Below are 72,089 nucleotides of genomic sequence, written 5' to 3' on the forward strand. Positions count from 1 at the left end.
GAAGCTACACTAAATTGCCACCAAACTGCAGAAAGGAAGGAACAAAAACCATAGTACAGCTGTCTCGATCATCTCAGCAGCCACATCACGGAGACACCACAGGCCTTCATGAGCTGACTTGTGGGAGTCCTGATACACTATGATTCAGAGATTTTGATTAAGTCAGTCCTCAATAAGCCATTACTTCTTTCTTTTCCACAACAGTTTTACCATAAAAGAGTCTTTCCTGGACTCCTCAATGACCCCAGTTCAGCTGGCCATTCTCTGATAGACTTTAATCCCTTTTCTTGCCATTTTCCTGAGGTTCCTTGGGGGAGGGGGGGAAAGCATTTATGATGCAACTCTGAATCCATCCATCATCATTTATGGGCAATTCCTTTCCTGAGATTTCTGGGGATTCTGTTTCTTTGCTTCTATTCCCACTAGCCTCCAACCTGCTTTCCAAACTAGTCCTTGGGCAACTGTGAAAGGTTATTGGAAAGAAAGAAAGGAAATCAACAAGGTACCTATAGGTGAGTCCCAGGAGATGAAAGATTGTCGAGAGATCCAAGGGAGCTGCCAGGGAGGCAGAGAGATATGGCCCATTGCAAAGAAGGCAAGCTGGGAAGATGCTATGTATACACTGTAGTGGTTTTGTAGGACCCCAAATATGGGGACCCCAACTCTAGTCAGGAAGCACCCACGAACACAAGAATCCTCTCTTGTTGCAAGACACACGAGGCTTTATTGGCAGAGCTCTGGGCCGACACGTACCTCACACAGGAGGCAGGGGAGTCGACCCTGGGGCTCGGAAGCTACAGGTTTTTAAAGAAGCAAAGGGTTAGGAGTACAAGGAATTTTGACAAAGATACGGGATTGGTTCATTTAAACATTAACAGAAAGATTACAGGTCAGCAAAAAAGGGCATCAGAACTTTGTTCCACTGGGCTTGGGGCTTATCTTTGTTCACATAACAACCAGTTGATGTATGACTTTACCTGGCGCCAAAGGGTAATAGACAGAGGGGAGGTTCCGGCCAGATGGTGTTAACTCAAATAATGTAGCCCTATTTGTCCTTGAATACCTTTTCATCTTTACAGCCAAGATGTTCTTGGGAATGCCTTAACAACAGCCCTGCCCTGGCATGCCTGGGGGCTGTTCTGCTTTGTTCTCAGTCCCAGGCCGGGGCCGTGGGCTCCTAAACAAGTTACAATATTTCATCTTCCTTCAGTTTGAATAAGAAATGTGCCCCCATAAGCTCACATTTAAATACTTGGTAGCCAGTAAGGGGCGCTGTTTGAGGAGGTTATGAAACTTTTAAGAGGTAGAAACTTGATAGAGAATATTGGTCATACAAACATGCTTGAGGGTTATAGCCTCAGGCCACTTCCTGTTCTCCTTGCCTTCTTCCTGTATGTAAAGGAAATGTGATTTATGTCTGTTTCCGGCCCATGCTGCCAAGCCTTCTCGACCACTATGCATACTGTCTGGAACTGTAAGACCAAATAAGCCCTTTCTTCGAAGGTGTTTTTGGTTATAGTATTTTATCACGGCAACAGAAAAGTAATACAACACTACTGGGCAGATTAAGAATGTTAAGATATTAATGACCCATGAGTTCATTTTCCCCATGAATATATAAATTTTGCTTCAAAGGTGTAAGGACTATGCCATGAGAGAGGAAGCCTACCCCTGACACTAATAAATGATACTCTGCTAGACTTGCAGACAAGATCCTAGCATGACTGCCACCTGAGAGTCTCCATCCAGCAACTGGCAGAAACAGATACAGAGACCCACAGTCAGACATTAGGAGGAGCTTAGGGAATCCTATGGAAGAAAGGGAAGAAAGATTGAAGGAACCAGATAGGTCAAGGACACCCCCAAGAAAACATATGGAATCAACTAACATCTGCCCATAGGTGTTCACTGATGCTGAACTGCCAGAGATCATAAATAAGACAGATCTAAGCCTTCTGTGCATAGTTAACAGGTATGCAGCTCAGTCTTCCTGTGGGATTCCTAACAGTGGGAGCAGGATCTGTACCTAACTCTGTTGCCTGCCTTTGGATCCCTTTCTCAAAACTAGGCTGCCTTTTCTAGACACAATAGGAGAAGATGCACTTAGTCCTACTGCAACTTGATATGCTAACTTATTATCCATAGGAGGTCTCTCCTTTTCTGAGGAGGAAGGAAAGATAAGGGTAGGAGGATGTGGGGGAAGCGATTGGAAGGGGGGACTGGAGGAGAGGAGGGAAGAGGAGCTGTGATCAAAACGTAAAGTAATTAATTAAAAAGCAAAAAAAAAAAAAAATCAAGGATCTGAAGCAAAGATGTCTTATCACTGGCTATGAGGACTCCTGGAATACAATTCACTTCGAAGTCATGACAACTCTAAAATTAGACCTCACTAAAGATGAAGGTAGACTTGGAGATACTGAAAAGTTCAGGAAAATCTGTTGAGCTCAGGACATACATTCACTTATGATGGCAGTTCCTGCAATCTGTCCATCCAAAGCCTATTAACCCTTTCTCTCCTGAACAGAATCATTGCAGACAGAAGGAATGGTGAAATCCACCAGATAGGCAGTTATATATTCCCACGTCCCTTGCAGCTGGGGCTGCCCATATGCCAATGTTCTGGCCAGTGAGATGCATCAGAAAGTCTGTTTGGAATATTTGGAAAAGTTCTACGTCCAGTTCACAGCACTATTTTGTCCTGTAGGTAGTGCTTCCTGCCCTGTCCTGAAAGCCCTGACATGGAGCAGTGTGGCTTTTCTACCCAGGGTAGGAAATGAGGGTGAAAGTCAGAAGCCAAAAATGACAAGGAAAAAAAGAGTTCTCATCATATAGGTGTCACCACTGATGGGTTACCCCATGTATTCTCATCTCTGATATCTAGTTTCATGAAAATAAGCCCTCTTCCTTCTTTAGTCCATTCTTTCTCAGATTTTTATTATTTGCAACCTGACAGATAGATGTCACCTAATGAAAGCTAAACTGAGAAACTCTAAAATATTCAAATTCTTAATTCTCAACTTCTTAAAACCTGGATTTGTATGATGTTAGTTGTTGATCAATACAGGTAAAATTCCTGCCTTACAAATCCAAAATCTGCTAATGCAGCTCGGTTTGGCCTCCCTAGAGGCTTAGGTATGCCTGGGAAACTCACTGCAGAGATTTAACACAAATTTAAGAAATCAATAGGAAGATACAAGGGTTTGTATAAGATTTAGAATCATATTTAGAATGTGCTACAGAAATGTTCCATGTATAAAGTGACACTAAGAAAGATAAATCCTCAACCCCTCAGGAGGGCTGATGTGGCCAGCCGGGAACTAAAAGATATTCATGGACATGAGTCTGTAAGGATTGCAGGTGCTAGTGTAGACAGAGCCTAGGGCTTGTAAGTAAACCAATATGTGCACAGACATCCATTGGCAGACAAGCCCAAATCAGTTACATGAAGAGATATGACTTTAAGACAAAGAATTGGTAACTGAAGGTAAAAAGGGAGTGCTAGGGTATTGCCAACATAGCAACCGCAGCAACAGCAGCTGTTGCTAGATCAGGAGGAGCAGTGAAAGAATTAGTGACGAGATATGTCAAGGAGTCCCTTAAGATTAACCTCAGGGTCAACCTGTCAGTGTCAGGCGTTGGAGTCATGATACTGTTGCTGCAAAGAGGAATCATATCCATCCAGGTCAGTGGTTCTCAACCTTCCTAATGCTGCAACCCTTTAATACAGTTCCTCATGTTATGGGGACCCCCAACCATAAAAGTGTTTTCATTGCTACTTCATAACTGTAATTTTGCTACTGGTATGAATAGTAACTTAAATATCTGTGTTTTCCCATGGTCTTAAGTGAACCCTGCGAAAGGGACGTTTGACCCCCACACAGGTCTCCACCCACACAGATCCAGGTGAAGCACTGCTCAAGAAGAAACATTTTCCCAGTGCTCCCTCAGGATTTGTCTTAGTCATTGTTCTACTGATGACCAAAGCACTTTTATGTTTTTTTTCATTTTTTATTAGATATTGTCTTCATTTACATTTCAAATGCTATCCCGAAGGTCCCCAATACACTCCCCCCACACCGCCATGCTCCCCTATCCACCCACTCCCTGTGGCTGCTCTTCCACAGGTCCTAAGTTTGATTCCCAGCACCTGCATGATGGCTAACCAACATCAACAATATCAGTTCCAGGGAATCTGGTGCCCTCTTCTGATCTCAGGGAGTACCAGGCATCCACATGGTGGCACATATATGCATGCAAGCAAAAACACTCTCTGTCTCTGTCTCTGTCTCTCTGTCTCTCTGTCTCTCTCTCTCTCTCTCTCTCTCTCTCTCTCTCTCTCTCTCACACACACACACACACACACACACACACATACACACAAATAATAAATCCAAAAAGATGAATGAATTAAAAGAATATGTTACATATAACAATGAAATATTATTCAGAAATACAAAGAATAAAATTCTCAGAAATATGCAGGGACCTGCATTAAGTGAAATGAGCCACTATCAGAAAGACAAATGCTGTATGTTTTTTCTCCTGTATGGGGTCTAAAACATAGGAGATCATAAGAGCACATCTGACTTTTACTGGAGAATAGAGACAAAGAAGAAAGTAGGGAAGGTTCCTTAATGAGTGGAGAGACACAGCCAGATAGGAGGAATATGTTATCATATCCACTGTTATTATATAAAAGAATGAGCATAGTTAATGAGCTTGTAACGCAACAATTAAAATAGCTAGAAGACAGGATTTTGAGTGTTCTTATCAAGGAATAAATGTTTGTGATGACAGATAACCTAAATATCTTGAGTTTTTCACTACACGTGTACCAAAATATCACATTATGCCCCCAAAAGACATATAATTATCCATCAATTAAAAATAAGTAAATAATCTTTCCTTTTTAAAGGCAACTTCAGTTTCACACCTCAGGAACAGAGCTTAGACAGGCGAGATTTTAGCAGATGGAGGCGAGCTGGGCCTCTGCCAATGCTGGTTGGAGACTCGGCGTGTACTGTCCTTTCAAAGAAGAAGATGGACCCCCCAACTAAAATTCTGAAGGTACTGGGTTCTTGCCACCTGGCATGTCACATGGTGAGCAGGAACTGACTCAAAAGACTAGTGTGGCCCACTGACTGCTTATGGCAGTCAGAACAATGGATGGTTGCTTGTTCTGAGTCTCATTTGAAAAGGCCTGTTTCAGATTACCAGGTACCCTGATCCTGAAGAGTGAGATAAATGTTGGTGTAAACTCTAGCAAGTTTCTGGAGACTTCCCCCCATGGTAGCATACACATCGAGTTAAAGGTGGCCATGGCTGGAATATGAGCCGCAGGAACCTTCAAGGGCTTACTGAACGACAGAAAGTTTCTGGATCTCATGTCACTTTGGTAGAAAATGAAGGAATAAAGGTGTGCCCCAGTGTGGCCCCAGTGTGGCCCTAGCTACAGTTTTCAAGCTGCCCTGATGCTATTTCTAAATCTGGCTACCCCTAAGATCAACATTCTTGCAATTGGAAGGCCTTTGTGTCAAAGAAAGGAGAGGGAGGAGACAGAGAATGGGCATATGTCCTGCCCAGTGAGAGTCCATGGCCTCATTCAAGGAACATTAAAGACCATGTTCTGGGAGGCACGGGCAGACAGGAAACCATGCAAGGGAGAAGAAAAGAACAAGTTACAAGGCAGTACAAAAGCCATACTTTTGCTTCTCGGATCTAGGGAGGTAAAAATGAACTACATAAATGGAGTTGAAATTACTTTGGCCTGCATATACTGTGTCCTTTTAACCACAGCACTTCTTTGGGAATAAATCAAGGGATTGGTGGCTCTGAAAATGTTATAAAAATAATCTAAAACTCTCCCTTGCAGAGAATTCCAGGGCTCTTTACTATTTCCTTGGCCAGGCCAGCTCTTGGCTCAGTAGTCTACCTACTGTCATTCTCACAGGCTCAACTCTTTGCTCCTCCTTATAGGCTTTCCAAGTGGCTCTCTGTTCCTTAAGTTTCCTTTCCTAGCCGACCTAAAGACCCAGATTTCCAGGCTTCCCATTTAGACTGACCCGGGGCTTCTCTCAACTTAAGAAATTAACTCTTCATGTAGGCCTGGACACTTATTTCACCTATAGGATAGTTATAATCCACAAATCACATATGCACACACACACAAGCATATGCACATGAATGCTTACAAATACTCTCTTAGGCAGAGATCTGTCAATTATCCAACAGAGAACATTCAAGGGGAAGTAGTGACAACTTGAGTGCTTCCATTGTGTCTCATGGCTCTATGACTTCTCTGGTTCCTTAGCCTGAGAGAAGAGATACTGACCTTCACTGGAAGGTCATCATTCCTTAGAAGAAGATGGCATCTATAGTTGCCAACCAAGAGATGACAGACAGGGTGATCATGCTTGAAAAACAAACTTCAGTCTGTAATTCAAAGCACAGTTAATATCCAGCATAGTTAACCTTAGGCCTTCTGTGCCAGTTATTAATTTACTGCCTTTTAGCTACAACATCCTAAGACATCGAAACATCTTCACTCCATTCAACACACCATCATTATATTTCTTGACCTTCTCACCTCCAGAAACCAATGTCTTACCCTCACAACCAATTATTCTTCCAGATTTACTTCCACACCCATCAATTGTTTGGCCTCAGATAGACACATGTCTCTGACAACCTTAATTATTCCCTAATCTACCAGCCTGATGCTAGCCTCTCCGTCTTCCAAATGCAGTCAGAATCGCACCATTAACTCCCTGAGAATTAATGAGAAAGTCTGGTTTTGAATCCTGTCTCTAGCACATTCAACCTGGGACAAATTTTACTTTCCTGAGACTTAGATTCCTCATCTTTTAAATAAATCTCATAGTGATTCCCACATCCTAACCATTAAGAGTTTTGGGGAAACAAAACAAAACAGAACAGAACAACAACAAAAAAAAAAAGATAGGAAAGGATCTTAAGCATTTGTTCAATGTTAACCATCATGATCACTTTCAAAATTATATTGATACTTCAAAATCTATATCATGATTTGAAGTTACAGCAATTCTGAAAATAGTGTCTTATACATAGGCAATTAACACTGTTGAAGAGACACTGAGGAGCTTCCAACCCTGCCAGTGAGGCAAGAGCACTCTCACTGGCTCTTTGCCTCTGCGGGCCACACCTTGTCTATAGCTAGTTCCTTCCCTAATTCCTAATCCAAATCTTTCTAATTATCCCCTCAACAGCCTGCAAACAAAAACCCTGAACACATCTAACATAAAATTGTGCCTCTTGCTTCATTAAAAACACGCAAACGAATCACACAAATCCCCTCCCCTTCTAAGTGCTGTAACCTTCAAACTAACTTGCAACAGAACTGGCACCTTCTAGCCAGAATCTTCCTGTTCAAGCCAAGAGTGCCCATGTCTGTCCACCCATCCTCAGCATTTTTCAAGTCCTTCCTCCATCATTTTCACTTCCTATACTCTGAGCAGGTCTTTCTACCTAGCTCAGTGATGGACTGGATGTCTGGATGTATATTCATTTCATAATTAGCTGTATTTTTTTCTTTTCCATTCCATAAAACGCTTCTCACTTGGCTATGCTCCCTCTGGGAATATTTCTTTCTTCTTCATGTCAGAACTTCTTAAAGTCTAGACTGACACACTGTGCACACTGTAACTCCCATTCATTCCAGGAACACCCCACAGCCCTCTTGTATTTCTGCCATTCTTTCTTGGTCAGTCCTGCACTTCAGCTCCTGCATCTGGCATGAATGGACTTTCCTATAACCACAGCCCCTTCAGCCCCTTCACTCCAGTGCCTTCTTTGTCCTGGTCCCACTATGACTGCCTCAGTTCTGCTGATTATCAGGCCTTGTTCCTAGAACTGCCCCTTAAAGGTTGCAATTCCTTAACTTGTTTCTCTCATCCACTTGTTCTCCAACACAGCATGTCTTCCAGATGACTTTACTCTCTCATTTAGAAAAGAGTTCTCAAAACCTGTAACATTAACTTGGGCTACTTCTCAGAACTGAAATCCTTGGTTGTTTGAAGCATTCAATTGAATGTACTAAATATACATGTACACAGCTTCACCATCATGCCTTACCCACGGATTCTCAAACTCATCCATCCTTTCTACATTGGTGACATTACTTTCCAAGTTGCCCCTAAGACATGAGGCTACAATACTTCTCTCTCTCCTCTAGACAGTGATAGACCACTTTCTCTGACGTTGACCTTATTAATGTGCCCCCCATCTCTCTCTGCCCTTCTGTGCTGAGGGCCTAGCTCTATCTCTCCTCTCTCACCTGAGGTGTACCACCATCTCCTCATTGATTTATACTTTTGATCCTGTACATGATCTCGCAAGGTAATATGAAGCACAAGTCTGAAGCATCTACCACCCGCTTACAACTTTTGGACAGATTCCCATTTTTCAATCTCTTTATAATAGCCTCAGAGGACTCAAGACTCATGTTATCTGGCTCCAAAACAACTGTTACATTATCTGCCTCCTATTTTCTACCCTGCATATTAAGTTCTGCTAGACAAAAGTCTCTATGAATCCCTATGCACATTATACATGGTATTTCCATCTGTGCATCGTATGGGCCTTTCAGGTAAAGAATATTGGATTAGTCAGGAGTCTCTGGAGTAACTGTGCTTATGAAAAGAATCTCTCTATACATAGAGAAAAGGGGGATGTATTAGAATGATTTACAGACTTCGGTCTAGTTAATTGAACAGCTACTTCTGGCTATGATCAGAAAGGCCTAAAAATCCAGTAGTTTCTCAGTCCACACAGCTGGATGTCTCAGCTGCTCATTAGATACTGGAATCCTGAAAAAGTAGGCACTAAAGCCAGTGAAGGCATGCACTTGCTAGCAAGGCAAGAACCAGCAAGGAAAGAGTAAAAGATTTTTCTCTTTAATGTCCTTTTATGGGCTTCTAGCAGAAAGCATGGCCCAGATTAGATCTGGATTAAAGGTGTGTCTTCCTACCTCAAAGGTCCAGATAGAAAGCAGATCTTCTATTGCCAAACTAAGCAGGAATCCCTCACAGGTGCACCTTCCATTTTTGGGTTTTAGTTAATTCCAGATATAGTCAAGTTGACAGCTAAGAGTAGCCATCACACACGTCCTTTTTTTATTACCTTAGTAACCTTTATCTGGCAGTCATTTGTTGGTTTTTATGGTTGTTGTATTTTGTTTTGTTTTGTTTTGTTTTGTATTCGGAGTTTTACTTGTTTGCTGCTGTTTGTTTGTTTGTTTGTTTGCTTGTTTACTTACTTTATTTAGTTAGCCATTCTCAGGGCCAAACTCAGGACCTAGTACAGGACAGGCAAAAATTTTGCTCCTGAACTGTATCCCCAGCCCAGATATCTGGGCTTTGCTGGCACATTTTACTGGGAGAAATGTTTTGCTTTCTGGATCCCCACCAGCCTTTGAGCTCCTTGAAGGAATGGCTATGTCTTCACCTTTTCTGCACGCCTGACCCCTTCCCAGACCCCAACTATGAAGGGTCGTGAGTACAGGATGGCTGAACTACACTGAACTGACTGTCAGGATGGCCACTGTGCCGATCGTTCTCAGAACTCTCCATATCTGGCCTACATCAAACCTTCCTACAACTACCTCTTCAAAGGCAGGAACATTCCTTCCAGATGAAAGTCCTCTATTCCACTGCCACTGGCTCTTTTCCTAACTCTCGTTACATGAGTTTCCACTTCACTTGTATGGTCCCATGAGTGGGAGTTATTTTCCGGTTTTAAATAAAAGTCACCTGGTACCCAAAAGTCGTCCGGGGTGACCTTTGTGTGATGGAAAGGACGCTCTATGGGGAGTCTGGAGACTAGAGTTGTACTCACTGCTGTGCAGCTAATATTCTGTCTGATGAAGGGGCACACTGTCATGCTAAGCTTCCTCCTCTTCCCTTTCACAAATGCCCACATGAGGAAAGCTGAGACTGGGGCTATGCTGTGTGACCTACCAAGTGCTTTCTTTATTGCCGTTTGCCTCCCATCTTCGTGATTGACAGTGAGAAGTCTTGTGCTCACAGTAGTCGTAAAGGAAGTCTGATTAGGGAAAGGAGATAGAATAGATTCTACTGCTCTCATCCAGGAGTGAATCCAGGAGACCCTGGAGGAAAATACTAGCCTGAGATTCAGGTGATTAAGTGCTTGCCCTGGTGCTCTTTAGCCTTGGGCTCCTGAGAGGGCAGACTTTTCTGGCTTGAATTTAACTTACTCTTTATTTCCTCTCAGCCAGTTCTTTTTCTGTGCAGCTATTACAAATGTCGCTAAAGGCAGAAGAGCCATGGCGATAAAAACGGCTCTTCCCTGCCCCAAATCTTACACAGCACCTCATCTCTCCTCCCACAAATGCTCAGCACCCCTCCACGGGTTGCCCAAGCTCTCCAAGACATAGTAAATCACCAAGAAAGATGAGAGTTTGCCCAGCTCTGTGCTCTGGTCCCTGAAGGAGCTCAGGAAAGAAGGGAAGCTGGTATGTGTTAAAAAGCAAGCAGCCATCAGGCAGTGTATCATCACCGGGGAGAAAGGAAGCTGATGCCCAGTAACTCAGCAACTACTCACTTGCTAAGAACAGGGCACATGGTCTGCTTTATGGAGAGTGTGAAATGATTTCTTTCACACTGTTCCTTATTGGAACATTCCCCATCGACAGCAATCACTCACTCTCCCAGGGAAACAAACCCAGAGAAACAGCAAAGGAAGAGAAGATACAGGATCTTGAATAACCACCAACACAGACATAAACTCATACGCAAATATCCAGACAAACAAACCTCAGTACACACAAACCAAAGGCACAGAGACGTGATGCACAGAAATTAAACCAGCACTTATTCACTGTGACCCACACAGGCTCAGACACATCAATACCATTCCCATACATGTATGCACATTACAGTCAGGCACACGGAGGTCACAGAAGCATGCTGCCAGAGAAAAGAAGTTTTAAAAAGCTTAAATATGCATAGCTACGTCAACTTTGATGTTCAGACAGGGCTCAAGGCAGCACAGAAATTCTCAGGAGCAAAATAACCTACGTAAATTGAAGGAGGGCCCATCGCTCATCTGTTGTACTAGTCAGGGTTCTCTAGAGTCACAGAACTTACAGAGTGTCTCTATATATTAAGGGAAAATATTGGAATGATAACACTGGGCAACTGTCAATGGGAAGTCCAAGAATCTAGTCGTTGTTCAGTCCCACAGGGCTAGGTGTTTCAGCTGGTCTTCTGTATAAGCTGGAATCCTGAAGAAGCAGGTTCCAACAGATGTGCTGGCAAGTAAGTGCAAGTAGACAGAGAAGAAAGAAGCCTTCCTTCTTCCATTATCCTTATGTTAGCCTCCAGCAGAAGGTGTGTCCTAGATTAAAGGTGTGTACCACCATAACTGGACCTAAGCTGGTTTTTACATGAACCTTGCTCTGTCCCAGGCTGGACTTGAACTCAAAGATCTGCTTGTCTCTGTCTCCTGGGACAGTGCTGAGGGTAAGGAGTGTACCATCTTGCCTGAGCCGAAGCTTTTCATGGGTGCTGTCTCAAGATCCAGATCGAAACTGTATGTCACGCCACATCAAGATTCAGGTGAAAATCCTGTGTCTTCCAGCCTCAAGATCTGGATCACAGGGGCACCCTCCATTCGGGATTGTAGTCCATTCCAGATATAATCAAGTTGGCACTGGGAATAGCCATCACACCTATGTAACCCCATTCTGTTTCATTTCCTCATTCAATCTTCCTCACTTATTGTTATATTGAATCCCAGGAACAAGATACCTGATTGATGAACATTTTAAGAACAAGAACCAAGACTACCTCAGGAGTAGTGGGGGTACTCACACAGCTCTTTATCACAGTGCCAGGCAATGGTTGACCAGACCACAGTGACCTGGGTCATCACTATAGAAACCATCAGTCATTGCCTTGGAATGTCTATATAATGCTGAGACTACTGTAAGCACTGAGAAGAGAGATTTTTTTTCCTGATACAGACAAGCTATCAGTAAAGTCCCTTCACTGGCTTTCCTATGGCTCAGTTCTTGAATTGATTTCTGGGACAAGTGGCTGGGACTGCTCCAATGGGACTCGCTGGAACTGAAGCTTCTCCTTTAACTGTAGTATCAGTTCAAGGGCTAATCATATGGGCATCTGGGAGTGCTCTGATAGGGATAACTAAAGACTAGGTATCAGGGAGGCTGTTATCTCCCTAATAATTAGAGCTCAAAAAGTGATAGACTCCAGAGACATATTTTGGGGAAATTTAAAAATAAATAATAACTACTTAATGACTAATTCAATGTGTCTAGAAAAGAAGCAGAGGAGCAAAGCCTCCTGGGACTCTGCTCAAGCAGCACTGGATCACTCCTCGAATGAGGAACACCTAATAGAGGTGGGAAGATCCCACATGGTGACCTCCTTCAGCTGGCTAACCTATGGGCTGAAGACAGCCTGCGCGCAGTTCCTTGAGGTACAACATTGAGCCAAGCAGGGTCGGGGGTGGCTAAGGTTATGCTCCAGTGGGCGTTCCAAGATCTCCTCCCAGCATGCTGCCTGTCAGATGAAGATGTACAGAGAAGGCAGGATGCCAGGAGAGCAGCGAACCTGCTGTGAAGCAGAGGGGAGGAGGGGTTGTGAAGCCCTCACCTGGGCATGACTCTTGGCCTTCCTGCCCACAGCACTCCTGACTAGTCCATGTTCTTTGGATCTGACAACATGACATTAAACTGTGCTCAGGACACAGACCCTCTAGAACCAAAATAACACTCATGGAGGCAATCGTCACCCTGTTCCTCCACTTTTCCTGCCAGACTCCTCTATGTGGAGCAGGAATTGGATGTGTGCACAGAATCCTGTTTCTGTCACCACCTTTAGCTTCAAAGTTTGACCATTTTAACAATAAAGGGTCACGTGAGCCAGGACTTATATGTACCTAAATGCCTCGTGGTGGGATTGATGGGCCAAACAAAGCATCAGAGACATTCTCTAGAGAAGATACTCTGCCCCTGGGAGGATCCAGGATAGCCAAGATTGAAGGACAACTTCAGACAGCAGCAGCTAAGCTGACTGTGCTTTCAGCATTACATCTTTCCTACAGAGATGAGAGGGAAATTCTCCTCTCAGAGTCTAATTCATGAAAGCTGGGTGTGACTTTAATAGAATCTTGGTCCCCAAGGAGGGAGTGGTGGCACAGCACTGAAGGTTGCAAATGTGCTATGTGTCTCCCAAGAGAATCTTCTTCCTGTTCAGTATCCTTCTCCCACTTTCCCCGTCTCCTTAGCTAGGAGTGTACATTGTCCTCAACACAGGAAATTATAGAGGCCAAGGCCTCTAACACGCCAATCCTCAGTTCTCAAGATGGACTCTAGACTCCAAGTCACTAAACAATTCACCAAATGTCAAAGGAGAGGACAAAAAGGAGAGCAGGCCTGAGGATCGTGTGCCAGAACCCAGCAGGCCTTTCTCTACCTCCTCTGTTTTAACAATAACAGCCCTTTATAATTTATAATAGTGCAAAGCACAGAACACTGAGATACTAGAAAAGGTCTTCTTGCTACCATTTCCTAGAGACTTATAAACCTATATTTAAAACACGTGGGTATGAGATAATAACACCATCCATATGTAGAAAGACCAGGAAACTGAAGGGAAAAAGCTATTCATTCTCACTTATGTGCTGAGGGTAAGAAAAGCATTAGGAATACTTCATCTGCTCTTTATGGTTATGGTTAGGTTTAGGTTAGGGTACGGTTAGGTTAGGGTGGCACACACCTTTAATCCCAGCACTATGAGGTAGAGGCATGTGGCTTTCTGTGAGTTCAAGGCCAGCCTGGTCTACAGAGCAAGTTTTAGGATAGCCATGGCTACACAGAGAAGCTCTGCTCAGGAAGAGGAGAGGAGAATCCTACTGATGCAAAGAGAGACAAGCTGGTATACTGTGCATTGCAAAGCACAAGCTGGATTGCGAATGCTGCAGGGTGTTTTCATCAGAAGCCTAAGGCTGCAGCCCAGGCTTGTTTCCCTTCAATGCTAGCTAAGCAAAATGGGAAAAGAAGATGCCATAGTCTTGCCAGGCTGTCCTCCATTCGTCAAGGCTGAGTCTTTTTTTTATTAATCATATATTTTATTTATTTACATTTCAAATGTTATTCCCTTTCCCAGTTTCCCCTCTGCAACCCCCCTATCCCATCCACTTTTACCCTGCTTCTATGAGGGTGCTCCCCCACTCACCTACCCACTCTTGCCTCACCGCCCTAGCATTTCTCTACTCTGGGGCATCAAACCTTCAGAGAACCAAGGGCCTCCCTTCCCATTGATGCCCTTCAGCTCCTTCAGTCCTTCCCCTAACTCCTTCATTGAGGTCTCTTGCTTAGTCCAGTGGTTGGCTGCAAGCATCCCCATCTGTATTGGCAAGGATCTGGCAGAGCCTCTCAGGAGACAGCTGTATCAGGCTTCTGTCACAGACTGAGTCTTTGAATCACTTGTCTGTAACTTAGGTCTCGGAATGACCAGCCATTCAACTTTAATGGCTGAAGTTCTAAGACAACCTCTCAGGGTCTTTTTCCCATATTTCCTCCTACAAAAAGAAGCAACGTGTCACACCCCACCTCTAATACAAGCAGATTCAGGTTCCTTAGGCTTTTTTGCTGTCATGACCCACCTGAGGCTCAGTCATTCCAGAAAATGCCAGGAGCCTTTTCATAAGTCCTGCCTTGGACAGAGCAGCGTTCATAGAAAAGGTTCATAAAGGCCAAAGAATTTAACAACATCCAATCAGAAATGAAGGCAAAGGCAAAGCCAGGCGACCCTGAGAAATAATCATTGTTGTTTAGCAGTTCAAGTAGGCCTGAGCAGGCAGCAAAGGGCTCTGCAGAGAAGGGAAGAGGAGAACACTGAGGAAATGAATATTGCCTCTGCATTTGTCTATCCAAAATGTAAACAGGTACCAACTATCTCCATCATATCACACCCAAGGCCAACACTAAAAGGAGAATTGGACTTGATGGAGTAGTGATTGTTTTTGACAATAGCTTCGTGATTCCTACTTCTATTCTTTAGATAAATTAAAGAGTTTCATTCAAAGAAAGATATTGTTTTCTTATCCACAATAATTTCAAAGACATAACACATGTGTGTGTATACATGTGTATACATAACACATGTGTGTCTGTGTGTGTGTGTGTACATGTTTATTCCTATCTATGGAATCATTCCAGAATATACATCACTTTAAAGTATTCCTGAGGCACGGAAAGTGGGAGGAATTCTCTTTCCCATTCTCTGATTAACAACAGTGTCTTGCTAGTATTTCCAGAGGCAGGCTGTGCAGATGCACAATGACACAGCACGTACTTCCTATTCCTTATAGAATTTGTCATCCATGTGCTGTTCTGTTCTTTGGTTATTTCACAGACCTCTGAAACTGTTCAGTCTCAGTGTATGCAGAGCTTTCTCTCACTTTGAAATGACAATAAGGTTATTCTGTAATGTGGCTTACCATAATTTATATCATCAGACCCTCTATGAACAAACTTTTAGGTTGTTCCCATCATTGTACCAAAACAGTGGGTTTAACTGTAGGATGAATTCCCATACCTGAAACTACTAAGTTAAAGAGAGTACGTGTTGGAAATCTGAATAAGTGTGATCAACCTGCCCTCTTAAGTTCCTGTGAGTCTACCCAGATCTTTGACAATCAGATGTACACTTTGGGAGGAAAGAATTAACCTCATACTGCATTAACCTGACCTCAGAGCCCTGGTTGATCAGAAAGTATAGGTATAAGTAAACCCAGGATACTATGCCTCCTTCCTCTGTGTTAGAGAGTGCTCCTGAATGGGCAGAACTAAGAACTGGAACACAGATCTCAGGACACCACAAAGGCAGAGCCCCTGCATACCTTGCTTCTTGTCCCTAACATCTGTGCATGCCACTGTGCTAGTGAAGGGGCCAGATAAGCTACAGGTGTGGGAAACTGCTTCATCTCCCAAGAAAATGCAGCCACTGTGTCTTTGTGGGATCCCAGCATCCTTCAAAATACTGAGCAAATTCTATATTAGTCTAGAGCCTTTTATGTCTTGTCAGAGTGTACGAGTGTGCAATTCAACAGTTGAAATTGGTACTTATTTTTAAAAAATTAAACTGAGCACTTTGCCTATAAATCTCAAATGAACTTTTAACCATTTTTATGACATATCTATTAGGTCTTTTACTTATTTAGAAAATGATATTATTTATTTATTTGTTGATTTATTTATTTGATTATAAATAATCTTCATGTTGTGGTGCACTAATTGTTATACATTTTTCAAATATTTCTCTAGTTTTCTATTTGTCTCAAAACTGAACCTGTTTTCAACATACTTATTTAGATTTATTTTATTGATAATTTTATGTATATCTGTGTTCATGTGAATGTATATGCAGGTGCCTACAGGAGTCAAAGAGGGCATTGTACCTTAAGAGCTGAAGCGTACAGACAATTATAAACTGGACAGCATGGATGCTGGTCCTGCACAAGAGCAGCAAGTGCTCTGAATAGCTGAGCCATATCTGTAGCCCCTGATTTCAATATTTTTTCATAATCATAAAGAGCCATTTCCTTGTCATGGGTCCATATTTATTCATCTTTCCTTTCAAGATTCCTGACTTGTGTGCCATCCTTCCGACTGTCTTTCCTGTTTTAACATTATGAGTGGGTCCGTTTCATGATTTCCTCACGCTTTCTTTTTTTCCCCCCATTTTTTAAAGGTTAGTCTTCAGTGTGTCCGGAATGTTTATTTTGGCATAAAGTGTGAAGAAGATACACAATTTTATTTTTCCACCTAGCTTGATGCTTGGATAATAGAAGCCTTCACACTCTACCACAGGGCACGGCTGCGAGCTCCTTTTTGGAGCAAGCAGCAACGGGCTCTCAGAAAGCTTAAAATTTCTCTCAGCAGTGTGGAACAGATTACTCCAGGAGCATGCTGGAGACACATAACTCTCCTTTCTATCCTTTTTATTAACTAAAAATGCACGCTATATAAGGATTTGTGGAATTTCCACGGGAGTCAAAATTGTGATTTAGGTAAACATCTTCCAGTTTCGTAAAAGATTGCCTACTGCCCAAAGGAAGAGGATGGCCTCGGGCTCCCCACCCCTCTGCAACTCAGTCGTCAAACTGCCGTGCCAAGCCAAAAGGGGATCCACAGACAGACAGAGAAGAAAGTACCCTCTATAGCTGCAAAGGTGAACCAACGAGCTCTCTACATTTGTTTTTTGGTTTGTTTTCTCCCCCAGAGAGTCATGTGAGTGAGCTCAACCACATAGATTCACAGAAGGATAAGTAGGTTACCCTTGTTAGGGTCTCTACTCAGACTGAAGAGGTCAGCAGGGTCAGAGGCAGGGCATTAAAGAGCTCACTGGACAGAGCTCGGAAGGCCAGGGTGTTGGAAGTACCCTGGATAAAATACAAGAAACGTAAGAGCAGGCTCTTCATTCTGATTTTCTAAAGACAAAACTACCATCTCATGTGCATACTATCCAGGAAGGAAAAAAATCTAAAGGATTGATTTAAACTCGACAGATTTTTCACTAAATGTGTGATTTGTAAACTTCAGCAAAATTGGTCTGCAGTTATGTATGTCAGTCATCCCCCAGCTTAAAATGCAAGATGACAATTCTTATAGCAAAGTAAATGTGAACTAACCCAAGCAAATTCATCCATCAGCTAAGGGGAAAACACTAGACTCCTTCTCAAATAAACCTGAAAAACTTCAGAGTTAATACAAAAACATATGGCCTTGGTCAAGGATCTTGGTCGCATTAACTAGAAAGCAGTGGTGATTAACACAAGCACAGCTTGGCACTTAGAGTTCACATGTGGCTGGCAGATAAGAGCTGAAACCCACAGATTTACAGACCCAAAGAGCAGGATGCAGAATGCATCAGGCAGACTCTTCCTTAAATACTAGCAAATTGCTTCTGGCTGATTTAAGTGAAAATAAATTTACTGACAGTACATGTTGGGGGGGGGGGAGAACTGACAGAAACTGGAGAAATGGGTTGTATCAAGAAACTTTGCTTCGAGAAACACATGAAATCTTCCATAAGATGAGCCTGAAGGCAGCATACCTGCCTCAGAGAAGGAGCACTGGATGGAAAAGAAATCGCACCTGCCTCAAGTGGCCCAGAAGCTGCCCCTAGCACCATCACCTCTGGAAATCATCCACAGATGGCAACATGATCCACAGCCTGTGAATTCTCTACTGGACCTCCTCTTGTAATATCTGACTTTACTATTGAAAGCCCAAGCTTCCTGCAGGGTCTGCCTGAAACTTCACATTGGCTCCTCTGCTTCCCTCGTGGAATATAAACTCAGTTCCTCCAACAGGGCATCTGCAAGGCAGATAAGGAAATGAGGGAAGACCACGACCACAACAGCCTAAGATGAGTGTTCTGAGCACTCTTACTGCTGCACACCAGTATATCACCCCTGCCCTGGAGGCCGAAGGTCTCCTCTTATTCTCATGCCAATAGAGAGTCCAAAATTACAAACCACATCCTGGCACACACATAGAGAGAGAGACAGGGGGAGGGAGAGGGGGAGAGAGAATATATGTATATAGTGCTCAATGTCTTTTTAACTGCATGTTTTGGCTTTCCCTTTAAAGAAAATATGAAGTCTGTGTAAACTAAGTAATGGAAAGAATAGGGACCCAGCCAAGAAGAATATGTGTATACATATACATACTCATATATACATATATGCATATATGTATTGCTATTAACAACTTGTATTCAAATTTACTATTTCTTTGCAGGTGACAAAAGACAATGCCAGTCAAGAGGATCTATGCCTCAAATGCCTCTTACCTCAGGAACAGCAGAGCAAAGAAATTAAAGACATCTATTACAGAGAATGAAAAGTCACACAGACATAAGCTATGCTCCTGGAAAAGACTAAGATGTGTTGGATATAAACACCCACCAGAGCTATATTAAAGGAAGATGTTTTATAAAGGAGAAACCCATCCCCCAACATCTTTAAGTGAAGTCGTTTTCCATGGGCCAAATGTAATTAATGAAAAGAAATTGCATGCAACTACACTGTGGCTACTTTCAAAATGATAAGAATAAGAACTCTGCACATGATGGGCAGGAGAGTCTAGTAGCATAGGAAAGGAACCAAATAGCAAGCTGGAGTCAGACTTTTCCACCTAAGCACAAGCAGAAGACTTGAACATCGCTGGCAGAATGCTTTTTTTAAAAATGCATTTAAGCTAATGTACGTAGAAACTAAAATACTTAGAGAGAGAAATATGAAGAATTGGTAACTATGGAATAAAATTCCACAAGTAAAGACTTGGCTGGATGTTTGTTTGAGTAGACTTCAAAGAAGTACCAAAATCTATTTTAAGATCAAAGATAAACTAGTAATTGATAATTCAGATAAAACTGAAGCAAAACTAATATTTATCATTGAATGGCCTTCAGAAAGAAAAAAAAAAGATCCAGGAAGATGACTGGGCGGCACAGCACTTGCCATGGGAGCCTGGCAATCTGAGTATTGTTCCTTTTATTTTTTTTTTAAAGATGTATTTATTTATTTATTATGTATACAGTGTTCTGCCTGAATGTATGCCTGCAGTCCAGAAGAGGGCACCAGATCTCATCATAGATGGTTATAAGCCACCATGTGGTTGCTGGAAATTGAACTCAGGACATCTGGAAGAGCAATCAGTGCTCTTAACCTCCGAGCCATCTCTCCGGTCCTCAAGTATAATTCCTAGAACACAATGGATGGAGGAGACATCCTTCCCTTCCAGTGGGAAATTTTAAATACTTTAGGAATAATAAATATGTTTCTTTAACCTTCTGTTTATTTCTTTTTCTTGGTCAGGGGACCAAACCCAGGGCCTTGTGTTTGCTAGCCACACACTCTACATTGGAGCAAAATCTCCGATCCCTTTAATTTAATTTTTGGTGCAGATAATTGCAGAAAGCTATAATGAGATGTTTTTAATTAAATATATTTATTTGTAGCATTAAAAGTTACTTGCAGAGCCTGGTACTTGATGGGTAGGAGAGAAAGAAAAATCAAATAAAAATGGTTCATAAATTGAAGAGTTGGAAGGAGGGTAGGTTAGAGAAAAGACAAAAAGTTAGATGAAAAATGACATTGAAAATGCTGCTGACGATGAGCAGATAAATCAGTTAAATTGCCATCCCGGAGCTGAAGATGAAACTGTAACTACAAAGTGTTGCCAAAAGGATACAGTATAGGAAAGTTAGAAACACAGTATCAGATGAAATAAAGCAAACAGTAAAAGTGGAAATATGATGTTCATCCTAGCATAACACTTCAGCTTTCTTTCTAACGTAAACTCTAAGCACCACCAGCCCCAAAATGATAAGCTGAGCACCTAAGACTATCTTACCCTTAACATTTTGAACTCTACAATGATATTATAATACTCAAAAGATAAAGGCATATACAACATGTAACATAATAACTGTATCAAGCAAATTCCATAGAATAGCCACCATCTTTAGACTGAAATAAGCTCTGTACCACCAAAGCCTTAAAATACCTATGGTGAGCAAAGCAGTGAAGCAGTAGTTCTCTATGGTGAGCAAAGCAGTGAGCAGTAGTGTCTCAGGGGTGGCTATGATGACTATGAGATAAGAGGCCAAAGAGCCAAAGGTTGGACCCCCTGCTGAGTACAGCAATGTTCTGGATGACCCTACATTTGAAAACACTAACCCTGAGAAGGCACAGGATGAAATATTCCACATGTAGCTCATTGTTTAAGGGAAAAAATCTCCACGACACTGTTCCAAGATTCAAGTCTAAATTCAGTGTATAACAATATTTAGATTTCATGGTGGAGGAAAAGCTACTGATGAACGCCTACAGCCACCACAAGAATCGTGTTGTTGGCTGCACTCTCTGAATCCATTATGAAAAGTTTTTGCTTTTTGCTAAGAATATGTTAGTAAAGTTCCATGATACCAGTTGTCAATCACTTATTCACGCCAAATAGCTCAAAGGTAATGTGTTTTGATTTTTTGTAAGCAACTAAGCTAAAGCTAACAAGATCCTTTCAATATTTTCTTTTAAGTGAGACTTTTTATTCTATGAATTTTGGGGAGAAATACTATGGCATACACTGCTTACAAAATCATGTGAGAATGAAACAGCCCAGACATCTGTTTTCAAAAATGTTCTGTTTGTCCTTAACACAATGATAATAATAATAAAAGCAGATTCTCACTTGTTAAAATATCATTTTTACCTTGAAGGGAGAGATTAACTGTATTTGTTTCTTCAAAATGTCTGCTTGGAAGAAAAATATCATCAAACTTGGATTGCTTATCTTTCTGTGTGAGAAAAAAAATGCATTTTCTTATCTTAAAGTTTGATGAATCTATACAACGGCTTGCTATGAGATTAATAAGAGCTTCAAATATGTATATTAGCCTACATATTAATATATTAATATTAGTTGGTATGTATTAATATATTAATATATGCAGGTCATTATCATCCTCTTTGATGCATTATAAACATTCTACTACTCTCTTTTAAGTACACTGATGACCCTGCTTGCCTGATTGTAGTTGGACTATTTCCTCATATAGAGGGAAAAATGATAAATTTCTCGTGGTAGGGAGACCCATTTTGGTGCAGTAGACATAGCTCCTCCATCTGTAGCTTTGGGGATGCAGTCTTCCTCTGCAATTTCCATGAAAGAGTTTTTTCTTAATGGTTATTAAAGAAGCAATGTGCTATTGAGGGACTGTCCTCTCTATCCCTTTAGGAAATGTATTGAAGGAGCCCAGTGCACACAGCCAATGTGCTTTGAACATGTATTACTGAGAGGTGATCTAACAGCCACATTACACAGACGCATCTTACTAGCACTTGCACTGATAGTCAACTACATCCCTAGCAGTTATTTTCCAAGAATTTGTTCTAGTTGGCCATGGCAGTGCAGGCCTCTAATTTCCACACTCAGGAGGCTGAGGCAGGAAGCTATGGAGTTCAAGGCTACATGGCTAGCCTGAGCTACAAAGTAAAACCATAGCTCAAAATAAATACACAAATAAATAAGTAAATAAGAAAAAGTATTTCTTCCAAAACGTGTTTTCTCGTGTGTGCAATGATGTATTTGATCTCTATAGAAATTCTGTTGCTAACAAAGAATGTCCTAGTTTATCATGATACATTTTGTGAATGGGTTTCAATGGCTTTTGCCACTAAAGCAAACACAAGTATATCCACTATGATGTTTTCACTTCAAAAACAACAACAACAACAACAACAACAACAACAACAAAAACCTCAAAATAAGCTATCTATCTTAACACATTTAGATTAAGGACGTAGATTTAAATATAGCAGGGAAAGCTACCAAACACTTCTGTTGAGATTCAAAGAACATCCTACCCTGGGTTCTTTGACATTTCCATTGTGTGTCTTCCTACTCTCTGGAGATAGAATTACCAGCCCATGTGTAGGTATGTTACCAGTGAAGTCTATTGTATTATTGTTCTTAGGGTTCCTGTCGCCATCACTTCAGTGAGGCTGATGATTAAGTAGGATTAAGAAAATATTGTGCTTGTATTGGGGGGCCTCAGTTGAGTTTTGATATTATTTACTCAGGCTTGAGTTATTAGGATCCACTTCCATCTAAGCTGATTTTGTGGAAATCTTACTTATCTATTTTTCTATTGTTAGGAATTACTTTTGTTAAAACCAGAAATTTGTCTTTAAGCCTACCTAGCTGGAAACAGGTAAACCGCATACGTAGCAACATGGTAAAAGTTCATAAAAGCCAGATGAGGTCAACTCTTTGCTCTGGAAACATTTACAGAGTATCAGAAATACTTTTAAAAATGAATAAGAAAGCACACATTCACAATATTAAAAACAGAGAGAAAGGGGAAAAAAAGAATCAAGCAGAGACCCTTTAACAGATCTGAAGTTCTTCAAAGCACATTTATATGCATTCAGAAATCTGAAAGGAATGGGAAGTATGCTCCCAAACAATGCTGAGCATAAATATTTTAAAGAAAAGTTCTCCAACTCTCTCAAGAAAAAAAAAAAAGTGCTTTGCTGACAAGATGGCTCACTGAGTGAAGGCACTTGCCTTCAGTCCTGATGATGTGAGTTTAGTCCCTAGGACCGACATGGTTGAAGGAGACAACCAACTCCCACAAGTTGTCCTCTGACCTCCACTCAAGCACTGTGGCACTTGCACACACGAATACATACACAATCAATCAATCAATCAATCAATCAATAAAATTTTACATTTAAATATCTGAGAAAAACATAAAGCAAAAGAATATCATAAAGCAATTATAAGTGTGAATATGATTATTTGTAAAACTGAATGTATAAGATATTCAAATAAGTATGCAACGTGACTATGTCCAAAATAATCCATGTACAAGAGGAACATTTAGTATTTGTAAATCCATTAAGTTGCTGTAGTACTTCAAGAACTTAGAGAAAGAAAAATGTAATATTATTGCCTGATTTGATTAATTGAACACCCTATTCCTAGTAAGAAGTAGACCCTATTAGCAAAAGCAGAATTTAAATCAGACATTTTTGCTATGACAAAGATCCACACACCACAAACCAACACCAGGGATTATTCTTCATGATTCATTTTAGAGGCATTTCCATTAAATTCATGGGAACTACTGATTAGCACAGTAAGAAGTGCTGGCTTCGCCAGCACATATAATAAAATTGGAACAATACAGAGAAGATTAGCACGGCCCTGTGCAAGGATGACATGCAAATTCATGAAGCATCCCATAGTTTTGCTTGATGCAACAGGGTAGGGGGATGCTAGAGGGGTGAGGCAGGGGAGGGTGAGTGGGTGGAGGAGTGCTGTCATAAAGGTAAAGGGGAGAGGGAAGAGGAGGGAAGGAAGGGAAGCTTGTGGAGGGGGATAATCAGGAAGGGGGATATTGCTTGAAATATAAAATAATAAAATGATTAATTAAAAAAATAAGAAAAAATTAAAAAAAGAAAAGAAAGTATAATAAACATATATGTGCTATGTACTGGATGTAATCATACATATTTCATTACTTTCCAAAATCAACCAAAAATAAAGAACACAAATTTTAGAAAGTTGGATAATTATAGTATTAGAAAAAAACTACACCAGGAAAAATTGATAATTCAATTTGGAGGAAAATATCATTAATAGATACAGATTATTAGATAAAGCATCTAATAGTCAATTAATTTAGAAATGTTGAGAAACTGTGAGGAGAATTATTAAGGTTTTCTGTAAAAATAAAAGAAAGCTTAAAACACAGAATCTCATAAATGGTCACAAAACTTACTAAATTATTTGCATTTTAATAGAATAGTAATCAAATTCTTCAATGAAAATCATGGTGAAGCTTTTGAGAAGCTTATCAAAATAAATATATTTCATCATATGTGAATTAAGATTGAAGAATATCTTTAAATTTTTAATGGTCTCACTATTTGCTTTCATTAAACCCCAATAACATCATTTCTCTCCTCCATACATCTTTCCACACCCTTTAATACCCTCCCCTCACTCCCTTTCAAACTCATGGCCTCTTTTTCCTTAATTATTATTGTCTTACATACACACATAAATGCATAAATATGTAAATATAACCTACTGAGTCTGCTTAACATCGGTTGCATGTATACGATTTCATGATCAAACAAAATGCAGAGAACAACTGGTTATACAATGTCCATCCGCAGTTGGTACATCTACCATACAACCCCCCACATCTGAGGCTCAAGGGGCATGGTAGAAAAGGAGGCAGAAAGATTGTAAGAGCCCCTTTTAACTGCTCTACATGAATATTCTTCTAGCCACAACAATAAATGTGGCACTAAAGAAGAATTAAAAGCCATTAAAATCCAAGGAGCAGTTGAGGTGTGTGAGAAGTCCTGTGTCCTGCATATGATTGTCAGCACTGCATAAGCAGGTGTGGTGGATCATGACCTCTAATCCCAGCACTAGAGAGGTGGAAGCTACACGGGGAATTCCAGGACAGCCTGGCACATATGAGACTGTCTTTAATATAAATAAGGACAGTAGAGGTGCCTGTTCCTAAACCTGACGAACTGGGTTTTACCCAAGGAGTAGAAGGAAAGAAGAGAGCCCTACAGTTTATCCTCTGACCGCCACAGTGGCCTCAAAACATGTTCAAATGCAAATGGACACATGTGCACACACATAATAAATAAATGAATATATTAAAACTTTAAAGAAAAAACTAACCCTTAATCACTAGTCGATTGTAGGGGGTGGGGATTGGTTTATGGGGGGCATATAGAGGAAAAGTCAAACGGGCTTAGAAAATACACTCAAATTTAATTTCGATGGTAGTTCTCATTTCTGTATTTCTAGTTTTTACTCTGAGCATATATTATAGTTATAAATCAGAGGGAAAATAATAAATCTTCAAATTTTACTCAATTCAATATTTTTAAAGCACAGCGTTCTCCAAGGTTAGCTTCTCAGCAATGCTCCTAAATAATTGTTGTTCACTCAGACAGATTAAAATCATCTGTCCAGAATTCCAGAGCTGACAGCTACTTCAGGCCTTCAGCTTACTCACCACTCATATGTAACAGACAGACAACATTAAGAAACATGATGACCAAAAAGAAGCTTTAATTCACATGCCGGAAGAGAGTGTACAGAAAATAGCTTCAAGTGGGGAAAAAAATGCCATTAAAATTTTACCCAGTGTACAAATTCCTCCTTTGATTGATTTGGCAGAATACAATGCCGTAGAGCAAATAGTTCTTCCAGCACAGTAGGCACAGGTCTCCAGAGGGGCATCCGGCTGCCCTCCTGTGTAGGAGAAAGCTTTTTAGACGTGCACCCTACAGCATGGGAGCCACTCCGTGCCCTCAGTTTCCATCAGATCCCAAGTGTGAACAAAGGAGCCGGTCAGGACCATAAAAATCAGCCCTGTGCCCAAGAGAGAGAAAGGCAGAGATTTGGAGGAGCAGGGAGCAACAACAGACAGCACAAAGGGGAAATAAAACAAAGTCCGTGGTTGATAAAAAGGAACTGAAGGCCAAGTAAGGGAGACTACATGAAGATGAGGTTGTACCCTGGGCCCCTCAACAGGAGAAGGCAGGCACTGGCCTTAGCCACATTTCTCACTGAACCCTTAGAAAAGTTCTGATCACTGGAGACTCGGTACAACTAGAACACTACCCCAAGTCACAAATCGAGAATATGCCTGTGAGGTTTCTCGTGCAAATCTGCTTGGCTGTAAAACCCGGCTAAAGTACCTGTACTCCTGCAGAACAGTAGCCTGTGTGGGAGCCAAAGGAGCCAAGCAGGTCACAAAGGGTCCATCTGAATGGGAATGGAGGAACATGGCGTATTAGGCTGGCTTTCCTCTTACTTGACCTGCCTATTTTTCCTGTGTTTCTCTGCAAGAGTCTTGTGTCTCCCAATTTGCTCTTCTACATCCCTTAGCTAGAATGCTAACCACCAAAGGAGCTGGCTGCCACAATCAGGTTCGTAAGTTGTACAGCCTCTTCCTAGGTGGCTAAAACTGTCAAACCTCCCCGCACCCCAAGTGAAGCCCTTCTCTCTGTCCTTTCCTCATTGCTCTGCAGGAACCACCACCAAGTTCTGAAATGCCAGGCATGTAGATGTCTTCGCCATGTGGAATATTTTCAAGAATAAGAAACCTAAAAAGACTCAAACCTTCTCTGTAGAGTGAACCATATACATAAGTCACCAAGTGGTGCATGTATAGACCCAGACCACCCAGTAAAAACAAGGGAGGGGAAGAGAGCAGTGTGACCAAATGCATTTAGCTGCATACTCTGCCTCCTCTTCATCTTGCACACAAGCCTATTAAAGGTTGCAAAAAGCCCTAAAGTCAATGCATTAGATTAACCCAAATTTCTCTGAGCATAAAGCCTTTTTGCGGGGTACTTCTTAACATTTCCTGGAATGCTAGAAATTCAGTAATAAATTAAAAAATGAGACTCAAGAAAGTTTGTGTTTCCTGATCTCCTTCATGATATAGACAGAAAAAGTGGAAAATGTGCCTACTCTGGTCTTATCAATGTCTTCTTGAGTTTTCTGGTATGTCTCCTCCTGGTCTGTTTTAGGGACACCGTCAGACACCATAAATAAATCATGGCAGGGATTTGATACACTATGACCAGAAGTTGGCTAGCATTTCTCTATATAAGATTCCTTATTATCAAATTAATGAGAGACAATGCCTCTTCTGTAACATATGTACCAGGATTGGATCACAGGACTATACATTGCCAGACATATAACTACACACAGCTCTCACTAGTCCATGCTGAATTAATCTCTCTGCTCTATCAGGGTCAATATACTCATTGGAGAGATTTCATAGTCTGTCTGAAATTGCTTCAGGTTTGGCCTTGTAAGCACTGACTTCAGCGAGTGTAAGACTATTTCTCAAGCTATTACCATTTTCCATTTGTTAGTGACAGATGCACACAATTGCTGGGATTTCAGGAACACTGCCTTCCAAACAACTCTGTAAATATCTACGACAGAACACCTTCTCCTCTTGGCCACTCCATCAGGGAGGGGGACTAGTAATGCCAATTGCTCTACCTTTGTATGAGACCGCTTTCAAGCTGAATTTTCCTAGCAGTCTCTTTTCTTTGGGATTTCTAACTCCATGTTCATATCCTATATCCCATTTTCGAACCTTTCTCCCCTTCGCCACCACCCCCCCAGCCACCCACTAATTTGCTTTAACTCTGTGCTGTCTGCCTCAGTGGGTTTGCTGTATCTCCTTTCAGAGAGTCCTGACTCTCAGCTTGCATGCCCTATCCCAGAACAGCCTAGAAAGCACAAGTTAGCTTGCACAGTGCAGTAACTCATTTGCAACACAGATCCAAAGAGTCACCCTTTGATCTTGGAAAATATAACACTGTACGTAATTACCCAGAGAGAATAGGACTTGGAAATACAATCACATTTTCCTTGTTACATATTAGAGCAAATGAGACCTCACCTGGCTCTGCTGTGTTCCCCAAGTCCTGGCATTTAGATTCCTGCATAAATAGAAAGCCACTTAGCTCAAGACCACACACTCCATTCTTTTCTGGAATGGGAAAAAAATCAACTTCACCGTGTAAGGTCAGTGTCTGAAAACTCTACCCAGAAAGAAAGCCAGGAGTTTAGAGCTCTCCAGACTCTACTTAAATAAGCCTGGCTTTGTCATGCAACCTAGACCTCTAGCAAGGGCACTTTTCCCAAACTCACTGAAAGCAGCTTCCCTGAGGAAATCGTCACAGTGTGGCATCAGTGTACCACGAGAGTATGGGCTTGAGCGACCAAGACTTGAATTAAAATGTTACCCTGCCATTTGATTGTGGGATCTCAGCCATGGAGAGGGGTGAACTGGAAAATGGCTATCTTCATTTCTCCTACTGAAATCATCTATGGGTTACCCAACACATTAAGTCACCACTACCTAAAGGACCATTACAAAGGGATTTACACTTCTACGGATGTCAATGTCTGGGCAAAACCTGGGTCCCACCACTGGGTAGACTGCAATTACAGATAAAACCTCTCTCTGATAGCAAAAATATTCATTAGGAGCAACTTCTGAGTTATATAGAGCTGAACTTTTGCTTTGTTATTTATTTATTTATCTCCATACTCATCAATTCCTTCCTTGGTCCTTTATTTCTAACCTGGCCTCTCAGAAGACCTCTACCTAAGCTCCCAAGATGTTATTTTAAAAAGAGAACCCTAAGGCCCAAGTGAGTATGCTTCAATCCCTCTTAGAAGGGGGGAAACAAAATAATCATGGGAGGCAGAGGAAGGGAGGGACCTGAGTGGGAGAAGGAAGAGGAGAGGGGGAAGGGGAACCAGGAGCAGGTATGGGGATAGACAGGAAAGAAGCCCAGAGGTCCAGGAAAATGAATGGAAATATGCATCTGCAGGGGTTGGGCATCAGGTGGATTCTCTAGAAAGTCCCAGACACCTGGGATATGAGAGACTCCCAGGACTCAATGAGGATGAAATGCCCAACAGTGGGGAAATAGAACCAGAAGAGAGCACCTCCAATAGATAGACAGGGCTCCCAGTGGAGAGTTAGGGTCACCAATCTACCTTCAAAATGTGTGACCCAGAATTGTTCCTGTCTAAAAGAAATGCAGGGACAAAAAATGAACCATAGACTGAAGAAAGACCACCCAGTGACTGGTCCAACTTGGGATCCATCCCATGGGCTGACACCAAATCCTCTGAAAGGCTCTACCAGCAGGTGGCTGAGACAGATGCAGATCCTTATAGCCAACCATTGGACTGAGGTTGGGGACCCCAATGGAAGAGTTAGGGGAAGTTTGAAGGAGCTGAAGGAGATGACAACCCCATCGGAAGACCAACAGTGCCAACTAACCTATACCCTTGGGAGCTGCCAGAGACTAAGCCACAAACCAAAGAGCATACATGGCCTGGTCTGTTGCCCCCAACACATATATAGCAGAGGGCTGCCTTGTCTGACCTCAGTGGGAGAGGATGTGCCTAATCTTGTAGAGACTTGAGGCTAACGGAAGGGAGGGAAGGGGGATGCTGACAGGGATGGGGGGAGGGAAGTGCAGGTGAGGTAGGGGGTGGATGGGTGAGGGGGTGGGGAAGCACCCTCTCAGAGTCAGAGGGGAGGGGGTGAAGAATTCTTGGAGCAGAACCAGGAAGGGGAGCAACATTTGGATTGTAAATAAAACAATAAAAGAAAAAAAAAGGAGAGAGAACCCTAGTTACCATGTACCATGGTAATAAACTCATCTTTCCTGATGGGGATAGAAATGACATTCCACCCAGGGCCCACCTGAGACAACTCTCCTCGTTGTCTGTGCCTCATAACTCATGTTTAAACCAACAGCCAAAATGATCCATTGCAAAGCAAAATTAGGCCATATTTTTCTCCAACTTAAGCACCATTACTCCTAGAGATGAATTTACATCAAAGGTGTCTCCCTTCCTCCTGCTCTGTGAATGCTCACAGTGCTTAGCCCATTGTCCTTCTATTCAAATGTTTGTGCCATTTGTTTACCTGTGAGACCTGCCCAGTTCATTCAAATCTTTGCCCTTGTTACTATTGAACCAGATTCCTCACAATCTGTGTAACTGCTTTCCCTCATCTACAGGGTGACTTCCAGCCAGTCAAACCACCAGACACCACTGCTATATGTGCCTCCATTAATGTAAACTGCCTGGATTAGTCAAGGTTCTCTATTGCAATGGACCCCAACCTGTGGGTCGTGACCCCCTTTGCACATTCCGTATCAGATATCCTGCTTGTCATATATTTACACTACAATTCATAACTGTAGCAAATTACAGTTACGAAGTAGCAAGGAAAAGAATTTTATGGTTAGGGTCACCACACCATGAACTGTATTAAAGGGTCAATAGCCTTAGAAAAGTTGAGAACCACAGCTCTTGAGAAACATAACTGCTAGAATGAATTAATATATTTTCATCCATTAGACCATGAATGAGTGAATGAATGAATGAATGAATGGAATGAATGAATGAATATGTTTAGATTTACCAGAGTGGATTACAGGCTATGGTCCAGCTAGTCCAACAATAGCCACTGACCTATGGAAAGTCCAAGCGTCCAGTAGTTGTTTAGTCCATGAGGATGGATGTCTCAGCTGGTCTGGTATGCCAGAATTCCAAAGAAGTAGGCTCTTATGCGGCCAGTCTGTGTACTGGATGCTATCCACAGGGACCTGTGGGGCTCTGACTGGCCAGAGCAGCCAGAGTTACAGCTCTCCAAGGGAGAGGCTAGAGCAAGGCAGGCTGCCAGGCCTCTTTCGCAGATGCTGCTGTCCTGCAGTTGATTGGTCACAGGTGGCAGGACACAGCAGGGTGGCTAGGAGCCAAGATGGGACTACCAAGCAGGAAATGGCTGTGGTAGGCTCAAGCAGCTTCAGAGGACTAAAGCTTCAGGAAAGAATATTCTTCCCTAAAGTGTTACAGCTCAATAAGACACACATTCTCAGATGGTCTTTGGTGAAACTCTTATACTTTATTCCTTATGGATAGGGTCATATAAACATTTTCAGGTGGGTTGGGATCTAAAGGCAGATGTTTTCTTTTGGTTTGGTCTGAGACATTAGAAATGGCTCATCTACACATGAAAGGGCACCAGGTGTTGTCCCTACATGACTGATTGTCACAGTCCTCTCCATCCAGTGTCATGGTCACATGTTCCAGGACAAGAACCTGGTCTGGAGTAGATTTAAACACCTACCGTTCTTAATTATGAGAATTGCCAGGGTTTCTGAATCTGCTTGACCTTACCAGGTTTGCGGTCAAGGATGTGTTTATAAAAAGATAAAGAGAGGAGGGGATGTGTTCTATGGAGGTGTGGTGAGGTATGGGGGATGGAGGTGCCTCAGAGTTCCCATGCCAAGGCATTCCTTCCCCCTGAATAGAGTTTATTCAGGGCATGGGGAGGGGAGTTAAGAGGGTAGTAGAGGCAGAGAAAGGCAGAGACAAAGAGTAAGTAGAGATGTAGAGGAGTAGAGGCAGGCCATGAGCATGTGAAGAGAGAGGAAGGAAGGGAATGGGGAGAGGGTAGGAGCAGAAAGGTAAGAGCAAGAGCAAAAGAGAGAGGAGGGGGCAAGCAGCCCTTTTTATGGTGGGTCAGTCCTACCTGGCTATTGCCAGGATAACTGAGGGGTGGAGCTTAGACAGAATGCTAACAGTCAGGTGGCATGGTCCAATGCCCCACATAATTCCAGTGAAAGAATGGACTTGCCAGCAAGAGTAAGAGCAAGTAGGCACAAAGCAAACGGTTTTATCTTCTATGTCCTTTACATAGGCTGCCAGCAGAAAGTGTGGTCCAGATGAAAGGGGGGAATCATGATCTCACATGCTGTGTCAATCTTTCTCTGTCACTTATTCTTCTAAGGACTGTAGTTGTTTTACTATTTCCATGTGTTTTCTGTATCAGCCAATGAGGAAAGGTATTAGTGCTCTTGTGTTAGAGGGAGCCATATGGTGGCTCAAAGAGATTAAGTAACTTATTAGAGGTCACAGGACTAAGATGAATAGAAAGCAGTGAAGCTCTGATCTGAACATGAGTGAAAGGCTCGAGAGGCTGTGCATGAGACCACTCTGCTTGATCATCTCTCTACGAAAAGGGCCAACTGGATCGTCCTTCAGCGTCTCAGCAGTTGAATTCTGAGGAGTGAGTGTTTTCAGGGAAGAAACAAGGAGTTTTCTGTGCAAACAGGAAGGGCTGGGTTTGTCCTATCACAGGTAAAGACACTTTAATATACTTGGTGGATCCCAGCCTCTTAAAAAAAAAATCCTAGCTGAGATTACAAAAATGTAAAGCAGAAGTTATATATCATAAGGTCTTGTGAATATCTTTGTGTGCGAATGGACACTTGTGTAGGGGTATGTATCGGGAAAGACCTTCTAGCAAGCTGACATTTCATTCAGCCTACAGGAATGAACAGGAGACAGCTTTGGAGAGAACAGTCCTGAGTTTATATGCTGGGGACAGAGGGTGGCATTGGGAAGAGGCATTCACCTTAAATGGAGCAAATGCCAGTTTTGAGAAGTGTGAAGCAGTTGCATGTTAGTGATTCCGTGTCAAAGCATAATACTCAGAAATATGCAGTGAGCTCGTGGCAAAGATTGATTTACCTCACTGAAGGAGGAAGAAACAGGATGGCAAACCTGGTCCCAAAGACGTGGTTCCAAAGAGAATATGAAAACTCAGAGCGTATTGTCATGGAAAGAATGCTGGGATACAATTGTGTTAGACACCCAACCACTAACGGACAATGAAACTTTAGCATTTGTTTATCTTCTATGCTCTAAAAAATTCTACCAAATACAAATCTCTTGCAACTTGTCAGCAGTTTGAGGTTGGCATTTACCTTAATGAAGTTCTAGCAGCAATTAGTAGGAAATAGTAAATTAAAAATCTCCATCAAAATATCAGCTTGGTGTGTGTGTGTGTGTGTGTGTGTAGGCTTACTAGACAGTGTCCTAGTTTGACATTGAAGGGTATTAGATGTCTTTTTGTCTTCTTTCCAAGCTTGACTTCTATTTTTTATAAATATTAAAAGGAAAGTGTATATGAGTGGTGGCTTTGCCTGCTGTTATGGGGATTGTGAATGTTATTCTAGTAGATGTGGTTTTGATGGAAAAACTGAAGCAATTCACATATTCATCTATGCAACCATCCATCTATCCATGTTCCAGCCCATGTATTCGCCCAGCCATCGTGTGTTCCCCTATCCATTCACTCATTCACCTAACCACCTACTGGTCCATACCTCCATCTTTCCAATATTTTTTTTATTAAAATGTCCATGTACTGTATTCAGGTTTGTCAATAGAGAGGTAAATAAGCCAGTTCACCTATAGATCTACACTTGGGCTGTATGGTGGTGGTTATTCTTGGTTGTTAATTCTATGTCTAGAATTAACTAAAGCCCAAGTGGTTGGATTTGCCTCTGAGGGATTTTTCTTAATTAAATCATTTCTAAGTGAGAAGACTCACCTTTAATCTGGATCTTTTGAGGTAGGAATAATCCTATGACCTCCAGTAAGTTACTTAATCCCTCTGAGTCACCATGTGACCCCTTTCTAAAGTGAGAGCGCTAATATAAGCCTGTCCTCATTGGCTGATACAGGAAACACATGGAAGTATTAAAACAACTACAGTACTTAGAATAAGTGGCACAGAAAGACAGAAGGAGCACAGGAGAGCTAAGATATCCAGGGTTTCCATTCTAATCTCATGCAAGTATGAAGCTCGGCTTTATAGAGAGCCAGCTGAGGTACATGAGCACTGGGAAGAATCTACCAGAGTGAATAGCCAGGGCTTGCTGCAGCAGTCTAGGAGTAGATCCATTTGCACATAAAACATAAACAACTGCAATTCTGGGTCTCTAACACCATCCCCATGGCAGAAACTACCAAGGAAGCAGTGCTTCTTCTCTGGCATTCTTGTCCCCACGTTAACCTTATGGCCAAGTAAAATGGCTGCTTCCAGAGTTCCTAGGGAGCACTGACAACTCAGAAGCAAAGGCTGTTTCAGATCCTCACTCTTCTTTTCATTACGGTCAAATTTCATTGATCTTGCATTGAAACATTTTTCAGCATTTCCCTAACAGTTGGTGGACTGCCGACAATTGTGTGGGTTTCTCTTTGTTCTTAGTTTTAATTTTGAGAAATCAATATGGTATCCATGATGCCTTCAGACAATATTAAATAACACAATCAACTTGAATTTTATTATGAAGATTATATCTTCCAGAGTGTTTGCACAAAAGTCCTGGGATTTGTGAGGCTGTAGGGTGCTAGGCTTTCTAGGACTTAAAAAAAAAAATGCATCAGAAAGGGTCAGGTGCCTGAACAGATCAGAAAAATAAATTGCTAGACCCAATTCAGGGAAAATTAATAGATTTACGGAAATTATGTTTTGCATTCAATATTAAAAACGTTTTGAAGTTTTGGAATAATCTCAATTTTACCTCCTAGTTAATAAATAGAAGAACATCAAAGAGAATGTGTATGCTGGGGGTTTTTGGACACAAAAAAAAATCTTTATAGCTAGGTCAGGAGAGTAGATTCAATGCAGAAGAAGCCTTCTAATCACCCACCAGGGAAGTAAGGAGAAGCTGCAGCAGGAGGTAGCTCTTTGGAGCAAAACAGCTGGATGAAAATGGAGGGGATCAGAGACTTAGAGGCACATGTGGATCACAGGGCTAGGCTGGAGATTGGATGGAGCCCTTCTGATTTCCTACCCAGCACCCTTCAGATGCTTCATGCTAGAGGCAAAATCTCAAAGGCTCTGCCCTCCATAACCTGTAAAACTGCAGCTCCTGGAAGTTTCCTGGATTTGTTCATGCATTCCACAAATGGAAGTCAGGGTTGAGATCAATGGTCTCCTGAACTTCTCCAAGAAAACAACTGTTTCTTTGTCTTCTGTAGAGAAGTCATGACTAATAGTGAAGTCTATGGATCCCTACTTTGTTAGCTCTTAGAACTGAAGCTAGAACAAAAGAATAGACAGAAACACGCACATTTTTGCTTAAATCTATTTCAGCCCAGTCCACCGAGTGACCCTTTCTGACCCTCTAGTGCTTTCAGCTGGACGTGTGGCAGGATAATAAGTGGTTTTCCTGCAACTGCATCGACTTTAGTATCCTATCTCTCATGTGGAAGGCAGACTGAGAGCACTCTTTGGCTTGCCCTGGGTAGTAGCTTCTTTTTGTTGGAGTCTTGTTGTCTCCATACCCTTGACTTTCCTCCAGACCTACCTGCAGCAAGGAGTAGCATCTGTCAGTTCCTGGAAGCAGCCAGTGTTCCAGTGCCAGGCAACTCAAGATGTGAGCCTGTGACCCTGTCTGCTTCCTCTGTAGCTAAGACAACACTGACATCTTGTGGTCTAGAAACCTGTTTGTCCCAAGAATCACAGGCCAGAGCTGGCTCAACCCTGATTCTTTCCCAACCACACAGATGAAGTAATCAGACCTCTGTGGACACTACCCGTATGTAGATGTCTCAAAGTCCAAGTGGAGAACCAAGGAACCAAAAATGCATTCACACTGGGTGATGGAGAGAGTGCACTGCCTCTGCACTACCCCACACAGGCTCACCTCAGTGAGAATTATTCAGCATGCCACACATAGGAAGGTCAGTGCCACTTAAGGAGCTATAGTGCCACTTAAGATGAGAGAGGGGCAGCTTGGGCTGTGATGAGACTTTGAACATGACACCAGGTCAGAGCACATTGGCATTGTCCAGAAAGCAAAGGGACAATACGCAAATATAAATTCCTGGGATTTACAGGCTACACTCTGTTTACAAGAGTGCTCAGTCATGGAGCAGGCTAGCTTCAATGCTGTGGAGGGGACATAGGCACATGTTTTATTTGGGGGAGAGATACAATGAGGCAATGTAGTCAAAGACCATCTGGAAAGTGAAGCCTTGAATGCCAGATAAAGAAATCAAATGTCATTCAGTTTCTGGGAGTTACACGATAGGATTGTATTTAAGAAGAGATAGTCTATCTAGCATAAAGAATGAACTATGTACTCTCATAGAGAAAACAGAAGGATTGTCGTCCCAGCACTAGCAGGAGCTACCTGTAGGACTGAGGACAACACTGTTGTCTTGTTTTCGTCTTCTTTTGTTCATTTTCCATTCTTAACAACCTACTGACTTATTTATTATTGCAAAAATGTAAGTTACTTTTATATAAGGCAGACTGCCAGACTCCTCTACGAGGAAATCCCCCTCAACAACCAGATAGGACAAAGCATTCACATAAAATGGGGGGGGGGGGGGTAATTCAGCCCTGACAAACCAGAGGGATCCAAAGGAACCTGACCCCATCCCTACTCCAGACAAGGGCAGGACAGAACATGGGTTCTTGAGGAGAACTGGCTTGACCAAAGTACACATGGTGCTCCCTGGACTTCGGAAATCCATTTCATCTCCTACATCTCACTCAGGGATCCTTCCTCTCCCAACAACCTCAGCACTTCCCACAGAGTATGTAAACAGAAACTCTCCATGATGGATCAAGGACCCTCAGCTTCCCAGGTCATCAGGGAACAAGCAGACAGAAGTTCTCCAGGTTGTTTTGTTTTGTCAACTTGATACAAGCTATTGTCATTTAAAATGAGGGAATCACAACTGAGGCACGCCTAGGCACATTCTCTTGATGGAGGATTCACTGTGGGAAGGTCTGGTCCATAGAGGGTAGTGCTACCCCTGGTTGGTTGTCCTGGGTGTATAGAAAAATAAACTGAGGCCGGCCAAGAGGGAGCAAGCCAGGAGGGAGCCAGCAAGCCAGCAAGCAGTATCCCTCCATGCCTTGAGCTTCAGTTACTGCCTTGAGTTCCTATCGCAACCTCCTTCAATAAAGGATTGCGATACGAAACTGTAAAATGAGTTAAGCCCTTCCCTCCTCCAATTGCTTTTGGTCATGTTGTTTCGTCACAGCAATAGAAACCCTAACCAAGACAGGAAAACTACAGTGACAGCTAAGACACAAAGCTCACCCAGAAAACAAACAAACAAACAAACAAACAAAAACATGGGCCTCAGCACTACACAGCTTCATCCAATATGTCTTCAAAGTCCCCGTGGCCTCTTCAGCGGGTCTGTTATGTCCAACTATTTTCCTAACACTTTAGATTTTTCTTACATGCCATGAGACTTTCCAGAAACAGGCTGATATGGGACATCACAAAGATCACGTGAGGCCCCTGAACTGGTTGACAGCTGGATGATGAAAATGCAAAGATTCTGTTTATCAAATCTACCAAAGACGGCAAAAGCATACCTTCTCGCCAATTTTATTATATTATACATAATTTTAAGTATAAATTACTATATTTACAAGCAATAGATGTATTCTGTTGTTTTAACTAGTTTGTATATATCTTAAAAGTACTACATTATAATTAATAATTTTTAAATATTTATTTTATATAAGCCACAGAAACACAAAATCCCCTAGGGTCTCCAACAACTTTTAAGAGTATAATAAGTTCCTGAGAGTAAACATTCCAGGATGTATTTACCTGACGCATTTGACTTGAGAGCTTATCACCCTATTCCCACCCCTCCCACAGTTGGTCACCCCCTTGGGTCACCACCTTAGGAAGACAGCGCTCTTCTTTCCCTCTCTGTTCTTTGAGAATGCCTATTACCTTTCTTACTTCCCAGTCTCCCTCTCCCCCATCTCCCTCTGCTTCCCCTTCCTTCCCAGGCTGTGTCCTTGGCCCCAGGCAGCTGAGCTAACAGGCTGTAGGAAGAGAATGGTTCTCCCTTTTGTTTCCTACCACCTGTGACAGCCTTGACTCTGCCTCCTGTGAGGCACCTGCCTCACCTCCTTCCAGCGATGCCTAAGCAGCACTTCTGCCCAGAAAATGCCCTCCCCCTCAACCTCTGTAAAGGGATCATAAACCGAGGAACCTGATAGAATAAACTCCGCCCCTGCTTTTCCAGCATTCCGCAATTATGTCTGACTCTGTCAGATGCTGGGGACCCGGAGATGAATGTGATATATCTCTTCAACCCCCTCACAGTTTCTGGGAGAAATGAATAAGGAGCTAATAGTTCTTGTCTAGAGAAATGCTTCACAGAAGATGTGACATTTGACATGGATCATGCAAAACAAGGAGGAGATGACAGGCTGATTAACAAAAGACACCTTGCTAGTGAGGGAAGGATGCTTACAAAGTCACACAATTTGAAAATGCATGGCATGTTTATAGAACTGGACAACATAATCTAGGTGGACTATAGCCTCCATATAGGCATGTGTGCAAGGGTATGATAAGGCTATCTGTGCACACATACGTATGTCAATTTGTATGTATACTTGTCTATGTGCTTAAGTGCATATGTATATGTGCAGCCATATGTTTGTGCATATCTGTTCATGCATACACTGAATGTACATGTGTACCTGTCTGTTCCTACGTGCATATGTGCTTCTATGTGGTGCATGTGCATGAATTGAATACATGTACCTATGCATGTATATGTACTTCTGTGACATGCTTGGTAGTGATGGATCAAGAAAGGGTCTCTTAAGCAGATAGAGGAAAGGAGCTATCCTAGATGTGTTAAACATGTCTACTTTGTCCTCAAAAGCCCTTGCCATGTGAATAGCATTGTACTTATTCTGTGGAAAAGATGGGTGAATTGTCCAAGGATGTACTGGTAATTGGTTATGACACTATAATACAGACCAAGCAATCCTCCACAGGAATATGAGACTGGGACACAGTAGCTGGAAGGCCAGATCATCCCAGGTACCTCACATTCCGCTCACAGAATTTCAAAGGATGGTGCTCACTACCCAGACAGGTTGACCCATGTACCAGTGCAAGTCCACAAATCCACCACTAAGTAGAAGCCGACGCTTTTCCCTGAAGAACTTTGCTTGCAATTCCGAAAGCTGACAGTAAAACACAACCCTGAAATGTCAGTCTTTTAGAAAGGTCTGTCAGGAAATAAAACAGAAAGCCAGGACTTGGGGGAAAGTAGAAAAGACTCCAAGCCTTCCCCTGTGCCTTGAGAACCAGTGAGAGCTTGGTTGGCTCTGCACAGGGTCACGCACAACCAGACTCACTGTCTTGGGCTCTCCCGTCCTTCCTCTTGTGTTAGATCCAGGCCACTGAGCAGACTCTACATATGTCTCTCCCTTTATTCCCTTTTTCCAAGTCAAAAGCACTTCTATCTCTAATGGGTATAGGGCAGTTTCCTTGGGGAGCATGAGCTGAGACCCCCCCATATACTCTCTCACTTAAGTTATACTCTTTTTCCATCAGCTAGACTGTATTTTATATATACTATGACATAATAAAATTATATCATATAACTCACATTCCATATTTCATATTTGACATATATTTAAATATTCTATACTGTATATTCCATGTTGCCTGTTATATATTTTATGTTTTTAGAAAATCCTCCAGTCAGTTATTTATCACCTTGTATTTCAGATGAGATTTGTTGAGAGCTGTAGGCTGTGAACAAGGCAAACACTGAAAATACACATCTTCCTGAAGCCAGAATTGTTCCTTTGTTCTGAGCTCCATCCACTGTGACCAGAATCTGCAGCTACTGGCCCCTTAGGCATCCTTCCTATAAATAAGTCAGCTAGCACTGGACACCACAGCCCCTTCATCATAACCTGGGGGCAGGGGCAGGCAGTGTCCTGGATGGATGTGGGGGTCCCAGCCTGAAAACACTCAGCAAACTGTAGCTCTTTGGAAATGAGGGAACTGGGATCTTATGAACACCTTAAAATCATGCCATGAGCCAAAAGCTAATGATGATAATAAAGGATACAATTTTGCATTCATAGGTTGGGATCAACAGTGTGAAAATCAATAGGAAAAGCCATAAAGGAGAGACTTAACCCAAGCCTGCAGTATCTGCTTCTGTAGGGTGAACTGCTCTGTGTTCATTTTTTTTATTATTGGGGGGGGGCTTTTCATATTTCATAATTTTCCAAAACAAGTATGAGTTACGTTACCAAAGGGGGGGAGTGCAAAATTGTTTAAAACCTAATTGCTGTTGAAACCGTGAGTATGGTGCCCTCTTGTTGTGCACTTCAGAGGGTGCCCTCCGGTGCACGCATGCACAGATATGCACAAGCATATGTGTTTGCAGTGCAGAAGCTCAGCCTTTGTTGCCCAGGTTTGAGATCCGTTCCTGTTTCCCATTCACTCCCCACTTGAACAGCCCTGGAGAAGGCCCTGGCCATAGCATGAATGCCATCCTTCCTTTCAGCCAATCTTCAGCATTGGGTTTGTAGTCTCCATAGGGACAGCCAGCCCTAAAACAAGTCACCAGTTGGCTGGCTTCACCTCGGAGGACATCAGCCAATTTCTCTAACACATTCTGACATGACCGCAACCTTCTCAGAGGCTGTTCCCATAGTCCACCAGTGTGAGTAAGGACTGTCTCCTCCCTCCCTTGGCCCAGTTTAGCCCTTGCTTCACTGGAGGAGAGAATAGGACACCTTCTAGGTTTGGTAAGGGTTATAGGTGCAGTTTGGTTTCCATTCCTTGAAGTCAGAAAGGCCTAAGATATAAAAGGTGTTGACTTAGCTGAAGCTAAATCAGTACGACGAAACTGGAGAAATGTTTTTTTCTGAACTATCTGGAGATTGTTTTATTTTTAATTTTATAAACCTATGTATGTTCCATGATCTGAGAGGATGTATGTGAACCACATGTGTACAGGTACTCACAGAGACCAGAAGAGGACACCAGATCCCTTGGAACTGTTGTGAACAGTTGTTGGCAGTTGTGAGCCACCAAGACTAAATCCAGGTCTCCCCAAAGAGCAGCTGATGCTCTTAGCCAAGAATCATCTCTCTAGCCCCTTCAAAGAACTATTTGAGTGACGTCAACAGACAGAGGACAGCTTCTTTGTCAACTAGCCAAGATCAATTATTCTTAGATTACTCTCCTTAAAAACCCACCCAAGGCTTCAGTGAGCTTCAAAAAGGGACTGAATTGATCTTACACAACCGCCTACCCATGAATAGCATCATGCCTGCTTGGACCCTCTTTCCTTTTGAGAAGGGGTCAGAGGGATCTAGCCATTTAGTGCCGAACTTGGCCTCTGCCCCAGCCCAGAAGTTAGGTTGGAAAGCCAGCAGTATTGACTTGCTACACACAATGGTCTCGGACACCTGCAGACATGATTTCTCTGCCTCTGTGGTCTCTGAGAGGTGGCAGCTGACAGGAGCGAAAGCACATAGGGGACAAAAACAGATGGCTGCACCCTCAGAAGCAGAGGCCAGGCCCCACAGAGGCATGTTTCTCCTCCCGTGTTTGTCAACAGCACTCGAGAGCCCTTTTTTCTCCCTGAACTGATAACCTCCTTACCCACACATTTTCCTGCCAAGTTCAGAAGTACTTTCATTTGCAGCTTGGAACATTTTTCATAAAATAAAAAAAAATAAGACTCAACTTGTTCAGTTTTCAAATTCATTCCAGATTTTCAGGTTTTGGTGCCACTGTGTGTTGGCTGGCCCATATCACAGAACAGGAAGTAGACTTCAGCCAAGCTTTAGAGCCTGGCACAACTTTATAGGGCAAACTTCTAGAAAGAGACTCCCACCTAAGAAAAGCTGTTGTTTCTTTGTTGACAAGACTGCACACGAACTGTTCCAGGTAGATGGAGGCCTGCCCCTCACGGCACTAGCTTACATCCCATCTTGTTTGGATGAGCAGAGTCACACAGTCACCGCCTGGGAAGGTGATTGGAAAAGCCATTCTTTTCATTCCAAACCTATGGCAGCCCCAAGTTGCTACATCCTCCAGATTTCTATACTGAAGCTGTCTCTGAAACAGCCAACACATGATACACACCTTATCAGACAATGTGGTCTCCATGGAGTTTTTTGACAGAACCCGAAGGTTCTAGGGACATTCAAATGCCCCCCAGTTGGCACATTCCCTCCACTACCCTGGTTTCAGCTCAAGCCATGCTTGCATTCCATATGGGTTTAGTTTGTTCTGGTTTGTACAAAATCTCCATCCCTATCTTTGCCTTTAAAGCAGTGGTTCCCAACATGTGAATCACAATCCCCGTGGGGGTCCCATATTAGATATCCTGCATATCAGATATTTATATCACGATTCATAACAGTAGCAAATTTACAGTTACAAAGTATCAATGCAAATAATTTTAAGGTTGGGGGGTCACTAAACCACGAGGAACTGTTTTAAAGGGTCACAGCATTAGAAAGGTTAAGAACCATTGTCCTAAATCCTTTTCTAAGTGATGTCCTGTAGCCTTTCACTGTGAAGCCCCTAACTTCAGAGCAGAAGTGAAAGTGTTAAAGGGTGTGGTTACACAGCTTCTAACATAGCAGAAGGTGTGTGAAGGTGAAGCTAACTCTATGAAGGTGCCTCTTTTTTCTGCAAAATTGTCTAACCCATAGTCCCCAGGGCTTGTGATGCCCCTGCTAACATTGATAAGCTACTACAAATGGTCCTTTCTCATCTTTGTTAAAACTGCTCTCTTTCTACCACCAGTGAATGTTTATTAAGTACTTAGTATGTTCCAATCTCCACCCTCATGGTTTCTACTCCACCAGTCTAACTTTTATGACATTGTTTCTTTTCATGCTCCAAAGAGTTTCAGGACTCAAAGTCTCTTTCACCTTTCAAGCATCTCCAGAGAGAAATGCCACATCAGGACCATGATGACATAATGCACATGCATCCTGATCTACACCCAGATGACTGGCTATGCTGGACCTGCCCCACCTAGTACAGGAAAAGGAAGACCAGAGCCTAGCTCAAACAACCCTCCTGAGAACCCACCTTCTCCTGCAGCCCCAGACCTGTTCTAACTGGTATCTCCCCTCTCAAAGCTCAAATGACCCAAGGAGTCTACCTACAGATCCCAAAATCTCCGAATAGCAAACCTTTCCTTCCTTAATGGCTCTTGAAGGTGGAGGCCAAGGCACAGAGGACACTGGGCACCTCCTTGGGGGGCTGCTATTGTCCTTTCTCTCTATACTGAACACCAGAGAAGAACTAGGGCTTCTCACTGACAGCTGGAACAAGAAAACTTAGACCAAGAGTATTACCTACCTTGCCAACCCAAGGGTCTTAGAATAATGGGCAGTCACTTAGAGCCAGGCTAAGTAAATAGCCTAGCAAGAGACCATGTCAACAGACTCACCAGGGCAACAAAACTGGACCCAACCTCTCGGTAAGATAACTTCACAGAGACTTTGCAAGCCAGTATTTTTATAATTTCCATAAAATAGTAGATGAAAGAAAAACTGATGCTGTGTGAAGACATTGCATGCTTGTTTTTCCTTCAGATAAGGGTCTACCTTAGTGCACAGAGCCTCACAGGGCATTTCAGCAGATTTGAGGTTAGCTCTCAACTCATATCCTTTGCCTTTCTGAAAGGCATTAGTTGTGCAGCCACTGAAAATAAAGCTAAATCACAAGAATCCACCCACAAACTCTGGTTGAATCTATATTTCAGAAGTTGCTTTCTGGAGGTTTATCTCTGGAATCTATCCCTTTGTTGTCTGTAGTTCTTGTACTATTCTTTACTGTTTTTTTGTTTGTGTATGTATATAATTCTCTGAAACAGACACCTTCCTAAATGTAAAACACCAACAACAACAACAAAAAACAAAACCAAAACAACAACAACAACAACAAAAACCTTAGAGAGTAGCTCTCGCTTCCTGGCAACCATGCATTCATAGGGCTCACAAATTCAGATGTCACTGGCTGCCAGCTTCACGAAACTGTTTGCTTGTCATCTTGTGCTGAGAAATGCAACACACAGTTGCTCTATTTGGTGTGTGTGTGTGTGTATGTGTGTGTGTGTGTGTGTGTGTGTGTGAGACAACATTCAGAACAGAGGTGAGTCATCTCTGGAAAAGAAAAAGATGGAAGGAGAGGGAAAACTGTATGTATGTGTGCATAGTATGGTGTATGTGTGAGGTAATATACATGTACAGGTGTGATATATGTAATATTATGTTGTGTGATGTATGTGTGCTTTATGTGTGATTAGTACTTGTGTGGGAGGTGTATAGATATTCTTGTGTGTGTATAGGTGTGTGGTATTTGTGCTGTATGTAATATATATGGTATACATATGTAATATATGTGTATATATACACTAGTATGTATGATGTGGTATATGTGATATATGTACATGGTAAATGTAGTTTATGGAGTATGTGGTGAACATACATAACGTGTGAGATATATAGTAAAGTATACACTATTCATGTACAGGACATTCATAGCATGTGTGGAGTACTGTGAATTTGGAAAGTACATGAAATATGTGATTAGTATGTACATTTGGAATATGCATGTGTGGAAGAAATGAAATGTGCGTGTTCTGTGCTGAGTTGCACAAATGCACTGTTTGTGGTATATGTGATGGTCTGTCTGTGAATGCGTATCATTTCTGCCTGTGTACTCTCTACTAGGGAAGCAATAAGACTAAGCCCAGGTGGGAACTGCAATTGGAAAGGAGTTGTCCAGCATGGCTTTGATTAGCTTGTCTGTGAATTGTCCAGCTCTGGTAGGTACCCTCAATGCTACCCAGCAAGACGTAACTGACTGCTTCTCCCTGCACAACAAGCAATATATGCCAAGTAGACACTAAAAGAACTGAGAGCCAGAGTCATAGAATAGCTGAGACCTCTCCTGAAATCTAATCTTTCCAGGAGCTTCCAACACGGTCCCTGGGACAGGGTTTCAGTTCTGTGGGAGGTTCCTTTTCTCTTGAATTCTAAGTTTTAAGAAGTCCCCATGTAGCATCCTGTAAGGTTTTGGGACCCACATCTGATAAGGGTAGAGACTCTTCCAGTGTTGAAAGCCACTTCTGAATGGGGAGTAGAATTCCCCCTGTGTTCAGACAGTCCTCTGTGGTTTAAGCCTCTGGTGAAAAGTGTCTGGCTCAGCTCTGTCAGGCTGAATCCTCAGGTGTGTTTCCATTTACCCCTCCTCCTAAACCCATGCAAATGAGGCCTCTTTTTTCTCCCTGAGTGCCTATGGCTTGCTGTCTGTCTGCTCTAGGTAGAGGCTTTGAGAGATAGATCTCTGTGTACACATAAAAAGAGGCCACCTTTGCAGTCCTGAGACACTCCACTCTCCAAGATGGAAACCCACAAAAATCAGACACTTCAAACCATCTCACAACACAGCCTGTCTCACAAGATAGCATGTGATTCTAGGAGCTTGTCAGACTGGTAAGAAGCCTAAGAGAATACAGAGATTGGCATGCTGGCCTTACCATGTTATGTATGAGCGTAAGACAATCTGGCCCAAACCAAGTTAGATTCTTTTCTTTGTAGGAAAACTAATCATGACCTGGGTCTGATCTAATGTTCCTTTCTTCTCCAAAAGGCTATCTCACTTATATCAATATTTATATTAACCAGTTAAAGCAGGAAATGTATTTTTCTCACACAAGGCAAGCCTGGGCAGAAATGGAGCTGGGCACAAGGTCCCATGTTGTATGTGTTCTATGTGTATACATACATCACAACCATATGACTGGATCATCAAGAATACCTGAAGGAAGCTAGGTGTGGTGGCCTATGTCTTTAATTCCAGCACTCAGAGGCAAAGACAGGTGGATCTCTGTGAGTTCAAGGTCAACCTAGTCTATGTAGTGAGTTCCAGCATAGCCAAAGCTAAGTAGAGAAACCTTGTCTTTAAAAAACCAACCAACCAAACAAACAAACAAATACAAACAAACAAAAGCCTGAGGGAGCACACAATTTTGTGGGCTGAGCTTGGCCAGCCTTCACCCTGCCATGCAGTCTAACAAAAAAAAGGCCTTCCTCCAGCATACTGGAATGTGAGGATAATGTGGGAGATCACAGTCAGGTGATAGATGAAAACAACAGCTTGTAGTAGGGTCCTACATGGAGTGAGAAACCAATATGCAATCGCACCTGTCTTAGGGTTTCATTGCTGTAAAGAGTCACCATGACCAAGGCAACTCTTGTAAAGAAAACCATTCCATTGGTGCTAGCTTGCAGTTTCAGAGGCTCAGTCCATTACCATGATGACAGGAAGCATGGCAGCATACAGGCAGACATGGTGCTAGAGGAACCTAGAGTTATATCTCTTGATCCAAAGGCAGCCATATAAAAGATGTAGAGCCTTGAGCAAGGCCAATGACCTCTTGATGTTTGCAAGAATATCTTATATTTTGAAAGCATGACCTTTATGTTAGGATTAAAATGTCACTATTTAGTTAATCAATTTCTGATTACTTACATTTGATAAAATTGAAGATCAGCAATCATTGGAGAGTACCTAAAATACTAAATCTGGGAACTTCCCATATGGGGGAATCTGTGGCCTTGGATTCCTGCCCCATGATCCAGAACTCCAAGTCGCAGCCTATTGTTTAACTGACTTCTTTCCCTTCATATTCACCTTGGTGGGTGGGAGGGGAGTAATTTTCAAGTTCCTTTAAAAAAAAAATGGACATTTCAAGGTATGAACTTTAATTGAATCCTGATCTTGAGAAAGCAAAGGAGTAAGCCAGAAAAGACATTTTTAGGAATAATTTGAGCTGTGTTTTAAATCTATGGGGAATTATTAATTTTCTCAGGTGTGGAAACGGTACTGTGATTTTGTGATAGAAGCTCTTTATTTCTAAGAGACCCATGCTGAAGTATTTAGAGGTGAAGTTTTATGATGCCTGCAATTTCCTTTCAAACAGTTCAGGGGAACAAAATACAGCAAGAAGCAAATTCGACAGGATGTTAACAATTATTGGATCTAAGTGACAGATATATAGGTGTTCGCTGTACTTTTTCTTACAGTACTCCCTTAGCTGGTGTCTTGGCCAGACTAAGTAAGACAATAGAGGAGAGAAATTGTGCTTCTGAAAAAGCAAGGGAGGCTTGGCCTCAGACCCATGTACTCACCACTGAGGATCCCTACAAAGCTTCATCTCAATAGCACAGGCAGTAGAAGGGTATCTTGGTGACACCCTGACCTGGATACTGTGTTTGCCACCTTGCCAGTGGGATCACCACTGTGCTTCAGTAATTCCAAGTGTTATGTCTTTAAAATCCATGTTGAAACCAAATCCCCAGTGAAATTTAGCCCACAGGCACCCTAAGCTCAGATCTGCCACCTGGAATTTCGATGATAAAAATACGTTTTTCTGGATACTGGACTCCTCCACAAATTCTGTAAATGCCACAGCTGTCTCGGGTCTTTCAAGGATGAGTTACAAATGCTGCTGATCCAACCAGCAAATCTCTAGAGCTCCCTACCTATCGGAACTCCAAGAAAGCAGACTCCGAATTGATTCAGATCTTCGTGCCTATACCCACTTACCCCAAACTACCAGGAGTAAGGGTCCCAAATAGTGAGGTGTTGATTGGAAGTCCAAGCAAGAGAAAAGGAGATAAAGAAGACAATGGCAATAGCAGGAGGTCTTGCCCAAGCTGATGACTTATGCCAAGCAAGGTTTATTGAGAAGTACAGCATTGCATATAGTATTTGCATGGGGAGGAATCTGCTAAGGTCAGCAGGCAGCTGAGTCAAGCACTGCTCATGAAAAGAACATGGGGTACCTCAAATACAGCAGCCTAAACACTGTCAATCACAACCCTCAAATACAGCCGCCTAAACACTGTCAAGCACAACCCTCAAATACAACCGCCTAAAGACTGACAATCACAACCCAGGAGAAAGAGTTGGGTGCCCACAAGCCACAAACCACCTTGAGTCCTTCAAGGTACTGGTGTCACTCTCTAGACCAGCCTTACCAAGTCCACTCCTGGACAAAGAAAATCTTCCTTTGTCATTTCATTGGGGCCTCTGAGAAAGTCTTCAGCTAGTCTGGCTCCCCATGCCCAGAGGGTGAACACTTGATAGAATAATCTGAACAAAATGTTTTCAATATTTCTTGTGAGTTCCTAAGATAAATCTCCAGGAGAACACAGAACAGGGTTCTGGGAAAATGGCATAGTCAATAATGAACTCACTGTGAAAACATGAAGACATGATTTTATATTCCCAACTACCACAGAAAAAGCCATGTGTGATGGCACATGTATGTCATCTCAGATCTGGGAGAGGGGCACTGGAAGAGGGAAATAGATTGCCTAGCTAGCCATTCAAGCAAATTGATTAGCTTCATGTTGAGAGAGAGAGAGAGATACAGCAAGAAATGACACCTGATATCAGCAGTTAGCACACATGTAGGTCCACCTGCACATACATATGCATACATCCATAGTAACAAGTACATGCCACACAGCACACTCAAAATTGTTTTTAAAAAGTGCACAGACTGGGCATAGTGGCCCATGCCTTTCATCTCAGTGTTAAAGAGACAAATACAAGCAGGTCTCTACACATTTAAAGCCAGCTTCATCAACGCAATGAGTTCCATGCTATAGGTTTTTTTTTAGAGAATAACAAAAGTTTACAAACACAGGAAATAGTTTGTTTAATAAATATTTTCTATGGTATTAATGAATGGCTCAACATGTAAACAGACAGATATGCGAATTAGTGACAGGTGGCTGTCTTGCTAGATAGATGGATGAATAAATGAGTCTAACAGCTCTGTTGATTAGATTAAAATGGAGTATTACATAGCCTAACCTAGCCTTTGTAACTTTTCCCATGCTAGTGTGAAGTCCAGGACTTGAAATATCCCAACCACATGAGGTGAGGGGGATGCAAATGTTTCTTCTCCTTCAATTTGGGAAATATGAATTTAACTGAATTTCTATACTCAAATTTCATATAGAAAGGACTTCTCAATTTTTCTCTGGAGGGCTTAGTGAGAAAGATACTATCCTTTTTATAAGTGGGACACATAAGTCTTGTGTATCCCTGCCAAGCAATCTTGCCAAACCTTAACCACTGTCCCTAAACACAGAGTACAAGCCACTAAGTAAGTGAATTTGTCATGGAATGTGGTCTCTCTAAGTACCCTGTGCTGTGACAGAGCCAAATTCATCGAGGTTCTAATAAGGGAAAGAAACAGAAATTCATCAGATTTCATCTTAGAAACTCTGCAAAGCTCCCAGAGCAGGGAGTCCCAAGGCATGTAGCATTAGCACTTTAATGAAAGCCATATCAAGAGACATGTCACAGGTGTCATGTGATCATGCTCAACTTCAGTGGATGGAGGAAAGGGGAGAAAGGATGGGTGAGAAAGGTACCAGAAGGAAAGGCAAGATTTGGTAGAGGGAGGATATGCAAGACAACAAGAAATAGAGAGAATAAACCTTTCCTGTCAGATGTGCTACATAGCTTTAGGGGCCAGTGGATGGTTAATCGTGCCTCCAGTAATTCTACAAAAGAAAAGTTAGTGTGTTTGAGGAGCTCCTAGGCAAGAACTGTTCTTATTCAAAATTCCAGATTGTGAAGAAAACTCACAATTCTATGTGTGCCGTGGCTGTTCCATGGAGTCCTTAAATTGTAAGGACTTAAAAAAATAGATATTAGAAGTCATGTTTATAGATGAGGAAGGTGGACTTGATGAGGACAGTTAATATAGCCAAGGTCCCAAAGCTAAGTGAGTATAAATGTCAGAATCCATTTCTATCCTGTCCTACTGCAGGTATTGACACACTAATACCACAGCTAACTACAGGCTAACACATAAAGGAAAAATCACTGTATATTAAATTATGCCTTTAGAATTCAAACATTATGATTATCCTTTTATTAAAACAATGCTTCTCCCAGTACTCACAGGTTTAAATGAAAATCCCTGTTCAAGGAATGGGACACGTCCCTATGAATTGTTGGTAAAGGCTGCCTCTTCCTTGCAATATAACCTAACCTAGCCTTTGAAAATTTCTCATGCTACTGTGAAGTCCAGGACTAGAAATATATCAACCATATGAGGGAAGCAGGATGCAAATTTTTCTTCTCCTTCAATTTAGAAAATATGAATTTAACTGAATTTCTATACCAAAATCTCATGTAGAAAGGACTTCTCAATTTTCCCAGGAGGGTTTAGTGAGAAAGAAACACAGTAAGATAAGCTACTGCCATTGATCTTGGGTGCCCAGCAGAGTATTTGCTAAGATACATATTCTTGAAAACATCACACACTTTATGTGGAGGACACCTAAAGAGAAATCAAGGTAAAACTGAACTGGAACCTCCTCCCCACAGGCTGGTTTTCATATTGCATGAAGGTTCTGTGCAGGCCACTGAAGAATAAAAGCCACCAGTGGTCTTCCTCAGTGGTTGAGCCCACATGCTATGATACTGACCTGTCAGGCAAACTATTCCCACAGGTGAAAGAGTGGTATGGATGTCAGGGAGTAACCAACGGAGGTCTGACTTGGATCTGAGGCCTACTCCACAGGAGGGAACCCATGCATGGAACTGTAGACCTGATGAAATGCCCATAGCTAGGGAGGTGGTAGAACATAGGGATGAATGTTATTTGCTAATTAGAAGTGCTGTCAAACTTGCTCATAAATAATTGTGTGTATAAGCACAGGTTAGTGCTACTTGCAGCCTGGGTCAGAGCAGCGTCTCTTTGTGGAAGGCAGAAGTTAATACAAAGATTCATAACGGGTAAACACTGAGAATAAATAGCTGCTCCGCCATCCCTGGGATATCTATATCGACTTCTGCAGGGCTCTTGGTACTTCATGGATGAGACAGTAGAAAGAATGTAAGAGCCAAAAGTTGCAGAGGACAGCTGTGAAACCCTGTCATCTGGACATGCCACAGCCATTGTTCTCCATGAATTTACCACCACAGGTTACATGAACAACATTTGCACAATACTGGGCCCCTCAACATTCCATCATCAATGGGGGAGCAGCTGGAGAGAAGCCACTGGAAGTTAAGAGCTACCTGAAAAAAGGGAATCATATTTGTTAGGTACCAAACCCAGGACAAAAGGCTGAGGTATCCATTAACATATCAAAGTGGACTCCTGTCTCCAGGTTCTCCCAGCATCCCTCAGTCCCTGCCTGTTACAGGGTCTTCCAGGCTGGCATACCACATCCCCTTATCCTAAATCTCTCCAGCCCAGAGACTGGCTGTCTTTCTAACAGCTGTCCTTCCCTTCATAATCTAACCATTTGGTTACCTGGCTTTTTCATCTACCATTAGCTCCTGGCCTCATTATCTGACTCTCCCCCCTTCTCTCCACCACTCCCACACGACTTGGCTCAGTCTTGTCATGTTTACTCTGGATTCTACCAGATGCCACGGCCTCAGACGATGTTCTTCCTTTCACCTACAGTAAACTTTCTCTTCTGCCATACTTAGAATCAGTCATGTCTTTCCTTTTTAATTCTTTTTCATTCATCTAGTGTTGAACTCTGAGACTAGTCACGTCCTTTCCTTTTTATTTCTTTATTCTTTTGAAGATTTATTTATTTATTTTATGTATATGAATACACTGTAGCTGTCTTCAGACGCACCGAAAGAGGGCATCAGAACCCATTACAGTTGGTTGTGAGCCACCATGTGGTTGCTGGGACTTGAGCTCGGGATCTCTGAAAGAGCAGTCAGTGCTCTTAACTGCTGAGCCATCTCTCCAGCTCCCTTTTAATTTTGTTTTCTTCATTCAATTTTCTTCAATGGTGTAACCACTAGTTAATTGTCTATGCTCATGCAAGCCGTCCTTACTAAACTCAGCATTACATCACACAGACACACACACACCACAAAACAAACAAACAACAACAACAACAACAAAAAGATAGGAAAGCATTAGCAAAGATTATTGGGAAGAGGAAAGATTCCAGCAGGAGGGGGAAGGGATAAGAGATACATCAGGTTATAGGTGATCAAAACACATTGATGTGTGTGTGTGTGTGTGTGTGTGTGTGTGTGTGTAAAATTATTTAAGAATAAAATTTTAGAACATAGGAAGAAGTCTATGGGGCAATAAATAATATGAGAAGGCAAAGAGAATGAATCATACAGGGCCTTAAGGGCCATGTTAGGAATTTTCATTTATATTTAAATTTGGACACAAAACTCTAAGTTTCTTTTTCAATTGTCAGAAAAACAGAATCGTGTTTTGAAGCTACTAAACAAAACTATATTAAGGGAATAAAAGATACAGATGTCTGGCTCAATTCCATGGATACTGAAGACCCAGACAATTACAGTAAAAGCCAAAACTAAAATATCCCTTTATTATTAGCAAAGAGAGTGCCAATAACCCAAAGAGTGAGTGTTTAATAAATCTGACTCCCATGTTTGACTTGAGTTTGAGTTCATGCTATTTCTTCTTCTATTACATTGTATGTTACAAGGAAAATCTATGTCACAAAGCAAATCCAAGTCAATGAGGTAATATTTTCCTGTGTAGCTATTTTCTAGATTTTAATGAAAAAAAAATGATAAACTCAGAATGGTGACATGTTGCAATCACTCATAAATTAATACTCCAGCCCTATGAGCATCAGTGGTTACTAATTGTGAAAAAGAAATAAACACAATGTGTTGTTCTGGTTTGCTTTCTGTTGCTGTGATAAACACCATGACCAACTGCAACTTAGAAGAGGAAACCAAGACAATCTATTTCTGGGGCAGGACAGGACTCAAGGCAAGTACCTGCAGCTGAAACCATGGGAGGGAGGTGATTACTGTGTGCTCAGATAGCTTTCTTTTTTTTTTTTTTTCAGATAGCTTTCTTATGCACTTCTGGACCACTTGCCTAAGGGTGGTAATTTCCATGATGGGTCCTTCCTTCATCAATTGGGAATCATTACATTGTCCCACAGACATGCTGATCTGAGTGACTCAGTTATTCGGTTGGGATACTCTCTTCCCAAATGCCTCTCAGTTATGCGAAGTTAACAATAAAAACTAATCAGTACATGTGTACTGTAGTGTGAGTTATACACCAACCTCAAAAGTAACCTGATCAACACATCTTTTCCCAGTTATATTTACAAGCTATACAAAGAACAGGACTGTGTAACCTATAACTGTTATGCCCTCATTCTCTTTTTACCTTGTCATGATCAGATCTTGGGTTATACAAAGCAACTGTATAGAGTATAATCATAAAGTGATAGAGAATGAGACCCTTAGTGAATGGCAGCCCTGCTGTCTAGTAAACAAGGCAAATCAATGCCTGTACTCCCTCCTCAGGGAAAGTCTATAATAAAACTATGAATAAAGAGAAAGCTTTGCTAATGGGAAAGCATGAGTGTTTCTTCTACTTCACTGTAACATTTGGCCTAATAGGGATAAAAGCTGAGTCCAAAGATATACGACACATAGTGTAGGTGGAGACAGGAATCAATCCAAAGAACCAACAGAAGACTTTGGGTAGGAATATTTGGGCAATGTAAACCAGGTATTATATTTCAATAGTTGTGGTTGAAGTTTCATTCCATTTATTCAACCCCTAAGGGGTTGATAAACTCAGCTCTCTTTGGTGGCATCTCAGGGCAGCAAGATTAACTGAAACTGCCAGTTTGCTACAATGTAACTCACTTGCCTTAGAGTTACTAGGAGGAGAACAACTTCCTCATAGAGTAGAACAACTAACTGCAAAGACAGGTTCAGAAACAGCAAAAACCATGATCCAGTCAGCAGAATAAGCCATGGATGGGAACTGGCCAAGGGTTTTTTAGTATTTCAAAACCAAAGTGTTCATTCTTCTATATCTTCAAATCAAGCTTGTCAGCATGTATACACAACACTGTCGCCTCTAAATTGCAGAACACTTCAGATCTCTCTTATGAGTACAGGATATTGCAACCTTAGCCTCTGTTGCATATGTAATAGAGAATGCAATGGTAACCATTTTGGTGGCTAAGCCCTTGGTGTTTCAGCAAGAGAGACATGAGATACAAATAACTGAGCTAACCAAACTAAATAAGAGCTCAGCCATCAAGGATTCAAATTGGAGGTAGCAATGAGTTCATGATATGTTTAATTGTAAACAAACTGCACATCTCCTAAGTCCAATAACACTATGAATAAAAAGGAAGTTTTGCTAATGGGAAAGTATGCACGTTTCATTTAACATTTAGCGTTTTTAATAGGATAAAAAGTTGAGTCCAAATATCTTTGGGCACAATTCTTCACTGCAGAAACCTAGAAACAATAGCCAGTCTGATACAAATGGACAAACCATATTGCTCAGAGGATGATCTCCATGAAAAGAGACAGATTCCAGGAAGAAACGGCAGGGGCCAGGGATGGATATAAAGAATAGGTCTGCTGTACCCTGCAAGGGCAAAACCAAGGAAGAAATCGCTGTCCAGCAGAGCTGCAAGGTTCAGAAGCTTAGGTGAATAAATCCTCCCAGGAAAAGATGGGGCAACCTGAGATTCCATGGAGATGATGGTTAGAATGTATCCAAATATTTCAAATATGACAACAGTTTGAAACCTACTGAATATGATGCAGCCCTTGGTTCCACAAAAGAAAACAACTTTGGCTACCTTTAGAAGAAAAACAATCACCTCACTAGTTTAAAAACCTGTTAAGTAAAGGGGAAGAATCAAGCATATAGCCTATAATATACCTCAAGCATCTAGGTAGGTATATTGATAAACTGACTAATGAACTAGCCAATGAGGTGATGCTTTTCATAGTAAATATTTTTAAGTTACACTCAAAAACTGGTAAACCTAGTATAGCAACAGCCTGTATTGCCCATAAAATAATATGCTTATGTCATGATCATCACAGGCTGCTAATCATGAAAGTGAAGCATCCAGATATTGCACGTATCCTAAAGATACCACACTCCTATGAAGCAACCTTGCCAATAACTCTCCCCTAAAGCAGTCAGAGTCTCTAGATCTATTTAAAGGCAATATAAGAGATGCTCACCTATTATACCCCCAAGAGGATGAACACAACAAACAGACTGGAAGACTCTGCAGAAGAGATAACCAATTCTCTTCAAGAACAAAATACAGTGAAGAAACAAACAAACAAACAAACAAACAAACAGAAACTTGGAAGGCATCTGTCAAATTCACAATACAAATTTTGTTTGTAGCCTAATTCAAACTCCAATAGCGTTTTTGAAACACTGAGGGGCATGAGAACATTGCCTCCCTACTGAGGCTCGAGCGCTTGTTGCTCAAATCTTACATGCAATAACTAGGTTTGGGTGATGAATCCGATCCTTATCTTTTGCCTGTAATTTGTCTCAAGATGGTTCTGGAGAGCCAGAAGAAGCAAGGTTGGCTGTGGTTAATTCTAGAATTTGGATAATGGGTTCACAGGTGATGGGCATATCATCGCTTGCTTCTATATAAGTTTTAAATGTTCCTTAAATGTTTTAACTCCATTGGACTCAGGAAGCTATAATAACAAAAAGGTAGAATGTGAAGTAGAGAGGAAGGTAGGGTGGGTATACTAGGGGGAGTCTGGGGGAGGTAATGATGGATAGATATAGTCAAAACACATTGGATAAATACATAACATTTTCAAAGAGTTAATTGAAATGTTAGTAAAAATTTTAAAGATAGTCTCATATACTTTTTTCACATTTCCCAGTAAGTATATTGTTTACCTAGTTGTATTTGCCAGAGACAGCTCCATTAATATATCTTAATTTACTTCTCCTAGAAATATTAATATATACACAAATGCATGTGAAGATCCATTTTCCATACATATTTATCTACCCTGCAATTTTCCCTGTTGCTTAAATTTATATTTTGAGTAGCATCTTCTAGAACTCCTACTCACATCTGTTGCAGATGTTTTTCTAAAGTCTGATCTTCCATAAAAGGAAATGACTGTTTAACACACTCCCAAGGTTTTCTGACCATTATTCCCTGTTTGGAAGCTGGAAGTGTATCTCTTCTGCCTCACTATATAAAAACGCTATATAAAGGGGCTGACCAGAAATAGGAGAGGGATCAAGGGACACATGCTCAGCTGTTAGGGAAGCCAACATCTCTACTTCATCTCTAGCCAGCTTTGTTTCTTGGGTTATCTCAGCCAGGATATTTTAGGGGTAAATTGGATAACACAGTGTATGTTGAAAAACTGTTCAGACACAGAAGAAATGCTAATGGAGATAGAACCGTTCCTGTTGCAAATGGAGGTTGCTGAAGAAGTGGAAAAGGAATCAGTGATGATGAAGGAGACCCACACTGAAAGAGGATCTATACATGCTCTCAAGGACACAAGTACAACAGCCAACATAACAAGCTAGGATTAGGGACTACAGATCTTAGTGAGTCACAAGGCAGGTCACTGCTTCCCAGGAAGTGGGCAGCCAGCATGGCAATGGAGAAGATTCCAGAACACAAAGTCACTTAGTCATAGCTGACCTGCTCTCTTCCACAGTCTGCTCTCTCTGCACATCCAGCACCCAGCAGTGACCCTGTACATACCTCTCCTCCTGCTTGCTCACTCTTAGCGACTCCTCTGTGGCCTTCCTCACTGTGTTACTTGCAAGAGATATCTGGCACTGTTCTCTGGGGAAAAAAAACTGAAAGAAACTACAGTTATCTAATATCCTCATGCATGGATCTCGTGTATGAAGAAAAATACTTAAGTGACCAAATTAAAAGTATCCGTGGAATCGGCTTCTAAAGATCAAAAGGTCACTGTCATGCCCAAATTGAGTTTTGGATCCATTCCACTTCTGTCTCCATCAACAGAAACTCCTTCTCTGACCTAGGACTTTGCTGAATCAATTGCACATGGGTTTCTAAGAAAAAGAAAGAAAGATGAAGACATTAAGGCTGTCTTGATTGATGTCATCCTTTGCCTTTGCCTTCAAGGACAATGGAACTGCAAATAAAAGCTGGCACCATAGGGGTGTCCAGACAGACTGGGATACAGGGACAAGGTGAGAAGATGATACACTGCAAACTGTTTCTTCCTTGCACGGGACCCTCTTTGACTTGGCCAGACTGAAGCACACTCTGTAGACTCAGATCCTTGGAGAGTCATGCTCCTTGCAGAGCCCTGGGGTGCCGTGTCTAAGTGAAAACTGGGGCTCTAAAGAAAGGCAGGGTGACAGAAAATGGAGGTAATTCTTGCAAGCAACATCCAGAAAGGACTTAAGGAGTGGCCATGTAGAGCACACACTTGATTTTCTTCTAAGTGCAAGTGAGAGTCTGAGACCCTGCTTTTACTGGGGGAGTCATCAGACACCAGTGCTTGGATTATTAACAGTAAAATTATCTTATTGCAAGGATATGCTGATGTGTCTGGAAGCCATTCAGATCACAGACAACTAGGGGGTAAACACTTCTCCTTAGAGCTATTCAGGGAAAACAGCACATACCATCATAGGTATTGAGTTATTCTTAGGCCAGAGCCCTTCAGGAAGGATGAAGTTCATATCTGACCCAGGAGGCCAGCTATAACTACACATAGCTGGCCATAATCTTAGGCTTAAGGGATGGCAGAGGGAATAGCAAACTGGAAAATCAGGAAAGGTCAAGGTCAGTAGTGATGAGAACCCCAGGGAAGTATCTTTAAAAAGATGCATTCGTTCTTTCTCTAAATGTTTATAGAGCACCTCCCTGGAGTGTGCCAGGCGTTGCTCTGAGCCCTGGAGACACAGAAAAGTCAGAGCCATCCCTAAGAAGCTCAAAACCTTGGAAGGAGGCAGCCATGCATGACTGCGGGGCCCAGATACAGGTCTACAGGGGAAGCATAGGAGGGGCTCAGGATGTGCTTGCTGTTGCTGGCCCTCACTAAGTGAGCATGTTTAAAGCAAAGGTGCAATGCAGGGCGGTGGGCTGTCACAGGCAGCCTGGTCCCTTGTTGAGCACAGGCTTGAAACCCTGGTGACCCTGCAGAGGATAACCCTGCAAAGAACCATGGGCATTTTGCCATGCTCCTGGGCCCCTGGCTCCTGTCACGTAGCTACAATCCACCAAAGCCCCCCTAGAAAGGTGTGTGGCCATCAGTCATGCAGGAGCGGCACCAAGCCCTCTATCATACAAATAAGGTCTCCCCAAGCTCTCAGACCAAGGCAATGGGAAGTACCTGCTGTCAGACCCTGACCCACCCCAAAACTGTATATAAGAATCCTATCCAGAAGCAATAAAGGTGTGTGAGAACTACTCCATCTGAGAGATTTTCATCAGAGCTGTAACACTGCCGCTTGGGAAGAGGTCTGTTCTCCAGAAACACCAACAGAAACTTCCCGGCACTCCTCGCTGGCTAGCCTCTCCTTGGCCCGACTCAGCACAGGGCGATGGGTGCAGCATCTTGGAGCAACTGAGGCAGCAACTGCAACTGCGGGAGACTGAGGTGGATGCAGATGCAGCCTAGGCAGCGGAGGCAACTCCCCCTACCTGCTTGCATCTCTCCCCTTTGCCTGAACCCTCGCACCTGGCCAGGCCAGAAATCTCTGTGGAAAGCCCACAGACCCACAGTGCAGGGCCAGCGCAGGCAGGGGGATAGGGGAGAAGATACCATATTGTGAAAGTCTGTTCACAGATCTGAGAGTCTGGGTGGCTAGGCACCGGGTTGATTCCTGTGTGTGAAAAGGGCAAAACTGCCCAGGAATGACAACTTGATTTCTGCCCAGTGGTTGTAAGAGGACAGGGTTGTTCGGCAGTGCTCAGCAGTGAGAGAAAAGTGCTGAACAGGAACCTGGAGCATGAGAAACAAGATGGCCGTGTGGTCCTACTGTGGCAGCCCCCAGCTGTCATCTCCTTCCTCTTAATTCCGTCTTACCCTGTTAAACATCAACCACACAACTCTTCCTGCTCCTCCCCCTCCCCCTCCCCCTCCCCCTTCCCCTCCTCCTCCTCCTTACCCTCCTCTTCCTCCCCCCCCCCCCGTGTTGGAAAATCCCAGTGGTTTGTGAGAGTCCTGGGGCTAATTCCAGCCCCTGACAAGCACCAGGGCAGTGAGTCACAGAATACTCAGAACCACCTGTTATGTCCTGGGCAGCACAGAGCAAACAACCGCTTAATAACCATTCTCTGTGACTCACATCCAGGAGTACCCACCATAGGTGGGAGCCAAATCCAGCTGATTTATTTTAAGTGAGTTACACAAGTCATCACCAGGTATGGATTTAAGCTTTAGGAACTAATGAAAGGAAAAAAAAAAAACCTCGTGGATGTGCCTGAACCCTAAACCAAGTGCCGCTGTGTCCTTGGAAAGGCATAATTTGGGATTGCCGACTGTGGGCCTGATAATGAAAGGGAGACTTTATCCAGCCCTTCGCCAAATAATAAAAATTGATTTTTGACCAAGGCCAATCTACCGTTCCAGATCATTAACTTTACAGAATAAATCATTTTCTGAAGCAGTAAAGCTGTTTTCGGGGAGTCTGGTCTTAAGGCAGCTGCTAATGCAGAACTGAGAGTCTATTTCAGTGGGTAACAGCTCTGGGGAGGACAAAATGGCCACCCTCTTCTGATTCTTTGGGCTCCCTTACAGATATCTGAATTCCGGCAAGACCTGGTACTCTGCCTTCTTGTTCTGAGGCCAGAGTTTCAAGGTCTTGAGGTCAGCCAGAAGGACTGGTACCTGATTAGCCCAAAGAACAGAGAAGGGTCAGGACTCAAGGCCTTCATTTGCAATCACAAATCTCAAATGCTGTAAACAACCCTATATTCATGAGAAGTCAAAACTGTGGGACCCTCTGGATTAAGCACATTCTTCCCTTCAGACATAAGCACATGGGCGTGGCAGAATAGGTTTCCACTTCTTATTTGAAACAGCAGTTCCCCTTGCATTTTCTCCACCCAACACTGAATTATTTCCCTGGGGATCAAGTAGAAAAGATAGAAACAGATACGAAAACACCAACCAGTGATAGAGTAATGCTAGCATTCCTTAACTGGCAGTTCATTTGGCCACCACAATTCCAGTACAGGAAGAGTATCATTGGGCCTTTTACACATATTAAGAACACTGAGGGTCAGGAAACTGTAGTACTACACCTAGGCAATACACTAGGAAGTTCTGGGGTCAATGTTGAAGAGCAGAACTCTGATGCTTTTCCCACCAGCTAAGACATAGGAGGGACTCTAAGCTTGCCTACCATATATTTCCTTCCTCAGGTAGACCTAGCAGCTGGCCAGCAGAGACAGAAGGGTCAGCACTGAGTTAAGCCTAGCCTCTCTTGAGGGTCACTGAATTGCAAAGGCTGGGCCCTGGTGCCGGGATTATGTCAGCCTGGCTCTACATAGAATCTCTGGATACTCAGAATATTGAAGGATAGTGTTGACATTCAGTCTACCTGACCAGTTCTCTCTGTCTAAGGCTGAGTTTATTCTTCACAAGTCAAGCCATGATCTCCTGCCTGATTCACCCTCACAACATGGGCTGCAATCCCAGCCCAGGTGCTCCTGCAGAGAGGAGAGCAGGTCCATCCAAGATGGACTGAGACCACAGCCAATCCATCCTTGTTACCTCCAGAATCAGACCTACTCTCCTGTTCTTAGCTCTAACGCTTTCCAAGGCTGTTGTCTACCCACCTGCAAGAATCATTCCAAGTCCACCATTATGTGGCTGCAGGCCACAAGAAGCCGACACAGAAATGTTTGCTCTAACTCTATTGGCAGCCATCAGCCTTCCCTCGCCCAACTCTCTCCATTCCCCTGCCCTGCATGCCTTCCTTTACTTACCCCCAGAGGCTTATGATGGGAGGGGAGATGAGATCCTCAATCGAAAGGGTGACAGCAACCAAGCAGTCCCAAGCTGGGGCACTGCAGGAAATTAGGCATGGCAGAGGGAATAGGCACATCACTTCTTTTGTGCTGGTTGTATGGGCTCATGGGCTGATTTTCTACAAATGTGTCTCTTCTTGGACCAAGCTTCTTTTGATGGAGTTTAATATCTGGATTTTAAAATATGCTACCATCTATAAAGTCATCTTTAATAATTTCATACCATAATCTTCAAATTTTAATAAGCCCTCTAGAGAATATTAATAAAAATGTAACAGAACTTTAAAAGTAAAGCGTAGTGAGATAGTATCTTTAGATATTACAAGAAAGCAGCTCCCAGGCTTCCCTGGACCTGGCCCCTTTCTCCACCTTTCAGAGAAACCTGACTTCTCCCAGTGCTGCCTTTGTGCGGTGGGGGGACATCAGATCAGAACAAAGAGTTCCATTTCTACCTCTGAATGTGATTACTAGAGTCCGATATTTAAAGGCAAATTGGCTTTCAAAGGACTTATTTGACTTGGACGCTTGGGCACCTGAGCTCTGAGAATACAGTGCAGAGTTCAAGGCCTAGGGAAGAAGGGGCTAGTTGGAAGAAGAATGTAGGACAAGATGAAGAAGCATCCCCCTGCCTCAGGTCACTGACAGGACCAGAAGCTAGGGCACTGAGGATGGGTATCACCTAAGTTCTTTATAGGAAACAGAGAGAGCTATGCCACACGGTCAGTAGGCTTTTTTTTCCTAACAGAGATTTCTAGGAGACGATTATCTTGTGATCTCCAGAAACATAGGGGCTCCAAGAATATGGACCTGGTAGCACAGCATACTTAGGCAACATGTCTATCAGGAGTCCTGGTCTCAAACTGTATGGGATTCCAAATGTTTCCTCTAGGAAGTTACAATTTGAATCTGCTGAAATAAATTCACAATAGACACATTAACAGACGAAAGTCTTACCAGATTTTTTTCAGTTATGGTTTTATATGACCTGAGAGTCTTAAGATACAGGAGTTAGAGACCCATGTTCACCTTGAATGAACCTTTATGCTTAGGTTTATTGGAGTATGGAGATCATCGAAAACTGTGATTGGACAAGGGCTGTGAGCCAATTGACAAGATAGAGAGCCCACAAAGCCCTCCTTTCTGAGTTCATGACCTCTGCTCCTGGGTATGGAACAGAATGACTTCTAGAATGAAGGAATCATGATCTATTATCAAATAATATAGACTAGGGGATTTCATTATAAACAACTTTTACCCAGAAAAGCAGAGAAAAGAATAACATTTACCAGAATGTGTGATTGGCATTAGAGCAAATGGGTTCTGTTTTATATGACCCACCTTGGGAAAAAAGGAATTCTAGTTTCAATGTCTTGTCTCCAAATAAAAGGAGGTGAGAGATAGGATGGCAGGAAACAGCAGAGAGAATTTTCTGTCTCTAAGGCCTCCCCTTTGGATATTACTTTCTGAGCATCCTCAAAACACAGATACCAGTTCCAGCTATTAGTGTCTGACTAGTGTCAGAGACTAGAGCAGACAGAAGGAACCCATGGTGGGTCAGCCTGGAGACATCCGGCTTTTAGCCTCTGCCCTTACATTTGTCACTACTGGGTGTCTACAGCTGGAGTAGCTCATGCCTGATGGTACACTTACTCTCTGACACTCAAGCCAATCACCCTAGTCTCGGCTTACCTGAGGTTTCCAGGACTATGACTCATCCCACAGTGACTTCTAGCGACTGAATCCCTGCACTGTCTTTGTGGTTTACAAATTATAGTTTCTTTCCAGGCTCTTCAGGAGCTGAGAGAGAGGCATCAGTGAATTGGGAAGATCATTAGGACCTACTCTGGCTCTAGAGGACATTTCCCATTTTGGGGCAACTCAGAATCAAAACCTATTTCATGTTTTGAGAAGGCTCTACATCTGAAGTAGTGGGATAGGATGGAACATGGAAAATAGACTGTCTTTGTCCTCCCAGTTTCCCATAGATCAGCATGTGCCTTATCAAGAGGGCTCAGTTCTGACCCAAGGAGTCAGGTACTGGTGGATAATTCTTTCATGATACACTCTGGTGAGGTGTATCAAGAGGGATCAGCTGTCAACAGTCCGTGTCCAAAGAGAAACAATGGTACCCTGGTGGGCCCTGCCTTCCCAGGATCTGAGCTTACTTACTGAGCTTCATGCTGAAGACTACTTCCAATGGTGTGGTTATACAGAAATGCATGCTGAAGCCACCCTACCCTAGGGTCAGAACATGAAGAGGGAAAGAGGTCAGACCTAAATTCCACAGAATGATTAACAAGTCAACCATATTTTAAACCAAATGAAACTAAATTATGAAGGTAATTTGTAGGTGGGTTCCTTCAAAGAAAGGAACACTAGTAATATTCACTCCAGTAGTACAAAAACATAAGGTATTCTTAAAAATATCAGATTTGTACAGTGCCAATACAGACAGAATTGGCATATGGGAAAGAGACAGCTCAGCACTTAAGAGTATTTGTTGCTCTTGCAGAGGTCCCAGGTTAAGTTGCTTGGACCCATATGGTGGCTTACAATCATATGTGACTCAGGTTCTAAAGGATCTGACATCCTTTTCTGACCTCCATGGGCACTAGACATTCATGTAGTACACAGACATTTAAGCAGGTAAAACACCCATATGCAGAAAATAAACACTTTTTTAAAGAATTTAAAATGTGCTCCATATCAAGGAGACTTCTTTTGACAACAGAGGCCATTACAGAAAACTAAAACCAATCAAAATGCAGAGTTGTGAAGCCTAGTGGTAAGGGCTACATCTATAATACAGTTCCCTCACCCAAAACTCAGGAATCATTTTGGAAGAGGGGTGTAATATAATTGGCCCCCATAGGCCCACAGGCACTATTACAAGTTAGGGATTTGTTGGAGCGGGTGTGGCATTGTTGGAGGAAGTGTATAACTGTGAGACAGCTTTGAGGTCTTATGTATGCCCAAGCCATACCCAGTGGGACAGTCCCCTGCTGCCTTAGGATCAAGATATTGAACTCTCATCTCCTCCAGGACCATGTCTGCCTGGATGCTGCCATCTTTCCCGCCATGATGTTAATGGACAAAACCCTGAAACTGTAAGCCAGAACCAATTAAATGTTTTCTTTTATAAGAGTTGCCTTGGTCATGGCATCTTCACAGAAATAGAAACCTAAACTAAGGCACGGGGCAGAAATATTTGTAAGTGCCAGAGGAACAGGGCATTTGCTGTGAGTCTGTATGCCCAAGGACTCTCAGAAGCCAAAACCATAAAGTCTTACCAACACGACAGCCTGTTCATGAGCTGAACACAAGTAACAAGGACAACAAGATGGCATGATAAAGTGGATGGGGGAAAGCCCATGGGGCCTCAACCCTACACAAAGATCTACAGGCAACTAAGGAGTGCTGAAAGCAGGAGAATGAGTCTTCTCCACAGAAGCACACATGAATTTCTTATCTAAGTGGTTAGACCTGGAAAGCAAGCATACATAACATTCCAGACTCATTTGGTTTTGTGTGTGTGTGTGTGTGTGTGTGTGTGTGTGTGTGTGTGTGTGTGTGAACATTTAATAAAAATAGAGCTACTGATTTGAAAAGGAGCAAGGGGGGTGTTTATGAGAGGTTTTGGAGGGACTAAAGGGAAGGGGAAATAATGTAATTATAATCTCAAAAGTAAAAGAAATAAATAAAAGTTAATTAAACCTATAAAAAGACTTCACATAGTATTCCAGAAAATAACACCATTGACTGTTTGGGCAGGATAGACATCTGTGAGAAAGTCCAAGGGAGACAAAGGCACCCAGCTTTGTAGAGCATGGCTTGAGCCAGGACATGGATCCTGCTTCAAGAATGAAAGCAATCTTTTGACACTTTCCTGCAGGGCAAGCATCTCCTGTAAGTGATGGACAGTCAGGCCCACCAGCCTGTTTTGAGATACTATTTGGAGCATGAAACTAGAGAACATTTTCATTTTACTGCTCATTGGCTTTTTCCCCACTCCTGGAGGCTTCTCTCATGCCATAGCAGACCTGTACCTTTGTCCCTGTCCTTAAACTATAAGGCCAACATAGGCTTTGTGCTCGTTAAAAATATTTAGTATCTCTTGGTCCCATGCAACACATATTCCTGCACCCACTGTGGAGCCTTGGACACAGCCTGTCTGGAGACAGACAAACTACTTATCTCTATTAGGTGATAATGACTGGAAGGGAAAATGAGAGGAATCTTCATTTATCCAGTGTGCATGGCCATGACCTAGAAAGGAGCATGGGCACTTAGAAGTGGGGGAAAGGAGGAAAAATGGCATCCTAGGAACTCTCACTAGAGTTCCTAGTCACCTGTAGACAAGACAAGGGGAGGTATACATCTTGATAGTTAAGTCACATATATGGCATAAGAAGGTGAGCAAATAGGCCATCTAATTAGAGGAAGGATTGCTTTCCATCGTTCTTAATTATGTTGTCAAATCCCAGAGAGTACATGTATGAAATGAGGCCCCAATGCAAGAAAGAACGCTGCCTCTCCACTCACAGCCATTCCACCATGGCCTGTTCTACACTTATGTAGTCAAAAGGCTAGTGGATACAACAGTAGGGCACCCAATAGATTGCTAAGGTTTAGATATGATTTGAATTAGCCCCAAAATGTTCATGTGTTGGTACCTTGGTCCTCTGTCCAATAGTACTAAAAGATGTTGTGAGAGATAATAGGGACATGGAACATCTAGAAATGATAATAGAGACATTGAACATCGCCTCTAGAAATGATGAATGGATGACTCATAGGAATGTATTAGCTCCAGTGAGACTAGGCTCTTACAAGGCAGCCTGGCATTTCCTTGACATAACCTTATACAACCCACAACTGTGATGCAATAAGACACCAACCTCATGCTCTTTAAATTTCCGCAACTATGAGCTAAATAAGTCTCTTTCTTTATAAATCACCTAGCCTTGGGTATTTTGTTATAGTAACAAAAGAAAACTGATGCAGAACCTATCATCTCCCTTCAGTGATGAAGAGGTCAGTCATTCTGTTGGGTGGTACTTGTGTGAGATGAGATTTAAATCAAGGTTACGATTTAAGGTATAAACTTGAGTTAAGTTTTTTGTTTGTTTTCTTTGTTTTGTTTGGTTTGGTCTGGGATTTCGGTTTCTTGAGACAGTGAGACAGGGTTCTCTGTGTTAACAGCCCTGGCTGTTCTGGGAGTCCTTGGTAGACCAGGCTGGCCTTGAACTCACGAGAGATCTACCTGCCTCTGCCTCCCGAGTGCTGGGATTAAAGACATGTTTCACCACACCTGGCTTGAATTAAGTTTTAATATCCAGAAAAGACCTGGAAATTACTAAATCCTACCTAGGTGGGAAAAGAAATCCAACAAGCCAGGAATAAAAGCTATAGTGGAGATTGGTCTTGTTAAACCTTTCAAAGGTAAAGCTACAGATGAACATTTATCTCCCTGTCACTATCCCCTTAGAGAATGAAAATCAGTTAATCTTCATGCAGTTCTCTCCTGACATTCTGGGAAGAAGAGGAAAATGGCTATAGGTAGGAGGAAAGGAACTCACTCACACTGGGTGAAGCTGTAGTGGCAGGGAAATGTTAGTGATCCTAGCCACCCGCCCCCCCAAAAAAACAGACAGTAGTGGCTCTAATGTAATTCACAGCAGGGTCTTTATTCTATTTGAACTAGCTTAGACCACCTCCAACCCCCAAAACTCACCAGTCACGCAGGATGTTTTTTGGGGGTGAGCCCTGAACATCTATCAGGGCAAGACTTTAGAGTAAGCAGTAAGCATGGGGGTGGTGCAAGCATCTAATTGAGAAGTTACTATGGCCTTTAACATAATTGGCTGGTGCTGGGAGTCACATGTCATATCATAATCTTAATTTCTGCTTCCCTTTGTACTGATGGTCCTTAGGCAGAGATGGGCTTGTAATCTGGGGGTGCAGATTTGTTGGGGGAATAACCTGAAAATGCTGGTCTTGTTGAGGGTGTAACCTGGAGACACTGGTCTTGTTGGGGATTAGTCTAGAGACTAGAACTAGGCTTGGGTTTTGTTGGGAGACAACTTGGAAACTAATGCTAGGTACCAGCCTGTTAGTTTACCTGAGTTCAAACTTAGGTCAGGTTCTCTAAAATGGAGTCTGTACTTAAAAGATTTGGCCTCTCAAAGCACTATCTCGCTCATCCAGCAGCCCATTCAACAGGTAGCACAAATGAGGATCCAATAGTCAAGGCTGATATCATAGATACAACAGAGCTTACAAACAAGTGTAAGGCACACACTCTTTGCTCTATTCCACACATGATACAGGATCGTGTGCTTAGCTTAAAATGAACCACAGACCTCCTCAAGTAAATTATTTCCCAGTACTTTCCTGGTTGTTGGAAATCATGCTGACTACCCTCCAACTCCGTGCTCAATGTTGTTCCCAGTGGAGCAGGAGAGTCATTGCATTACATTGTTCTACACTGTGACAAAATATCTAGCAAAAGCAACTTACAGAAAGATTCTCTGGTGGCTCAGGCTTTGAGGGTAAGCCACCTCATGGCAGGGTAGGCATAGTGACAAAAGCATGTGTCAGGCTGCATATAGATACAGAGAGATGTATCCTAGCACTGAGCACATTTTCTCATCCTTACTTAGTCTGGAGTCTCAGACAATTAAATGATGTGACCTACGCTTGTAGGAGTCTTCCTTCCTTAGTGAATCCTTTCTGAAAACAGGGAGGCAGAGGTGCGTTTTCATAATGATTTCAAGTCCAGTCAAATCAGCAGCAATAAAGGTTAACTATCACACCTCCACCCCTGCAAACTTGACACTCAAACACATCACTTTAAAACATAATATTCCACCTGGCTCCTGATGTCCCATTTTCATCTCAACGCAAAATGTACTTAATCAACCTCTAACAGTTCACCATTGTCTACCATTCCTAGAACTGTGCAAAAGGTCAACATGCAGTTTCTTCTGATAATTATGGTGATCCATAACCATGACCCCCTGTAATTTTTTAATTTACATATATGCAATATGCAATGGCAAACAATAAGCATCCTTATTTCATTTAAAACGGGAAGAATTTGAGGATAGCAAAGAAAGAACAGACTAAAACAGAACCAAACCAAGGATTAAAAAAAAATACCACATTCTGCAGATCTGTGCTCCATTATCTGGGGCTTCTGATAGAATCATCTGGGCTTCACCAACTTTGGGAAGGCCTACTCCTACAGGTATAGCACCCATAGCCCATGTGGCCTTTATATTGGATCACCTCTACTCTGAACCTGTAGTTTTTCCAGGCAGATGTCCAATTGCCCTGGCATATCCAACATCCTAGCATCCCGACCATCCTAGGCTTCACTTTCTCAGCTCCATACAATGACCTCTAGGACTTCCCTTCATAGACTTTGTCCCTGATACACATTGCCTGGAATCACTGGCTTTCTGAAACCTTGGCACAAGCTTCTACTACCCCTGTCCCATCCATGCATCTTCTACCAACTCAGTGTTACAGGAGTCTTAGAGACTACTGAGGATGAAAGCCTCACGGAGAACCTATGCTCAGAGATTATAACTTTATATAATCCTGACTTCTCCCCTAAAAGTTAATCCCGCTGGGCTGTCAATCAACTGCCTAGGAAACAACTTCTCTGGAAGGTTTATTCACCTGAGCCAAGCTAAAGGGGTGGGAAGACCAATTATCCCCTTAGTGAGGATACTTTCCTACCCAGGAGCCCTGATCTCATTGTTGTCAGTCATGAAACCACTGCCGTGCAGCTCTGCTAAGTCAGCCCACTTGTCAGATTCATAACTTGGAAGAACATAACATTTCTGTTTTACTCTTTCTTTCATTCTTTCTTTCCTTCCTTCTTTCCATCCTTCCTTCCTTTTCCTTACCTTTCTCCTCTCTCCCCTCCTCCTCCTCCTTCTCCTCCTCCTCCTCTCCCTCCTCCTCCTCCCCCTCCCCCTCCTCTTCCTCCTCCTCTTCCTCTTGGTGGATATGAATCAAAGCCTAAGTATTTTTTTCTGACACTCTGAACTTTCCCATTCTCTCTCTTTCATGCTTTCACCATGCAGCTCTGTGCTGCCATTTGGCTGCTTCTGACCTCCAATGCTGGACCTAAAAGATTAAGCATTTGCTCTTCCCATTCTTCAGGGACTTGAAAATTTCAGCTTCCCTGACCAGTGGCTTTCTCTCAAACTCTACTAAGATTTTCCTCAAGCTTACTATTGAGTCTTGAACCCAGATTTCCCCCCAATAATGTCCTGGCTAATCTTATGTCAACTTGACATAATTAGAGTTATTGGAAAGAAGGAAATCTCAACTGAAAAAATTCCTTCATAAGATTCAGCTGTAAGACATTTTCTAAATTAGTGATTGATGTGGGAATGTCTAGTCCATTGACGGTGGTGCCATCTCTGGGCTGATGGTCAAGTTCTATAAGAAAGCACAGTGAGCAAGCCATTGGAAGCAAGCCAGTAAGCAGCACTCTTCCATGGCCTCTGGACCAGCTCCTGTCTCCAAGGTCCTACCCTGTTTGAGTTCCTGTCCTAAGTTCCTTAAATGATGAGCAGTGCTGTGGAAGTGTAAACCAAATAAACTCTTTCCTCCCCAACTTGCTTTTTGGTCATGGTGTTTCACTGTAGCAATAGGAACCTTAAGTAAAACAGCCATCTTCTTCCCTTGGTGAGGCCCATGTCTATGGTGCAGGATAAGAGTCCCAGCGAATCCAAGGGGACCCAGATAGCTAGAGCTATCAAGTCAGAAAGCAGGGTGGACAGGTGTGCACCTGGCAGAGGCCAGCAGTGTGCAGTGTCCCCATAAATACTTGACAGAGGTGTGAACAGTACACATATTATTTACTTTTATGTCACTGTGACTACAGTAATTAATAAAAATACTTTAAGAAAGAAAAAATTTATTTTGGCTCACAGTTGCAGAAGCTTCCATCCATAGTTGCTTAGCTTCATGCCCTTGAATGGGAACTCGTGGCAGAGGACTGTTGTGTAAATGGCAGTGGACAGAGAAACAGAGAATTGGACCAAATAGAGGTTGGACTACAGTGACCAGACACCATCTTCTACAGGCTTCAAAAGAGCACTCCCAGACAGAGAACAAGTGCTGAAAACATAATCCTAGGAGACATTTCTGATTCAAACTATGACGAGGGTGGTGTGGACAAGTTAGAGGACCAGAGGGAATAACACACTATGAGCCCAGAAGGGGTGCCCATCCCCCAGAACAGACTACAATACCATCATCATGAAAAGTCCTCATGGTTACTATGGCCTCTGCTTGGCCCCCTGAGACAAAATTCCTGAAGTACCATCAGTCAAAACCCTCCCTCTTCATGTGCTGCATCCCCTATACATCCTCATTCTATGTCCTTCACTGTGACCGTCATGTACACCTCTATCAGTGACCTGGGCTTATGGACATGAAGTCAATCTCATCTTTTCCAGTATTTGATTATGTTTTCCCATCTACTACTCCAAAAATGTATGTAACAGTTTAATATCAAAAGTCATACAACATGCACATGCTAGCAATCCTAATTACACATAGTAATTTATCAGAAAAATCATTAGGGTAGAAGTGCCGTGGATTTATTAACATAAGGAGAAGTGTAACGCCCAAGATTCTGTGAGGCTGAAAGCCAATGCCAGATGAAGGCATTGCGCCTCCAGAGCCATGGGCCCAAATAAACCTCTTTTCTTTATAAAATGAAAATATTTCAGTGTAATAATGAAAAATGGCTATTGCATCCTTCCGGGCTAAAGCTGAGGCTTCTCCTGTCTTGAAATCAATTACAGAGCTGCCACTCTCGTGTGCTTCATTTCTAATCACTGCACTGAAGCCAGAGAATCCTCATTACAAAACCGTTATCCATACGGATTTTCTCTTCCTCAGCCATGCTGCGTCAGCGTGAATACCTTTTTTGCAATTCTTTCATGTGGTTTGTAATGTCAGATGTTTGATACCTTGTGTCCTTATGACCTTAGTACAAATTATCCAGGAACAGGTTCACATCCCTAGATGTAATGTTGACTGGATATAAGCAAGGATGTCAGACTACACAGATCCTGTACAGAGTCCCCAGACCTTAGTCTATATGCGATTCAAACTTCTGTTGTGGTTGATATATTCTCTATAACTCATACTGCCTGAAAGAAAGTTCATGGAAGACCACAGTTCAGTTCACCAGCTCTTCAGAGACCAATAGTCATTTCTCCTCACACTACGATATTGACCTTAGTTATTCACTAACCTTTCCTTAGGTGCATCCAGGGCAGCCTTTTGGTTATCTCAGTATAGAACAAGATCATTGAAAAAGGCTCGGTTCAAAGTGTCTTCTGATGCATGGGAAACTAAAAGGGCAGGAATCATTGACTGTAAGAAATCAAACAAGATGAAACACAATGAAGGCAGTCCTAAGAGGAAAACTCATAGGCCTGAGTGCCTCCAAAAAGAAATGAGAGAGAGCATACACTAGCAACCTGACAGCACACCTAGAAGCTCTAGAACTAAAGGAAGAAAATTCACCCAAGAGGAGTAGACGGCAGGAAATAATCAAACTCAGGGCTGAAATCAACCAAGGGGAAACAAAAAGAATTATTCAAAGAATCAACCAAACCAGGTGCTGGTTCTTTGAGAAAATCAACAAGACAGATAAACCCCTATCCAGACTAACTAGAGGGCACAGGGGCAGTATTCTAATTAACAAAATCAGAAATGAAAAAGGAGACATAACAACAGAACCTGAGGAAATTGAAAACATCATCAGATCTTACTACAAAAGGTTATACTCAACAAAGCTGGAAAACCTGGATGAAATGGACAACTTCCTAGACAGATTCCTACTACAAAAGGTTATACTCAACAAAGCTGGAAAACCTGGCTGAAAGGAACATCTTCCTAGACAGATAGCAGGTACCAAAGTTAAATCAGAATCAGATTAACAATCTAAACAGTCCCATTTCCCCTAAAAAAAAAAAAAATAGCAGCAGTCATCAATAGTCTCCCAACCAAAAAAAGCCCAGATTCAGATGGGTTTAGAGCAGAGTTCTATCAGACCTTCAAAGAAGACCTAATTCCAACTCTTCTCAAACTATTGCACAAAATAGAAACAGAAGGTACTCTACCCAATTCGTTCTATGAAGCCACAATTACTCTGATACCTAAACCACACAAAGATCCAACAAAGAAAGAGAACTTCAGACCAATTTCTCTTATGAATATCGATGCAAAAATACTCAATAAAATCCTCGCAAACTGAATCCAAGAACACATCAAAACAATCATCCATCATGACTAAGTAGGCTTCATCCCAGGGATGCAGGGATGGTTTAATATACGGAAATTCATCAATGTAATCCGCTA

At 42.3% G+C, this 72,089-nt stretch overlaps 1 non-coding gene across 1 annotated transcript; it reads left to right on the forward strand.

Annotated features, from left to right (window-relative positions):
• Positions 1-23,742: 23,742 nt before the first annotated feature.
• On the forward strand, positions 23,743-23,848 carry Gm25204. Its single transcript, XR_003951327.1, has one exon. It is a non-coding gene; the product is annotated as a U6 spliceosomal RNA (small nuclear RNA).
• Positions 23,849-72,089: the final 48,241 nt, after the last annotated feature.

Source organism: Mus musculus, chromosome 14 (genome assembly GCF_000001635.26).
Source record: "Mus musculus strain C57BL/6J chromosome 14, GRCm38.p6 C57BL/6J".
NCBI lineage: Eukaryota > Metazoa > Chordata > Mammalia > Rodentia > Muridae > Mus > Mus musculus.